Source organism: Pseudophryne corroboree, chromosome 3, assembly GCF_028390025.1.
Source record: "Pseudophryne corroboree isolate aPseCor3 chromosome 3, aPseCor3.hap2, whole genome shotgun sequence".
Taxonomy (NCBI): domain Eukaryota; kingdom Metazoa; phylum Chordata; class Amphibia; order Anura; family Myobatrachidae; genus Pseudophryne; species Pseudophryne corroboree.
The window spans coordinates 252,309,220-252,381,308 of record NC_086446.1 but is presented as its reverse complement, the minus strand read 5'-3'; the positions used below and the strand labels follow the sequence as shown (position 1 = coordinate 252,381,308).

The following is a 72,089-nucleotide window of genomic DNA, read 5'->3' as shown; positions in this document are numbered from 1 at the left end:
ACATACTTAGCAACTAAAATGCTTGCAGCCTAAGATGCTTGCAGCATTGATCTATACTAGTTAAATAACCATGCAGACATGGATACAGGGTTAATTGATAGCAGCCCCCACCCTCTGAAAACTCCACCCACAACAAAAGGTTGCCTCAAGGTGTGGACAAATCACTATACCCCCACTAATACACAGTGAGAACAGACTATAGTCTGGCCTAGAAATAACTAGTTAAAGATAAAATTATCAATACCTAGCATAGTATAAAAAGCATGTAATGGCTGGATGTCAAAGTTGCAGCAGTGAGAGATTGCACCTCCTCTTCGCTACCTCTCTCAGTTGGAGTACCGCAGGGCTCAGTCTTAGGTCCTCTGCTTTTCTCAATCTATACCTCCTCTCTTGGGAAACTAATCAGCTCTATTGGATTTCAGTATCATCTGTACGCAGATGATACTCAAATCTACCTATCCTCCCCTGATTTGTCTCTATCTGTATTGGGCCGGGTCACTGAATGCGTCTCTGCCACTTCATCTTGGATGTCATCTCGCCACCTCAAACTTAATATTTCCAAAACAGAGTTAATTATATTTCCACCGGCCAATAGCAGTTACCAACCTGATATTTCTATCACTGTTGAGAACTCTACAATCAGCCCTACACGACAAGCTCGCTGTCTAGGTGTCATACTTGACTCAGAATTGTCCTTTGCTCCCCACATTCAATCTGTCTCAAAATCATGTTACATGCATCTAAAAAACATATCCAAAATATGATCATATCTTACACAAGATACTGCTAAAACCCTAATCCATGCTCTCATTATCTCCTGCATTGATTATTGCAATAGTCTTCTTACTGGTTTTACGAAGAAGAGACTCTCACCATTACAATCCATTCTGAATGCAGCTGCAAGGCTAATATTCCTGATTAGACGTTCATCGTCTGCAGACCCACTTTGTCAGTCCCTCCATTGGCTACCTGTATTCTACCGTATTCAATATAAAATACTGTTACTTACATACAAAGCTATTAACCATACTACACCAGCATACATCTCTTCACTTATCTCAAAATATCTCCCAACCCAGCCCCTTGGCTCTTCACAAGATCTGCGTCTCTCATCCAGACTCATTACTTGCTCCCATGCACGATTACAGGACTTTCTTCAGGCTGCACCCACTCTGTGGAATGCCCTACCACATACAATAAGACTCTCCTCTAGTCTTCAAACCTTCAAGCGTTCCCTGAAAACTCACCTATTCAGACAAGCTTATCAAATTCCAGAACCGCTCACATTACTTTCATAGCTCTCCTATCCAATTATATCCTCACAGTACAGTCACACATCCCCCACATATTTTCTTTCTTCACTCTCCTTTCCCCTGAACCTGGTTCATCACTGCTGTGATGTGATATCATGCAGCCCACAAAGAACCTTTACAATCTGGTGAACAACTATGCAATAGATAGCACCTGTCCTTGTGTATCAATGCCCATTTCCCCATAGAATGTATGACTGTTTGTTTTTACCCAGTTTTGTCTTCTAATTGTGTCCAGTTGTAAAGCACAACGGAATTTGCTGTGCTATATAAGAAACTGTTAATAAATAAATAAATAATAAATAAATAAATAAATAAATAAATAAATAAATAAAAATACATATATAATTGGCCAAAGGGAAATATCTCACATTTTGATTTTGGCTGTTTGATGAATCATTTATCAAGACTCCTGAACACAACATTTTTCGAATCTTACATAAATGTTTACAAGGTACATAAGTAAATTGTACTGCTAGCTAAACAAAAGGACTGCTAACTACTGCACTGCTCTAGTACTATTTAGTTCAGATATACTTTTATCAGCTCTCTTACATGTTAATCCATTCTCTTCTCTCACACTTATTATAGACACTTAAAAGTCTCCTCACATTACTTGCTGATTCTTCCATTTGTTTCTAACTCAGATATTCGAGTGGGTAATTCACCTATAATAATATGAAAATGAGAAAATCAAGGATTCATATGTCTTTTTCAGTTTTCACATAAAAATACATTTCAAACAGGTCAGGAAGAGGAACAGGAATGTATTGCAGAACATCACTAAAATGGCATTAGATGGAACGGTAATAATCATGAGAGACTTTAATCTACCTGATGTATACTGGGAGGTGTCTGTTGCAAGTTACACTAGAAGTAAGGACATTCTGAATTCAAGGAGCATACCTCCAGCAATTGGTGAGGGAGCTCTCGTAAAGATGCAATATTAGACTTAATACAGTTGTGCTCATAAGTTTACATACTCTAGCAGAATTTGTTATTTTCTGGCCATTTGTCAGAGAATATGAATGATAACTCACAAACTTTTCTTTCACTCATGGTTAGTGGTTGGGTGAAGCCATTTATTGTCAAACAACTGTATTTACTCTTTTTAAATCATAATGACAACAGAAACTACCCAAATGACCCTGATCAAAAGTGTACATACTAGAGATGAGCGGATTCGGTTTTACTCGGTTTTACTCGGTTCTCAATACCGAATCTTATTGGCTATCCAAAACACGTGACATCCGTGAGCCAATAAGATTCGGTTTTGAGAACCGAGTAAAACCGAGTAAAACCGAATCCGCTCATCTCTAGTACATACCCCAGTTCTTAATACCGTGTATTGCCCCCTTTAACATCAATGACAGCTTGAAGTCTTTTGTGGTAGTTGTGGATTAGGCTCTTTATTTTCTCAGATGGTAAAGCAGCCCATTCTTCTTGGCAAAAAGCCTCCAGTTCCTGTAAATTCTTGGGCTGTCTTGCATGAACTGCACGTTTGAGATCTCCCCAGAGTGGCTCAATGATATTGAGGTCAGGAGACTGAGATGGCCACTCCAGAACCTTCACTTTATTCTGCTGTAGCCAATGACAGGTCGACTTGGCCTTGTGTTTTGGATCATTGTCATGTTGAAACGTCCAAGTACGTCCCATGCACAGTTGATGAGTGCAAATTTTCCCCCAGTATTTTCTGATAACATGCTGCATTCATCTTGCCATCAATTTTGACCAAGTTTCCAGTGCCTTTGTAGCTCACACATCCCCAAAACATTAGCGATCCACCTCCGTGTTTCACAGTATGGGGTGTACCTTTCATCATAGGCCTTGTTGACTCCTCTCCAAATGTAACGTTTATGGTTGTGGCCAAAAAGTTCAATTTTGGTCTCATCACTCCAAATGACTTTGTTCCAGAAGTTTTGAGGCTTGTCTCTGTGCTGTTTGGAGTATTGTAAGCGGGATGCTTTGTAGCATTTGCGTAGTAATGGCTTTCTTTTGGCGACTCGACCATGCAGACCATTTTTCTTCAAATGCCTCCTTATTGTGCATCTTGAAACAACCACACCACTTTTTTTCAGAGAGTCCTGTATTTCAGCTGAAGTTATTTGTGGATTTTTCTTTGCATCCTGAACAATTTTACTGGCAGTTGTGGCTGAAATTTTTGTTGGTCTACCTGACCGTGATTTGGTTTCCACAGAATCCCTCATTTTCCACTTCTTAATTAGAGTTTAAACACTGTTGATTGGCATTCTCAATTGCTTTAATTTCTTTTTATATCCCTTTCCTGTTTTATACAGTTCAATAACCTTTTCCCGCAGATCCTTTGACAATTCTTTTGCTTTCCTCATGACTCAGTATCCAGACACGTCAGTGCAGAACTGGATGCAAGGGTCTTTCAGGAGTCCAGAAACTCACTGACCTTTTATACACACACACTGATTACAAGCAAACAGATCACAGGTGAGGATGGTTACCTTTAGTAGCCATTCAAACCCATTTGTGTCAACTTGTGTGCATGTTATCAGGTCAAAATCTCCAGGGTATGTAAACTTTTGATCAGGGTCATTTGGGTAGTTTCTGCTGTCATTATGATTTAAAAAGAGTAAACACAGTTGTTTGACAATAAATGGCTTCACCCAGCCACTAACCATGAGTGAAAGAAAAGTTTGTGAGTTATCATTCATATTCTCTGACAAATGGCCAGAAAATCACAAATTCTTTTCGTGTTTTGTGTTTTGGTTTTGGATCTGGATCCCTGCTTGTGTTTTGGATCTGGATTGGTTTTGCCAAAACCACCCTTTTGGGTTTTTGTTTTTGTTTTGGATCTGGATGATTTTTGAAAAAAACAAAAACAGCTAAAATCATTTAGGTCATTTGATCCTATGGTATTAATAACCTCAATAACATTAATTTCCACTCATTTGCAGTCTATACTGAACACCTCACAATATTTTTTTTTAAGCCAAAAGGTTGCACTGAGGTAGCTTGATGACTTTGCTAAGTGACACAAGTGTGCGGCACAAACACCTGGCCCATCTAGGAGTGGCACTGCAGTGGCAGACAGGATGGCACTTTTAAAAACTAGGCCCCAAGAAACACAATATGCAAAGAAGAAAAAGAGGTGCAATGAGGTAGCTGGATGACTTTACTAAGCGACACAAGTGTTCGGCACAAACACCTGGCCCATCTAGGAGTGGTACTGTAGTGGCAGACAGGATGGCCTAGGCCCCAAAAAGCTCATCATGCAAAGAATAAATAGGATTTTAATTACCTACCGGTAAATCCTTTTCTCGTAGTCCGTAGAGGATACTGGGGTCCACATTAGTACCATGAGGTATAGACGGGTCCACTAGGAGCCTTGGGTACTTTAAGAAATCAATAGTTTGCACTGGCTACTCCCTCTATGCCCCTCCTACCAGACTCAATCTGTGCCCGAGGAGACGGACATATCCTGAGGAAGGATGTAATAGAACAGTGGTGAGATTCAAACCAGCACACACAAACAAGAGGAAAGCCATGCTAACCAAAACTGAACGGGAACAGCAACAGCTGAACCAACAATATTACTTAACTAAGTAACAGTGCAGGAAACATGAAGCACTGGGTGGCCAGTATCCTCTACGGACTACAAGAAAAGGATTTACCAGTAGGTAATTAAAATCCTATTTTCTCTTACGTACTAGAGGATACTGGGGTCCACATTAGTACCATGGGGATGTACCAAAGCTCCCAAACTGGGTGGCAGAGTGCTGAGGTTCCTGCAGAACTGATTGACCAAACTGAAGATCCTCAGAGGCCAAAGTATCAAACTTGTAGAACTTAGCAAACATGTTCGAACCCAACCAAGTAGCTGCTCAGCAGAGTTGCAAAGCCGAGACACCCCGGGCAGCCGCCCAGGAAGAACCAACCAAACTAATGAGTCGGCCTGTATGTTAGGAACCGGCAATCCTGCTGAAGAATAAGAATGCTGGATAGTAAGTCTGATCCAGAGAGCAATAGACTGCTTTGGAGCAGGACACCTAATTTTCTTGGGATCACAGAGAACAAACAGCGAGTCAGATTTCCTGTGATGAGCTGTCCGCTTCACGTAGGTCTTCAAAGCCCTCACAACATCCAAGGACTTTGAGGTAGCAGAAGTGTCAGAAAACACCGGAACCACAATAGGTTGGTTGATGTGAAACACAAACACCACCTTAGGAAGAAATTGCTGACGAGTTCTGAGTTCAGCTCTATCTTCATGAAAAATTAAATAGGGGCTCTTGTGAGAGAATGCCCCTAGTTCAGACACACGCCTTGCTTAAGCTAAGGCCAAAAGTGTAACAGTCTTCCACGTAAGAAACTTTACGTCAACCTCCTGTAAAGGTTCAAACCATTCCAATTGTAGGAACTGCAACACCACGTTCAGATCCCAAGGTGCCATGTGAGGCACAAAGGGTAGTTGGATGTGCAGAACCCCCTTCAAGAACGTCTGAACCTCAGGGAGGGAAGCCAATTGTTTTAGGAAGAAAAAAGGATAAGGCCGAAATCTGGACCTTTATGGAGCCCAAACATAGGCCCACATCCACACCTGACTGCAGAAAAAGGAGAAAACGTCCCAGTTGAAATTCCACTGGAGGAAATTTCCTGTTTTCACACCACAAGACATATTTTTTCCAAATACAGTGGTAATGTGTAGACGTTACCCCTTTCCTGGCTTGGATCAGGGTTGGAATGACCTTGTTCGGAATGCCTTTCTGGGCTAAAATCTGACGCTCAACTTCCGTGCCGTCAAACGTAGCCATGGTAAATCTTGATAGATGAACGGCCCCTGTTGCAGAAGATCCTCTCGAAGAGGTAGAGGCCACGGGTCCTCTAGGAGCATCTCCAGTAGATCCGCATACCAGGCCCTTCTTGGCCAATCCGGAGCAATGAAAATTGCTTGAACATTTTCCCTTTTAATTCTTTTGAGAATTCTTGGAATCAATGGAAGAGGTGGAAACACGTAAATCCTTTGGTAGACCCATGGAGTCACCAGAGCATCCACCACCACTGCTTGTGGGTCCCTCGACCTGGAGTAATACCGCATGAGCTTCTTGTTGAGACGAGAGGCCATCATGTCTATTTGTGGAATTCCTCACCGACGTATTAAGGACTCGAACACCTGTGGGTGAAGGCCCCATTCTCCCGGGTGGAGGTCGTGTCTGCCGAGGAAGTCCGCTTCCCAGTTGTCTACTCCCAGAATGAAGATTGCCGACAGTGCCACCGCGTGTCTTTCTGCCCAGAGGAGAATTCTTGTTACCTCTGACATTGCTGCTTTGCTCTTTGTTCCGCCCTGTCGGTTTATGTACGTTACTGCCGTTATATTGTCCGACTGAACCTGAATGGCGTGATTTTGAAGAAGATGCGTTGCTAGTAGAAGGGCATTGTATATGGCCCTTATTTCCAGAATGTTGATCGGAAAAATGGTTTTCTGACTTGATCATTTTCCTTGGAACTGCTCCCCCTGGGTGACTGCTCCCCAACCTCTGAGGCTTGCGTCTGTGGTTAGCAGAACCCAATTTTGAATCCCTAACCTTTGACCCTCGGTCAGGTGAGATGTCTGAAGCCACCACAGTAGAGAAATCCTGGCTTTTGGTGACAGACGTATCCGCTGGTGCATGTGAAGATGCGATCCGGATCATTTGTCCAGCAGATCCAGCTGAAAGGCCTTGCATGAAACCTTCCATACTGCAGAGCCTCGTAAGAGGCGACCATCTTTCCCAGAAGGCGAATGCATAGATGCACTGATATCCGGACTGGTTTTAGGACATCCCGCACCATTGACTGGATTACCAATGCCTTTTCCAATGGACGGAATACCTTATGTGCCTCCATATCCAGTATCATCCCCAGAAAAGCAAGCCTCTCTGATGGTTTCAGGTGGGATTTTGGTAGGTTCATAATCCATCCGTGATCCTGAATTAGTTGGGTTGAGAGGGCAATGCTGTCCAACAACCTCTCCCTGGAATCCGCTTTTATCAGCAGGTCGTCTAGGTACAGTATTATGTTCACTCCCTGCTTGCTGAGGAGAAACATCATCTCTGCCAGTACCTTGGTGAATACCCTTGGTGCCGTGGCGAGGCCAAATGGCAGGGCCTGAAACTGGTAGTGACAGTCATGTAGTGCAAACCTTAGATAAGCCTGATGAGGCAGCCAAATTAGAATATGAAGGTACGCATCCTTGATGTCCAGAGACACCAGGTATTCCCCCTCCTCCAGATCTGAGATCACCGCTCACACCAGTGAACAAGCCTACCTAGGTGAAACGGCCCGTTTGGAATGTGGGGATAGTGGGACTGCGCAGCCCACACCCACGGAAGGGGTATATTGGTCGAGTAAGCTCCCATTTGGGCTTTAAATTTTATTTATACATTGTTCTCATACCGACTTCTTTCACTATTTGCTGACTGCAGTAGCAGTAACAGTGTCTTTTTCTTGACACATATTTATGTGGGTCTAGTAAAAAAAACTTCCACTTACTTACCTCTTTAATTACTGCTCAGCAGTGTTTACAATAATTTCTATTCTCTAGACATATTTCTGTGTCGATTTCTATGCTTATTTTCTGCTTTGCAGTACTCATAATAGTTGCAATTCTCTATGCACAACTTATGTACTTCATGTACTTATGTATTATTGCCCTACAGTATTTACATAGAGATGAGCGCCTGAAATTTTTCGGGTTTTGTGTTTTGGTTTTGGGTTCGGTTCCGCGGCCGTGTTTTGGGTTCGAACGCGTTTTGGCAAAACCTCACCGAATTTTTTTTGTCGGATTCGGGTGTGTTTTGGATTCGGGTGTTTTTTTCAAAAAACCCTAAAAAACAGCTTAAATCATAGAATTTGGGGGTAATTTTGATCCCAAAGTATTATTAACCTCAAAAAACATAATTTACACTCATTTTCAGCCTATTCTGAACACATCACACCTCACAATATTATTTTTAGTCCTAAAATTTGCACCGAGGTCGCTGTGTGAGTAAGATAAGCGACCCTAGTGGCCGACACAAACACCGGGCCCATCTAGGAGTGGCACTGCAGTGTCACGCAGGATGTCCCTTCCAAAAAACCCTCCCCAAACAGCACATGACGCAAAGAAAAAAAGAGGCGCAATGAGGTAGCTGTGTGAGTAAGATTAGCGACCCTAGTGGCCGACACAAACACCGGGCCCATCTAGGAGTGGCACTGCAGTGTCACGCAGGATGTCCCTTCCAAAAAACCCTCCCCAAACAGCACATGACGCAAAGAAAAAAAGAGGCGCAATGAGGTAGCTGACTGTGTGAGAAAGATAAGCGACCCTAGTGGCCGACACAAACACCGGGCCCATCTAGGAGTGGCACTGCAGTGTCACGCAGGATGGCCCTTCCAAAAAACCCTCCCCAAACAGCACATGACGCAAAGAAAAAAAGAGGCGCAATGAGGTAGCTGACTGTGTGAGTAAGATTAGCGACCCTAGTGGCCGACACAAACACCGGGCACATCTAGGAGTGGCACTGCAGTGTCACGCAGGATGTCCCTTCCAAAAAACCCTCCCCAAACAGCACATGACGCAAAGAAAAAAAGAGGCGCAATGAGGTAGCTGTGTGAGTAAGATTAGCGACCCTAGTGGCCGACACAAACACCGGGCCCATCTAGGAGTGGCACTGCAGTGTCACGCAGGATGTCCCTTCCAAAAAACCCTCCCCAATCAGCACATGATGCAAAGAAAAAGAAAAGAAAAAAGAGGTGCAAGATGGAATTATCCTTGGGCCCTCCCACCCACCCTTATGTTGTATAAACAAAACAGGACATGCACACTTTAACCAACCCATCATTTCAGTGACAGGGTCTGCCACACGACTGTGACTGATATGACGGGTTGGTTTGGACCCCCCCCAAAAAAGAAGCAATTAATCTCTCCTTGCACAAACTGGCTCTACAGAGGCAAGATGTCCACCTCATCTTCACCCTCCGATATATCACCGTGTACATCCCCCTCCTCACAGATTATCAATTCGTCCCCACTGGAATCCACCATCTCAGCTCCCTGTGTACTTTGTGGAGGCAATTGCTGCTGGTCAATGTCTCCGCGGAGGAATTGATTATAATTCATTTTAATGAACATCATCTTCTCCACATTTTCTGGATGTAACCTCGTACGCCGATTGCTGACAAGGTGAGCGGCGGCACTAAACACTCTTTCGGAGTACACACTTGTGGGAGGGCAACTTAGGTAGAATAAAGCCAGTTTGTGCAAGGGCCTCCAAATTGCCTCTTTTTCCTGCCAGTATAAGTACGGACTGTGTGACGTGCCTACTTGGATGCGGTCACTCATATAATCCTCCACCATTCTATCAATGTTGAGAGAATCATATGCAGTGACAGTAGACGACATGTCCGTAATCGTTGTCAGGTCCTTCAGTCCGGACCAGATGTCAGCATCAGCAGTCGCTCCAGACTGCCCTGCATCACCGCCAGTGGGTGGGCTCGGAATTCTGAGCCTTTTCCTCGCACCCCCAGTTGCGGGAGAATGTGAAGGAGGAGATGTTGACAGGTCGCGTTCCGCTTGACTTGACAATTTTGTCACCAGCAGGTCTTTCAACCCCAGCAGACCTGTGTCTGCCGGAAAGAGAGATCCAAGGTAGGCTTTAAATCTAGGATCGAGCACGGTGGCCAAAATGTAGTGCTCTGATTTCAACAGATTGACCACCCGTGAATCCTTGTTAAGCGAATTAAGGGCTGCATCCACAAGTCCCACATGCCTAGCGGAATCGCTCCGTGTTAGCTCCTTCTTCAATGCCTCCAGCTTCTTCTGCAAAAGCCTGATGAGGGGAATGACCTGACTCAGGCTGGCAGTGTCTGAACTGACTTCACGTGTGGCAAGTTCAAAGGGCATCAGAACCTTGCACAACGTTGAAATCATTCTCCACTGCACTTGAGACAGGTGCATTCCACCTACTATATCGTGCTCAATTGTATAGGCTTGAATGGCCTTTTGCTGCTCCTCCAACCTCTGAAGCATATAGAGGGTTGAATTCCACCTCGTTACCACTTCTTGCTTCAGATGATGGCAGGGCAGGTTCAGTAGTTTTTGGTGGTGCTCCAGTTTTCTGTACGTGGTGCCTGTACGCCGAAAGTGTCCCGCAATTCTTCTGGCCACCGACAGCATCTCTTGCACGCCCCTGTCGTTTTTTAAAAAATTCTGCACCACCAAATTCAAGGTATGTGCAAAACATGGGACGTGCTGGAATTGGCCCAGATTTAATGCACACACAATATTGCTGGCGTTGTCCGATGCCACAAATCCACAGGAGAGTCCAATTGGGGTAAGCCATTCCGCGATGATCTTCCTCAGTTGCCGTAAGAGGTTTTCAGCTGTGTGCGTATTCTGGAAAGCGGTGATACAAAGCGTAGCCTGCCTAGGAAAGAGTTGGCGTTTGCGAGATGCTGCTACTGGTGCCGCCGCTGCTGTTCTTGCGGCGGGAGTCCATACATCTACCCAGTGGGCTGTCACAGTCATATAGTCCTGACCCTGCCCTGCTCCACTTGTCCACATGTCCGTGGTTAAGTGGACATTGGGTACAGCTGCATTTTTTAGGACACTGGTGACTCTTTTTCTGAGGTCTGTGTACATTTTCGGTATCGCCTGCCTAGAGAAATGGAACCTAGATGGTATTTGGTACCGGGGACACAGTACCTCCAACAAGTCTCTAGTTGGCTCTGCAGTAATGATGGATACCGGAACCACGTTTCTCACCACCCAGGATGCCAAGGCCTCAGTTATCCGCTTTGCAGTAGGATGACTGCTGTGATATTTCATCTTCCTCGCAAAGGACTGTTGGACAGTCAATTGCTTACTGGAAGTAGTACAAGTGGGCTTACGACTTCCCCTCTGGGATGACCATCGACTCCCAGCGGCAACAACAGCAGCGCCAGCAGCAGTAGGCGTTACACGCAAGGATGCATCGGAGGAATCCCAGGCAGGAGAGGACTCGTCAGACTTGCCAGTGACATGGCCTGCAGGACTATTGGCATTCCTGGGGAAGGAGGAAATTGACACTGAGGGAGTTGGTGGGGTGGTTTGCGTGAGCTTGGTTACAAGAGGAAGGGATTTACTGGTCAGTGGACTGCTTCCGCTGTCACCCAAAGTTTTTGAACTTGTCACTGACTTATTATGAATGCGCTGCAGGTGACGTATAAGGGAGGATGTTCCGAGGTGGTTAACGTCCTTACCCCTACTTATTACAGCTTGACAAAGGGAACACACGGCTTGACACCTGTTGTCCGCATTTCTGGTGAAATACCTCCACACCGAAGAGCTGATTTTTTTGGTATTTTCACCTGGCATGTCAACGGCCATATTCCTCCCACGGACAACAGGTGTCTCCCCGGGTGCCTGACTTAAACAAACCACCTCACCATCAGAATCCTCCTGGTCAATTTCCTCCCCAGCGCCAGCAACACCCATATCCTCCTCATCCTGGTGTACTTCAACACTGACATCTTCAATCTGACTATCAGGAACTGGACTGCGGGTGCTCCTTCCAGCACTTGCAGGGGGCGTGCAAATGGTGGAAGGCGCATGCTCTTCACCTCCAGTGTTGGGAAGGTCAGGCATCGCAACCGACACAATTGGACTCTCCTTGTGGATTTGGGATTTCGAAGAACGCACAGTTCTTTGCGGTGCTTTTGCCAGCTTGAGTCTTTTCAGTTTTCTAGCGAGAGGCTGAGTGCTTCCATCCTCATGTGAAGCTGAACCACTAGCCATGAACATAGGCCAGGGCCTCAGCCGTTCCTTGCCACTCCGTGTGGTAAATGGCATATTGGCAAGTTTACGCTTCTCCTCCGACAATTTTATTTTAGGTTTTGGAGTCCTTTTTTTTCTGATATTTGGTGTTTTGGATTTGACATGCTCTGTACTATGACATTGGGCATCGGCCTTGGCAGACGACGTTGCTGGCATTTCATCGTCTCGGCCATGACTAGTGGCAGCAGCTTCAGCACGAGGTGGAAGTGGATCTTGATCTTTCCCTAATTTTGGAACCTCAACTTTTTTGTTCTCCATATTTTATAGGCAGAACTAAAAGGCACCTCAGGTAAACAATGGAGATGGATGGATTGGATACTAGTATTGGATACCTGCCGACTGCCGACACAGAGGTAGCCACAGCCGTGAACTACCGCACTGTACACTGGTTGATAAAGAGATAGTAGTATACTCGTAACAACTAGTATGACACTATGACGACGGTATAAAGAATGAAAAAAAAACCACGGTTAGGTGGTATATATTATAATAATAATACAATTATGGATGGACGGACTGCCTGCCGACTGCCGACACAGAGGTAGCCACAGCCGTGAACTACCGCACTGTACACTGGTTGATAAAGAGATAGTAGTATACTCGTAACAACTAGTATGACACTATGACGACGGTATAAAGAATGAAAAAAAAACCACGGTTAGGTGGTATATATTATAATAATAATACAATTATGGATGGACGGACTGCCTGCCGACTGCCGACACAGAGGTAGCCACAGCCGTGAACTACCGCACTGTACACTGGTTGATAAAGAGATAGTAGTATACTCGTAACAACTAGTATGACACTATGACGACGGTATAAAGAATGAAAAAAAAACCACGGTTAGGTGGTATATATTATAATAATAATACAATTATGGATGGACGGACTGCCTGCCGACTGCCGACACAGAGGTAGCCACAGCCGTGAACTACCGCACTGTACACTGGTTGATAAAGAGATAGTAGTATACTCGTAACAACTAGTATGACACTATGACGACGGTATAAAGAATGAAAAAAAAACCACGGTTAGGTGGTATATATTATAATAATAATACAATTATGGATGGACGGACTGCCTGCCGACTGCCGACACAGAGGTAGCCACAGCCGTGAACTACCGCACTGTACACTGGTTGATAAAGAGATAGTAGTATACTCGTAACAACTAGTATGACACTATGACGACGGTATAAAGAATGAAAAAAAAACCACGGTTAGGTGGTATATATTATAATAATAATACAATTATGGATGGACGGACTGCCTGCCGACTGCCGACACAGAGGTAGCCACAGCCGTGAACTACCGCACTGTACACTGGTTGATAAAGAGATAGTAGTATACTCGTAACAACTAGTATGACACTATGACGACGGTATAAAGAATGAAAAAAAAACCACGGTTAGGTGGTATATATTATAATAATAATACAATTATGGATGGACGGACTGCCTGCCGACTGCCGACACAGAGGTAGCCACAGCCGTGAACTACCGCACTGTACACTGGTTGATAAAGAGATAGTAGTATACTCGTAACAACTAGTATGACACTATGACGACGGTATAAAGAATGAAAAAAAAACCACGGTTAGGTGGTATATATTATAATAATAATAATACAATTATGGATGGACGGACTGCCTGCCGACTGCCGACACAGAGGTAGCCACAGCCGTGAACTACCGCACTGTACACTGGTTGATAAAGAGATAGTAGTATACTCGTAACAACTAGTATGACACTATGACGACGGTATAAAGAATGAAAAAAAAACCACGGTTAGGTGGTATATATTATAATAATAATACAATTATGGATGGACGGACTGCCTGCCGACTGCCGACACAGAGGTAGCCACAGCCGTGAACTACCGCACTGTACACTGGTTGATAAAGAGATAGTAGTATACTCGTAACAACTAGTATGACACTATGACGACGGTATAAAGAATGAAAAAAAAACCACGGTTAGGTGGTATATATTATAATAATAATACAATTATGGATGGACGGACTGCCTGCCGACTGCCGACACAGAGGTAGCCACAGCCGTGAACTACCGCACTGTACACTGGTTGATAAAGAGATAGTAGTATACTCGTAACAACTAGTATGACACTATGACGACGGTATAAAGAATGAAAAAAAAACCACGGTTAGGTGGTATATATTATAATAATAATACAATTATGGATGGACGGACTGCCTGCCGACTGCCGACACAGAGGTAGCCACAGCCGTGAACTACCGCACTGTACACTGGTTGATAAAGAGATAGTAGTATACTCGTAACAACTAGTATGACACTATGACGACGGTATAAAGAATGAAAAAAAACCACGGTTAGGTGGTATATATTATAATAATAATACAATTATGGATGGACGGACTGCCTGCCGACTGCCGACACAGAGGTAGCCACAGCCGTGAACTACCGCACTGTACACTGGTTGATAAAGAGATAGTAGTATACTCGTAACAACTAGTATGACACTATGACGACGGTATAAAGAATGAAAAAAAAACCACGGTTAGGTGGTATATATTATAATAATAATACAATTATGGATGGACGGACTGCCTGCCGACTGCCGACACAGAGGTAGCCACAGCCGTGAACTACCGCACTGTACACTGGTTGATAAAGAGATAGTAGTATACTCGTAACAACTAGTATGACACTATGACGGTATAAAGAATGAAAAAAAAAACCACGGTTAGGTGGTATATATTATAATAATAATACAATTATGGATGGACGGACTGCCTGCCGACTGCCGACACAGAGGTAGCCACAGCCGTGAACTACCGCACTGTACACTGGTTGATAAAGAGATAGTAGTATACTCGTAACAACTAGTATGACACTATGACGACGGTATAAAGAAAGAAAAAAAAATACCACGGTTAGGTGGTATATATTGTAATACAATTATGGATGGACGGACTGCCTGCCGAGTTCCGACTGCCGACACAGAGGTAGCCACAGCCGTGAACTACCGCACTGTACTGTGTCTGCTGCTAATATAGACTGGTTGATAAAGAGATAGTATACAATACATACAACAATATACTACTATACTGGTGGTCAGGCACTGGTCACCACTAGTCACACTGGCAGTGGCACTCCTGCAGCAAAAGTGTGCACTGTTTAATTTTAAATTAATATAATATTATGTACTCCTGGGGGCTCCTGCTATAACAACCTGCAGTGCTCCCCAGTCTCCCCCACAATTATTATAAGCTTTGCCTTTTATACATTGATGTGCAGCACACTGGGCTGAGCTGAGTGCACACAGACTGAGTCACACTGTGTGACTGGCTGCTGCTGTGTATCGTTTTTTTTCAGGCAGAGAACGGATATAGCAGAGAACGGATATATTAAAATAAATAAAAGTTAACTAACAACAACTGCACTGGTCACTGTGGTAAACTCTGTCTGACTCTGCACAATCTCTCTCTCTCTTCTAATCTAATTTCTAATGGAGAGGACGCCAGCCACGTCCTCTCCCTATCAATCTCAATGCACGTGTGAAAATGGCGGCGACGCGCGGCTCCTTATATAGAATCCGAGTCTCGCGAGAATCCGACAGCGTCATGATGACGTTCGGGCGCGCTCGGGTTAACCGAGCAAGGCGGGAGGATCCGAGTCTGCTCGGACCCGTGAAAAAAACATGAAGTTCGTGCGGGTTCGGTTTCAGAGAAACCGAACCCGCTCATCTCTATATTTACAGTGATTCCTATCCTCTCGACATAATTTTGTGTCTACTTCTATGGTGATTTTCGGCTGGGCAGTACTCATAATAGTTGCAATCTTCTATATACAACTCATGTACCTACTTCCATATATAATTTTCTGTCTTTTTGCAGTGCTCATAACTGTGATATATCAAATATGTGCTTATCTATTGCTTCAACTTAACAATTTTAGAATAATGGTATTGTATTTGACAGTTAATTAATTCAGTATCCAGGCATTTCCATTTACTCAAAATTTGTAATAATTAACTAATTTCTGGGCAGTAACTATACTGTATCCGGTCAAAGAGCGGTTTCCTTATCTTGTTGATTTACCTTCACCAAACCCCTCTAGTCCCTGTTTTATTAACATCTAGGTATTTTTCCTGATACAGGGGCCTCTGTACCTTAATCTTCTCATTAGGCTTCTCTAGCCTACATTGATCATACACATCAATTTGATACTCTGGTACCTTAATCAGACATTATTCTCTTCCTATCATGTGCTCTCTCATCTAATAATTTGGACAGTAGAAGCATGTTTTCCCTATAAGGTAGAAATACTCTCTCATTCAGCAGATTACTGCTATACTCCACAGGATATGCCCAATCTCATCTGATCTTGGAAGCCAATCTATGGAAGGCCTGGCCAGTAATTGGCTGGGAGACCAGCAATGAACTTTGGGTGCAATAAACAAGCAAGCTGAACAGCAGAAGTAATATTTCTACCCACTATTATCCTGCTTTCCTGGTAACTACAATAAATTAATTTCTTTCCTATCCTTCTCTCCACCAAAAAAGTCCTTTTCACCATCTCACAAGATGTCTTTGGAGTACAAAGGGACTATTGTCTAGTACCCCAGCTCCTATCAGCCATAAGAGGCTAAAAACTGCTGAATCAGCTGCCTTATTGTGACACCACAGCCCTCATATAGAGCTGAGGGTGTTAGACAACCTACATAGGCAACATTTTACCATTTCCTTATTCACATCATTCACACTGTTCATAATCATTTTGCAAACAGCAAGTATTCACTATAAAGTAGAGATGAGCGGGTTCGGTTTCTCTGAAACCGAACCCGCACGAACTTCATGTTTTTTTCACGGGTCCGAGCAGACTCGGATCCTCCCGCCTTGCTCGGTTAACCCGAGCGCGCCCGAACGTCATCATGACGCTGTCGGATTCTCGCGAGACTCGGATTCTATATAAGGAGCCGCGCGTCGCCGCCATTTTCACACGTGCATTGAGATTGATAGGGAGAGGACGTGGCTGGCGTCCTCTCCATTAGAAATTAGATTAGAAGAGAGAGAGAGATTGTGCAGAGTCAGACAGAGTTTACCACAGTGACCAGTGCAGTTGTTGTTAGTTAACTTTTATTTATTTTAATATAATATATCCGTTCTCTGCTATATCCGTTCTCTGCCTGAAAAAAAACGATACACAGCAGCAGCCAGTCACACAGTGTGACTCAGTCTGTGTGCACTCAGCTCAGCCCAGTGTGCTGCACATCAATGTATAAAAGGCAAAGCTTATAATAATTGTGGGGGAGACTGGGGAGCACTGCAGGTTGTTATAGCAGGAGCCCCCAGGAGTACATAATATTATATTAATTTAAAATTAAACAGTGCACACTTTTGCTGCAGGAGTGCCACTGCCAGTGTGACTAGTGGTGACCAGTGCCTGACCACCAGTATAGTAGTATATTGTTGTATGTATTGTATACTATCTCTTTATCAACCAGTCTATATTAGCAGCAGACACAGTACAGTGCGGTAGTTCACGGCTGTGGCTACCTCTGTGTCGGCAGTCGGAACTCGGCAGGCAGTCCGTCCATCCATAATTGTATTACAATATATACCACCTAACCGTGGTATTTTTTTTCTTTCTTTATACCGTCGTCATAGTGTCATACTAGTTGTTACGAGTATACTACTATCTCTTTATCAACCAGTGTACAGTGCGGTAGTTCACGGCTGTGGCTACCTCTGTGTCGGCAGTCGGCAGGCAGTCCGTCCATCCATAATTGTATTATTATTATAATATATACCACCTAACCGTGGTTTTTTTTTCATTCTTTATACCGTCATAGTGTCATACTAGTTGTTACGAGTATACTACTATCTCTTTATCAACCAGTGTACAGTGCGGTAGTTCACGGCTGTGGCTACCTCTGTGTCGGCAGTCGGCAGGCAGTCCGTCCATCCATAATTGTATTATTATTATAATATATACCACCTAACCGTGGTTTTTTTTTCATTCTTTATACCGTCGTCATAGTGTCATACTAGTTGTTACGAGTATACTACTATCTCTTTATCAACCAGTGTACAGTGCGGTAGTTCACGGCTGTGGCTACCTCTGTGTCGGCAGTCGGCAGGCAGTCCGTCCATCCATAATTGTATTATTATTATAATATATACCACCTAACCGTGGTTTTTTTTTCATTCTTTATACCGTCGTCATAGTGTCATACTAGTTGTTACGAGTATACTACTATCTCTTTATCAACCAGTGTACAGTGCGGTAGTTCACGGCTGTGGCTACCTCTGTGTCGGCAGTCGGCAGGCAGTCCGTCCATCCATAATTGTATTATTATTATAATATATACCACCTAACTGTGGTATTTTTTTTTCTTTCTTTATACCGTCGTCATAGTGTCATACTAGTTGTTACGAGTATACTACTATCTCTTTATCAACCAGTGTACAGTGCGGTAGTTCACGGCTGTGGCTACCTCTGTGTCGGCAGTCGGCAGGCAGTCCGTCCATCCATAATTGTATTATTATTATAATATATACCACCTAACCGTGGTTTTTTTTTCATTCTTTATACCGTCATAGTGTCATACTAGTTGTTACGAGTATACTACTATCTCTTTATCAACCAGTGTACAGTGCGGCAGTTCACGGCTGTGGCTACCTCTGTGTCGGCAGTCGGCAGGCAGTCCGTCCATCCATAATTGTATTATTATTATAATATATACCACCTAACCGTGGTTTTTTTTTCATTCTTTATACCGTCGTCATAGTGTCATACTAGTTGTTACGAGTATACTACTATCTCTTTATCAACCAGTGTACAGTGCGGTAGTTCACGGCTGTGGCTACCTCTGTGTCGGCAGTCGGCAGGCAGTCCGTCCATCCATAATTGTATTATTATTATAATATATACCACCTAACCGTGGTTTTTTTTTCATTCTTTATACCGTCATAGTGTCATACTAGTTGTTACGAGTATACTACTATCTCTTTATCAACCAGTGTACAGTGCGGTAGTTCACGGCTGTGGCTACCTCTGTGTCGGCAGTCGGCAGGCAGTCCGTCCATCCATAATTGTATTATTATTATAATATATACCACCTAACCGTGGTTTTTTTTTCATTCTTTATACCGTCGTCATAGTGTCATACTAGTTGTTACGAGTATACTACTATCTCTTTATCAACCAGTGTACAGTGCGGTAGTTCACGGCTGTGGCTACCTCTGTGTCGGCAGTCGGCAGGCAGTCCGTCCATCCATAATTGTATTATTATTATAATATATACCACCTAACTGTGGTATTTTTTTTTCTTTCTTTATACCGTCGTCATAGTGTCATACTAGTTGTTACGAGTATACTACTATCTCTTTATCAACCAGTGTACAGTGCGGTAGTTCACGGCTGTGGCTACCTCTGTGTCGGCAGTCGGCAGGCAGTCCGTCCATCCATAATTGTATTATTATTATAATATATACCACCTAACTGTGGTATTTTTTTTTCTTTCTTTATACCGTCGTCATAGTGTCATACTAGTTGTTACGAGTATACTACTATCTCTTTATCAACCAGTGTACAGTGCGGTAGTTCACGGCTGTGGCTACCTCTGTGTCGGCAGTCGGCAGGCAGTCCGTCCATCCATAATTGTATTATTATTATAATATATACCACCTAACCGTGGTTTTTTTTTCATTCTTTATACCGTCGTCATAGTGTCATACTAGTTGTTACGAGTATACTACTATCTCTTTATCAACCAGTGTACAGTGCGGTAGTTCACGGCTGTGGCTACCTCTGTGTCGGCAGTCGGCAGGCAGTCCGTCCATCCATAATTGTATTATTATTATTATTATAATATATACCACCTAACCGTGGTTTTTTTTTCATTCTTTATACCGTCGTCATAGTGTCATACTAGTTGTTACGAGTATACTACTATCTCTTTATCAACCAGTGTACAGTGCGGTAGTTCACGGCTGTGGCTACCTCTGTGTCGGCAGTCGGCAGGCAGTCCGTCCATCCATAATTGTATTATTATTATAATATATACCACCTAACCGTGGTTTTTTTTTCATTCTTTATACCGTCGTCATAGTGTCATACTAGTTGTTACGAGTATACTACTATCTCTTTATCAACCAGTGTACAGTGCGGTAGTTCACGGCTGTGGCTACCTCTGTGTCGGCAGTCGGCAGGCAGTCCGTCCATCCATAATTGTATTATTATTATAATATATACCACCTAACCGTGGTTTTTTTTTCATTCTTTATACCGTCGTCATAGTGTCATACTAGTTGTTACGAGTATACTACTATCTCTTTATCAACCAGTGTACAGTGCGGTAGTTCACGGCTGTGGCTACCTCTGTGTCGGCAGTCGGCAGGCAGTCCGTCCATCCATAATTGTATTATTATTATAATATATACCACCTAACCGTGGTATTTTTTTTTCTTTCTTTATACCGTCGTCATAGTGTCATACTAGTTGTTACGAGTATACTACTATCTCTTTATCAACCAGTGTACAGTGCGGTAGTTCACGGCTGTGGCTACCTCTGTGTCGGCAGTCGGCAGGCAGTCCGTCCATCCATAATTGTATTATTATTATAATATATACCACCTAACCGTGGTTTTTTTATACCACCTAACCGTGGCAGTCCGTCCATAATTGTATACTAGTATCCAATCCATCCATCTCCATTGTTTACCTGAGGTGCCTTTTAGTTCTGCCTATAAAATATGGAGAACAAAAAAGTTGAGGTTCCAAAATTAGGGAAAGATCAAGATCCACTTCCACCTCGTGCTGAAGCTGCTGCCACTAGTCATGGCCGAGACGATGAAATGCCAGCAACGTCGTCTGCCAAGGCCGATGCCCAATGTCATAGTACAGAGCATGTCAAATCCAAAACACCAAATATCAGAAAAAAAAGGACTCCAAAACCTAAACTAAAATTGGAAGCACTCAGCCTCTCGCTAGAAAAATGAAACGACTCAAGCTGGCAAAAGCACAGCAAAGAACTGTGCGTTCTTCGAAATCCCAAATCCACAAGGAGAGTCCAATTGTGTCGGTTGCGATGCCTGACCTTCCCAACACTGGATGTGAAGAGCATGCGCCTTCCACCATTTGCACGCCCCCTGCAAGTGCTGGAAGGAGCACCCGCAGTCCAGTTCCTGATAGTGAGATTGAAGATGTCAGTGTTGAAGTCCACCAGGATGAGGAGGATATGGGTGTTGCTGGCGCTGGGGAGGAAATTGACAAGGAGGATTCTGATGGTGAGGTGGTTTGTTTAAGTCAGGCACCCGGGGAGACACCTGTTGTCCGTGGGACGAATATGGCCGTTGACATGCCAGGTGAAAATACCAAAAAAATCAGCTCTTCGGTATGGAGGTATTTCACCAGAAATGCGGACAACAGGTGTCAAGCCGTGTGTTCCCTTTGTCAAGCTGTAATAAGTAGGGGTAAGGACGTTAACCACCTCGGAACATCCTCCCTTATACGTCACCTGCAGCGCATTCATAATAAGTCAGTGACAAGTTCAAAAACTTTGGGTGACAGCGGAAGCACTCCACTGACCAGTAAATCCCTTCCTCTTGTAACCAAGCTCACGCAAACCACCCCACCAACTCCCTCAGTGTCAATTTCCTCCTTCCCCAGGAATGCCAATAGTCCTGCAGGCCATGTCACTGGCAATTCTGACGATTCCTCTCCTGCCTGGGATTCCTCCGATGCATCCTTGCGTGTAACGCCTACTGCTGCTGGCGCTGCTGTTGTTGCTGCTGGGAGTCGATGGTCATCCCAGAGAGGAAGTCGTAAGACCACTTTTACTACTTCCACCAAGCAATTGACTGTCCAATAGTCATTTGCGAGGAAGATTAAATATCACAGCAGTCATCCTACTGCAAAGCGGATAACTGAGGCCTTGACATCCTGGGTGGTGAGAAACGTGGTTCCGGTATCCATCATTACTGCAGAGCCAACTAAAGACTTGTTGGAGGTACTGTGTCCCCGGTACCAAATACCATCTAGGTTCCATTTCTCTAGGGTTGCGATACCGAAAATGTACACAGACCTCAGAAAAAGAGTCACCAGTGTCCTAAAAAATGCAGCTGTACCCAATGTCCACTTAACCACGGACATGTGGACAAGTGGAGCAGGGCAGGGTCAGGACTATATGACTGTGACAGCCCACTGGGTAGATGTATGGACTCCCGCCGCAAGAACAGCAGCGGCGGCACCAGTAGCAGCATCTCGCAAACGCCAACTCGTTCCTAGGCAGGCTACGCTTTGTATCACCGGTTTCCAGAATACGCACACAGCTGAAAACCTCTTACGGCAACTGAGGAAGATCATCGCGGAATGGCTTACCCCAATTGGACTCTCCTGTGGATTTGTGGCATCGGACAACGCCAGCAATATTGTGCGTGCATTACATCTGGGCAAATTCCAGCACGTCCCATGTTTTGCACATACCTTGAATTTGGTGGTGCAGAATTTTTTAAAAAACGACAGGGGCGTGCAAGAGATGCTGTCGGTGGCCAGAAAAATTGCGGGACACTTTCGGCGTACAGGCAGCACGTACAGAAGACTGGAGCACCACCAAAAACGCCTGAACCTGCCCTGCCATCATCTGAAGCAGGAGGTGGTAACGAGGTGGAATTCAACCCTCTATATGCTTCAGAGGTTGGAGGAGCAGCAAAAGGCCATTCAAGCCTATACAACTGACCACGATATAGGAGGTGGAATGCACCTGTCTCAAGCGCAGTGGAGAATGATTTCAACGTTGTGCAAGGTTCTGCAACCTTTTGAACTTGCCACACGTGAAGTCAGTTCAGACACTGCCAGCCTGAGTCAGGTCATTCCCCTCATCAGGCTTTTGCAGAAGAAGCTGGAGACATTGAAGGAGGAGCTAAGACAGAGCGATTCCGCTAGGCATGTGGGACTTGTGGATGGAGCCCTTAATTCGCTTAACAAGGATTCACGGGTGGTCAATCTGTTGAAATCAGAGCACTACATTTTGGCCACCGTGCTCGATCCTAGATTTAAAACCTACCTTGGATCTCTCTTTCCGGCGCACACAAGTCTGCTGGGTTTCAAAGACCTGCTGGTGAGAAAATTGTCAAGTCAAGCGGAACGCGACCTGTCAACATCTCCTCCTTCACATTCTCCCGCAACTGGGGCTGCGAGGAAAAGGCTCAGAATTCCGAGCCCACCCGCTGGCGGTGATGCAGGGCAGTCTGGAGCGACTGCTGATGCTGACATCTGGTCCGGACTGAAGGACCTGACAACCATTACGGACATGTCGTCTACTGTCACTGCATATGATTCTATCACCATTGATAGAATGGTGGAGGATTATATGAGTGACCGCATCCAAGTAGGCACGTCACACAGTCCGTACTTATACTGGCAGGAAAAAGAGGCAATTTGGAGGCCCTTGCACAAACTGGCTTTATTCTACCTAAGTTGCCCTCCCACAAGTGTGTACTCCGAAAGAGTGTTTAGTGCCGCCGCTCACCTTGTCAGCAATCGGCGTACGAGGTTACATCCAGAAAATGTGGAGAAGATGATGTTCATTAAAATGAATTATAATCAATTCCTCCGCGGAGACATTGACCAGCAGCAATTGCCTCCACAAAGTACACAGGGAGCTGACATGGTGGATTCCAGTGGGGACGAATTGATAATCTGTGAGGAGGGGGATGTACACGGTGATATATCGGAGGATGATGATGAGGTGGACATCTTGCCTCTGTAGAGCCAGTTTGTGCAAGGAGAGATTAATTGCTTCTTTTTTGGTGGGGGTCCAAACCAACCCGTCATTTCAGTCACAGTCGTGTGGCAGACCCTGTCACTGAAATGATGGGTTGGTTAAAGTGTGCATGTCCTGTTTTGTTTATACAACATAAGGGTGGGTGGGAAGGGCCCAAGGACAATTCCATCTTGCACCTCTTTTTTCTTTTATTTTTCTTTGCGTCATGTGCTGTTTGGGGAGGGTTTTTTGGAAGGGACATCCTGCGTGACACTGCAGTGCCACTCCTAGATGGGCCCGGTGTTTGTGTCGGCCACTAGGGTCGCTTATCTTTCTCACACAGCTACCTCATTGCGCCTCTTTTTTTCTTTGCGTCATGTGCTGTTTGGGGAGGGTTTTTTGGAAGGGACATCCTGCGTGACACTGCAGTGCCACTCCTAGATGGGCCCGGTGTTTGTGTCGGCCACTAGGGTCGCTTATCTTTCTCACACAGTCAGCTACCTCATTGCGCCTCTTTTTTTCTTTGCGTCATGTGCTGTTTGGGGAGGGTTTTTTGGAAGGGACATCCTGCGTGACACTGCAGTGCCACTCCTAGATGGGCCCGGTGTTTGTGTCGGCCACTAGGGTCGCTAATCTTACTCACACAGCTACCTCATTGCGCCTCTTTTTTTCTTTGCGTCATGTGCTGTTTGGGGAGGGTTTTTTGGAAGGGACATCCTGCGTGACACTGCAGTGCCACTCCTAGATGGGCCCGGTGTTTGTGTCGGCCACTAGGGTCGCTTATCTTTCTCACACAGTCAGCTACCTCATTGCGCCTCTTTTTTTCTTTGCGTCATGTGCTGTTTGGGGAGGGTTTTTTGGAAGGGACATCCTGCGTGACACTGCAGTGCCACTCCTAGATGGGCCCGGTGTTTGTGTCGGCCACTAGGGTCGCTTATCTTTCTCACACAGTCAGCTACCTCATTGCGCCTCTTTTTTTCTTTGCGTCATGTGCTGTTTGGGGAGGGTTTTTTGGAAGGGACATCCTGCGTGACACTGCAGTGCCACTCCTAGATGGGCCCGGTGTTTGTGTCGGCCACTAGGGTCGCTAATCTTACTCACACAGCTACCTCATTGCGCCTCTTTTTTTCTTTGCGTCATGTGCTGTTTGGGGAGGGTTTTTTGGAAGGGACATCCTGCGTGACACTGCAGTGCCACTCCTAGATGGGCCCGGTGTTTGTGTCGGCCACTAGGGTCGCTTATCTTACTCACACAGCGACCTCGGTGCAAATTTTAGGACTAAAAATAATATTGTGAGGTGTGATGTGTTCAGAATAGGCTGAAAATGAGTGTAAATTATGTTTTTTGAGGTTAATAATACTTTGGGATCAAAATTACCCCCAAATTCTATGATTTAAGCTGTTTTTTAGGGTTTTTTGAAAAAAACACCCGAATCCAAAACACACCCGAATCCGACAAAAAAAAATTCGGTGAGGTTTTGCCAAAACGCGGTCGAACCCAAAACACGGCCGCGGAACCGAACCCAAAACCAAAACACAAAACCCGAAAAATTTCCGGCGCTCATCTCTACTATAAAGACCACCCCCTTGGGATTAAAACTTACCTGATTTATCACGTTATGTATACAGGTTTACCCAGTTAATTATTGTACTTAAATATTTTTCACCAAGGCTTTTCTCCTTTTTATCTTTGATATACTAATGCTCATTTTGGATTTTGAGTCACTATTTTTTATAAAAATTGATTAAAAGTTAAGTTTTATTGTCTAGGAATATTCATACGAGTGCCCCAAAACAGAGTCTTTCTTCTCTCCTTATTTTGCCTATGTATCTCCACTGACTCTGGGAGCACCACCGACCTGTAAATTATTACACATTTGTGTCAATACCTAGTTTAGTCGGTAATAGACCATTTTCCATTTGTGGTTTTGGTCTGACATTATTTACCTGTTGCGGAACCACCTCTTATATTCTGAGATCACCGCTCTCAGAAACTCCATCTTGAATTTGAACACGCTTAAATACGGGTTCAATGATTTGAGGTTTAGAATGGGCCCACAAATAGGTTGGAGTAATAACCCTTGTTTTGTAGTTGACGTGGAACTGGTGCAATGACCTGAGTAAGTACCAGTCTTTGAATTGCTGCCTGTAAAGTCAATCTTGCTTCTGGAGAAGCTGGCAAGGCCTGATTTGAAGAATCTTTGAGGTGGGAGTTCCTGAAACTCCAGTCTGTATCCCTGGGTGATAAGGTCTGTGACCCAGGGATCCTGGCAAGATGCCGCCCAAACGTGGTTGAAATAACGTAACCCAGCTCCCACCTACCTGTATTCCAGGCAGTGCGGACCACCATCATGCTGAAAGCTTTGAGGAAGCAGAGCCGGAGGTCTGTTCCTGAGAACCTGCAGCTGCTGGTTTCCTGGTTTTACCTCTATTACTTTTAAAGGCTGTAGCAAAACCCTTGGATTTGCCTTTGAATTTTGCTGTCCGAAAGGACTGCAGAGTTGGAGCAGAGTAGGTTTTACTGGGGTTGGTGTGGAAGGAAGGTACGTAGACTTACCCGCCATAGCCTTGGATATCAACTTATCCAGTTCATCCCCAAACAGGATCTCACCTGTGAAAGGTAGATTTTCCACTCCTTTCCTGGAGTCCGCATCCGCAGTCCACTGGCGTAGCCACAATCCCCCACGTGCTGACACTGCCATGGCAGTGGTGCATGCGTTGAGCAAACCAATTTCCTTTAAAGCCTTTACCATAAAGTTAGCAGAATCTTGGATATGCTGCAGGAGTAAAACTATCTCCCCCCCTGGGCAAGGAATCCAAACCATCAGTTAGGCTACCTGACCATTTTGCAATAGCGTTAGTGATCCGTGCACAAGCAATAGTGGGCCTTTGGGATACACCTGCAGACATGTATAGGGATTTGAGAGTGTTCTCAATTTTGCGGTGAGCTGTGTCCTTTAAGGATGCAGCTCCAGGCACAGGTAAGACAATCTTACGTGACAACCTAAATACCGATGCGTCGAAAATCAGTGGGTTTTCCCATTTCTTTCTATCATCTTGAGGAAAGGAAAAGGATGTAATCAATCTTTTAGGGATCTGAAATGTCTTGTCAGGGTTAGCCCAAGTTTCTTCAAATAGGGCATTCAATTCCTTTGATGCAGGAAAAGTAGCCAAGGATTTCTTTTTTACATAAAAAAAATTCCTCCTCTACCTCTGCTGTCTTGTCAGGAATGTGCAAAACATTTCTGATAGCCTCTATCAGGGCCTGTATGCCCTGTGATAGGGCAGCATCCCCCCCATTCGCATCCACCTTACCTTCCTCTGGATCTGATATATCGTCATCAGTGTCATCCTGCATGAGCTGGGCCAGAGAACGCTTTTGTGGGCAAATAGCAGGGGCTTGAGACACTGGTATGGAATCTGAATCTCTATTCATCAGGTCATCCATACACTGTCTTAAAAATTGCATCTCTTTCTCATTATGGGATAATTTAGTTGAGATATTAGATATCATCCCTTTAATGGAAGCTAACCATGGGGGTTCTGCCCCACTAGCCTGAGAATGAGCACTATCCTGGGTACAGGGTAGTGAATCTCAGGTGGAAGAAAGGCACTCTGCTGTGCAGGAAACACAGTCCCTGGACATGGTAATGTAAAGGGACACACAGACACCCACACAAGAAGGTGAAACACAGTTAAACCTACACCGAGCCCTCAGAGAGACACAGAGATTGGAGCCAGCCACACACACACACACAGCGCCCTTATAGCTATATTACTATAGCTGGGTCGCCACACTTAGTCCCCTAATAGGGCTTAGTATATACACACACTCCCCCCCTCTAAGACCCCCTGATACCGCTGAGGAGACGTAGAGTCTTTGTGGAGGAGCTACGCTTCCCTGTGAGTCCTGCCAGTGTAATCTGCAGAGGGAAAATGGCACTGGTGAGATGCTGGGTCCCCTCATAGTGAAGCCCCGCCCCCTTAATGGCGCTCAGCTTCCCGCTCTTTATATCTGGCCTGAGGTAATTTTTATTTATCCCACAGAGGGTTAAAACCCTTGGTAGACATGTCAGTCAGTGAGGGTGTACATTGGTGGCTCAGCGCGCCCCTCACAGCAGGACACACACAGCTGTGTATGTCTCTGAGCCCCCTGGAGCGCAGCCTGCAGTCAGAGCTGCGCTCCCACCCTTGTTCCACCATTTCCGCCGGTGACCCGCTAACCGGAATACCGGCGCTGTACTCACCACTCTTCCATCTTCTGGTTCTGTTAGGGGTGGCTGCATTCTGTGGGAGGGTACGCTCGCCATGGTGGGGCTTGCGAATGACTCCCTCAGGAGCTCAGTGTCCTGTCAGCGGAGAAACGGAACCATTAACTCTATAGGAAGTTGGGCCGTCCTCCCCCCTAAGTCACACGAAACAGGCATTCTGGTGTCAATCAGACCTGCCTGAAAACAACTAACAGAAAAATAAATGCAGAAAACTCTTCAGGAGCTTCTCTAAGCGTGACCGGCTCCTCCGGACATATTTTCTAAACCGAGTCTGGTAGGAGGGGCATAGAGGGAGGAGCCAGTGCACACTAATGATTTCTTAAAGTGCCCAAGGCTCCTAGTGGACCCGTCTATACCCCATGGTACTAATGTGGACCCCAGTATCCTCTAGGACGTAAGAGAAAAAAGAGGTGCAATGAGGTAGCTGGATTACTAAGCTAAGCGACACAAGTGTGCGGCACAAATACCTGGCCCATCTAGGAGTGGCACTGTAGTGGCAGGCAGGATGGCACTTTTAAAAACTAGGCCTCAAACAGCTCATCATGCAAAGAAAAAAGAGGTGCAACAAGGTTGCTGGATGGCTAAGGTAAGCATGAGAAGCTGAGCCACCAGTCATAAACATAGGCCAAGGCCTTAGCCTTTCCTTGCCACTTCGTGTAGTGAATGGCATATTGCAAATCTTACGTTTCTCATCAGATCATTTCTTTTTTTTTCTGATTATTAATTTTTGCTTCTTGGATTTTGCACGCCTTCTATGATATTGGGCATCAGCCTTAACAGACGATGTTGATGGAATTGCATTGTCAATGTCATGACTCGTGGCAGCAGCAGCTTCAGCACTAGTAACTGGAAGTGGTTCCTGATTTTCCACTATTTTTTCCTCCAAATTGTTGTTCTCCATTTCACAGGACAGCACCCCTTTATTATTACAGCACACAGAACAGTGCCACTTTATTTTCACAGCACCCCTGTATTCTTACAGCATACAGGACCATTGTAATGTTATTTTAACAGCAGCATCAACCCTGAATATATACAACATAGTCATACAGGGCCAGTGTAATGTTATTAAGACTTCAGCACCCCTATATTTCACAGTGCCCATACCCCCTGTACAACAAAGTGACAGCCAGGACAGCAACACACATGTACAGCTGCAGCACCCAGCAGTAACACCAGTGACAGCCAGGACAGCAGGGACAGCCAGGACAGCACCCCTAACAGATAAACCACAGTGACTGCAGCAGCACCCCAACAGAGCACACACTAACCCCATGCCACCACACACACAGAGAGACAGAGGTCTATCTCCTTCACTCTCCAAGTCTGGAATGAAAATGGTGGCGACGTGCGGCTGTTTATACGGGATCCAAAGCCCGCGAGAATCCGACAGCGGGATGATGACATTTTGCCTCGTTCTGGTTTCCGAGTCTGGCGGGAAGTCCCGATCTGGGCACAGATCTGTACTTGGGATGTGAAGTTCGGGGGGGTTCTCAGGGAACTGAACCCACTCATCCCTACTGAAAACCTGGGATCCAGTGACCATCATGCAGTTTGGTTTAGACCAGGCCTGGCCAACCTGTGGCTCTCCAGCTGTTGTAAAACTACAAGTCCCATCATGCTTTGCCACAGTTTTGCTATTAAGGAATGCTAAAACCGTGGCAGGGCATGCTGGGATGTGTAGTTTCACAACATCTGGAGAGCCACAGGTTGATCAGGCCTGGTTTAGACTAAAGACAGAGACCAACTCATCCCACACAAAAATAAAGTTAGTGATTTTTTTGGCAGAGTGGAGAAACTTGGAAGCAGTGCAGGAGAGGTGGGAAAAAAGTGCAATATTAAAGGCAACAGACATTTGTATCAAAAGGGTTAGGAAAAGCACAAGAAAAAGGAAGCCAGTGTGGTTTGCGAAAGTAGTAGTAAGTATTGTGAAAGCAAAAAACAATGGCCTTTAGGAAATATAAGCAGACACAGGATAATAAAGGGGTGGTCTTCAGTATGCCGACTGTTGGGATCCTGGCACACAGCACACCGGCGCCGGAATCCCGACAGCCGGCATACCGACACTTTTTCTCCCTCATGGGGGTCCACGACCCCCCTGGAGGGAGAATAAAATAGCGTGGGGCTCATTTGCGCTTGCCACGCTCTCAGTATGCCGGCGGTTGGGCTCCTGGCGCTGGGATGCTGGTCGCCGGGAGCCCGGCCGCCGCCATAACATACTACACCTTAATAAAGACAGAGATATATCTTGTTAAACAGAAAGAGGCTAAAAAGGTAATCAGATGTTAAAGGGACAGGCTGAGGAGAAAATGGCCCAGTCAGTAGGTAAAGGGGGCAAAACCTTTTTAGGTGTATAAGTGAAAGAAGAAAAAGATAGATAGATAGATAGATAGATAGATAGATAGATAGATAGATAGATAGATAGATAGATAGATAGATAGATAGATAGATATTATTGTCATTGTTAAAAAGAACAACAAAATTAAGATCTAGGACATTCACTTAAAAATTACAAATCACTAGTCAAATTAAGACTAACGATAACAGATGGGAAGAAACTGTTCTTAAAATGTTCTTGCCCTAATACGCCTGAAACATCTACCAGATGAAAGAAGAGAGAAGATGCAATGAATAGGATGATAACAATCATGTACAATGCTATTTCCTTTGCGGAGGCAGTTATCAACATAGATATCATTGATTGATGATAGCTCACAGCCAATAATACTCATAGCTGTATGTACAACACCCTTCAGTAGCTTCCGCTCACCCTTGGTGCTGTTGCCGTACCAAACTATAATACAATACGTCAACACGCTTTCAATTACATGGAGATGAAACGTAACCAAATTTGCCCTGGATAAGTTTGTAGAGCACAATTTCCTAAAGACGAATAGGCACTGCTGGGCTTTCTTTAAAATATATACATTAGTAGCCCAAGACAAGTCATCTGAAATAACAGTACCCAAGAGCCAAGAGTTTAAAATCTCTAATTTGCTCAACCGCTAAATTCTCAATAGCTAAAAGAGCCAGCAGAGATCTCCCCTTATGTCTGAAATCCACAATTATCTCTTTGGTTTTTTTCAGATTCAAGACTAAGTTATTGCTGTTGCTCCATTTGACTAATGACTCAACTTCGGAGGAATAATAAGACTAAAGACAGAGAGTGGGAGTCTTGTTGAAGCAGACACGGTAATAGCAGATCATCTTAATTATTGTTACTCAGTTTTCACTACTGAAAGAGAGGGGAAGGGGACAAAATGAATTTGCAAGTACAGTATATTCAGAAAAATTAGGTAGATACATTTACATTTACAGAGGAGAAATTCCTAACAGAACTCTCAAAACTGAAAGTGTATAAATCAATGGAACCAGAAAATACACAACCAAGGTTACTAAAAGAGCTTAAAGGGGTGCTGGTAACACCATTAAAACAATAAGTCGCTAGCTACAGGAGTTATTCCAGAGAAATGGAAAAGAGCAAATGTAGTTCCACTGCACAAAAGTAGAAGCAAGGAAGAGCCAAGAAATTACTAACCAGTGAGCCTTATTCTGTAGCAGAGAAGTTGATGGAAACAAAGAAAAGCATTATAGAATATTGTATCTCAAATTCAGCAACTTAAAGGATCTGAAACAGCATGGATTTACTGGGGGGAGATCATGTCAAATAAATCTTAATAACTTTTACTGACTGGGTAACTAAAGTAATTGATCTTCGACACTGTGCCACATCACAGACTGTTAAATAAACTTGAAAGCTTGGGATTGGATACTAAAATGGTTCAATGGATAAGATCTTGGTTGCAGGATAGAAAATATAGTTGTAGTAAATGCAGTGCATTCATAGGAGGGAAACGTTTCTAGTGGAGCACCCCAGGAATCTGTACTTGGACCAGTACTTTTTAATATCTTTATTAGTGACACTGCAAATGTTACTGAAGGGAAAGTATTCCTTTTTGCAGATGACACAAAGGTATGTAGCTGGGTAGACACAACAAGAGGGGTAAAAAAAATGATCTAGATAGACTAGAGGAATGGTCAAGAGTGTGTCAACTACAGTTTAATGCCAAAAAAATGTAAAATCATGCACTTGGGGGTCAAAAATCCAAAGGCTAATTATAGTATTAATGGCACTATAATGCAAACTCCTGAGGAGGAAAGGAATCTACGTCGGTGTCACTATTTCTGGTGACTTAAAAGCAGGTAAGCAATGTAACAAAGCAATGAGGAAGGCTAGTCTGATGCTTGGTTGCATAGGGAGTGGAATCAAAAGCAGAAAGAAATATGTAATAATGCCACTGTATAGGCAACTGGTACATTTTCATACTGTGTTCAGTTCTGGAGGTCATATCTCCAGAAGGTCATTAATACATTAGAAACTGTACAAAGAAGGGCAACTAAAGTGGTGGATGTCTATACCCTAAACAAAAACTTACCAGAAACTACTAAAATATCTTAATATGTATAGTTTGAAGTAGAGAATGGAAAGGGGGACATAATAGAAACTTTCAAATATATCAAGAGTTTTAACAGGGTACAAGAGAACATGCACTACAAATGGGGGAGGTAGGTTCAGGGGATATTTAAGGGAATATGACTTCACAGAAAGGGTAGTGGACAAATGGAATAACCTCCAATCAGAGGTAGTAGAGGCTAATACAGTAGAACAATTTAAACATGCTTGGGCTAGACATAAGGATATCCTTACAAAGAACTAATCTAATAGCGTTTGAGGTTAACAATAAGGTTAAAAAAGGGGCAAACTAGACGAGCCATTTGGTTCCTATCTGCCATCAAATTCTATGTTTCTATGTTTATACTGCATGTCTACACAACCCTGACAGTTCTGTCTACACAACCGTGACTTGCCCTACTTAGTCTACATATAAACATCCCATTTTGCCCTTTCAGCTGCAAGTGGAGGGGCATCTGAGAGACGTGTGACTTGGAATCACCCGTCCAGGCGTGTGCTCAGCTACAAAGCATGCACAGTATGAAATATCTTACTATCTGTCCAAAAAAGTGGTATCAGTGCACATTATGTGCGCTGATAATGCTTCTATCCCATGTATTTCTACAGAGAAGTGACATCGGTGATACTATGTACAAGATATTGCACCAATATGTGGGGCAATGTATGAAAGGCCAGTGGCACTGATCTTCCGATACCTACAGTTATCGATTTTGACATCTGCAGGTGCCATTGCCCATTCACCACAGCAGAGACAACTTTGTCCCTGGCTGTGGCGGCTGCCGACTCTGGGCTACATAGGAGATCCTGCGATAGTAGCGAGATCTTGCGCATGCCCATTGGAGCTGCCCGGGGAGAGAGAAGCAGCGCATCAATACTAGGCTGATGTGCTGTACGCTCTAGCAGGGATCACTGGAGGGGAAAGTTTTCACTCCCCCACTTCGGCATCTGAGATATTTAAACATCTCTATGCTACTGCTTCCTGCTTCACAAAGAGGCAAAGCAAGAAGTGCTATAGTAGGTAAAATACATTTCCTCCTCAGTCATACACAAGCTTTTGTCGGCAACTCACATTGCTGCTTACAGCAATGGCCTATTCCGATTGTTTGATTTTGCTTACATCTCCATAGGTTACAAGCAGAACCAGCCTTATGACACGTAACAAATTTAATATAAGCTCAAACTGTGATAAATGCCAGGTGCCAAATGCAAATTTATATATATTGGTAGATGCTCAATTAGCTTAGTGATATCATTCAGGTGCTCAAAAGGGAGGGGTATTTCTAAGCAAGAAAAAAAGGCATTTGTTTCCCCCAGCACCCTGAATGATTACCGTAACCAGATATAAATTCCACATAATAATAGAATTCAGAGATCTTCGTTACACATATTTGTGCAAATGTGTGAATAAGCCCCAAAGCCGCATCAAGGCGTCTCTGTATATTTGGGGTCCCTAGCGCTATATCTAGGTGCAGGGTGTGTTTTGGGGTGCCACACCCTGCACCTAGATATAGCGCTAGGGACCCCAAATATACAGAGATGCATTGATGCAGCTTTGGGGCTTATTCACACATTTGCGCAAATATGTGTAACGAAGATCTCTGAATTCTATTATTATGTGGAATTTATATCTGGTTACGGTTATCATTCAGGGTGCTGGGGGAAACAAATGCCTTTTTTTCTTGCTTAGAAATGCAAATTTATGACAGTGTTTATAGCCCTGTCTCAAATTGAAGGAATTCTGGAATATGGTACAGGATTATAACCTTTATTATAATGTGATTGTGTGTTTTGGAACATCTTTATATCAGAAATGAATAGACATACATTGATGGTTATGGTTACATTTGCTAATATTGCATTGGAATACATTACATCTCCCTAGTATACAGTATGTACAGTATGATGGTAAATAGACATCACTATATTCTCTGTTCCATGTGTATTGAGTAGTGATTACAGTTACAGTAGTTAAGATTTATTGTAAAATATACAGTTTGGCTATTGTATACTAAAATCTTATTCTCAGATAAAAATATCATTACAGAATGTTTTCAACCCACCTTTGGAAATACAGACTGGTTATTAGATAAATGTAATAATAATAATAATAATAATAATAGACAGAGATTTATGACCTATAGATACAGAAAATATATAGAAAAGGAAAAGTGAGGCTTAAATAGATATGATGCAAGATACATTTTGATCGATTTCTTTTTTTTTTCTTATTTAATATTTCTAAGTGAAATGAAAATGTATTATATGCACTAGATAAGAATGATTAAAAGTCACGGTTATCACTGTAAATTATAGTACCATGTATGATTATTGCACTTTCTATTGAAATATACCTCCAAATAAAAAAAATAAAAAGAATTTCTGGGTTTGTATTAAAGATTAGCGGATGATCAAAGCGGCAAAACTGCACAGTTCCTGCAGTACTCACCTGCATTAGTGTCTCTTGTCCACTGTTAAGCAGCCTGCAGATGCTTCAATTAATACAGGGCCTGATTCATGTTTGTAAGTAAAGCAAAAAAGCAAACAACTTGGCAAGACCATGTTGCACTGCAGGTGGGGCAGATGTAACATGCAGAGAGCTTTAGATTTTCCTCCCTGGTCCTTAGGGTTCCCCTGTGTAACTGTTTATAACAGGGCTCCTCACTTACTGTAATAAACTGGGAGACATTTAGTGGTCAATCCAACTAGGTGCAAGTCTGCGAATGTGAGTTTGTTTCTGGAAACTCGCAGACTTTGCATCAATGTGGGCACCCGCAAATTTTCTACAAAATGAAAAAGTGGGGTGACCTTCCTGGACCAACCAAAAATGGCACTTTCTTTACAGAATCATATGGAATGCTATTAGTGGGTATAAGGAAAATTCTACATGCTTTTAGAAGGTGTCAAATGATTTGTACTTTTTTTTTAATAAAAAGATTGTAAAAGCTGACAAATTTCATCTAATTACAAAAGAATTATATAAAAAATGCAAAAAAAGTAGAAAAAAATTGCTCTTGGGGTAATTTGAGGCCATTTTTAAAAAATTTAAAAATTGTAAAAAAAAATGTTCAAAAGCAATTATTTTTTTGATGAAATAAATACTTTTTGGAAAATCAGAGGTGCATAATCTAACAAAGTTGATTTGGGTGTAATTTGAGGCAATTTTTTAACCACAAACACAACATGTAATTAGTAGCCCCATTAAGCTAATTAAAAACTTCCATATGCCTAATTAGTCATTAGCGCTGTTGGCAAGTGGTTCTGACGCAAGGGATTGTAAAGCAACCACCTTTTCACACCATAAATGCATATTTCCTCTGCAAGTTTGGAATTGGATTGCAATTGCAATTCACAGTAGAATTTGCAGAGAAAATGGCAACTTGCAGCTTGCACAAGGCAACTTGCACCTAATTGGATTGACCCTTCAGAGCTGGATGCCTTTGTGCCCAAAATGTATCACATACAAAATAAATAAATAAATAAATAAATAATGTAAATGTTTATCTTGAATTGTATCCACATGAAGATGTGTTTAAAGTGTATAAAATATTATAAAAATAAAAAATACAGGGTGGAACAATATTTTCTTTCAATAAAGATCTGCCTTGACCCTTGGTCATCATTATTACCCCAACAGCCACTACACATGAGTGCTGGGAGAGCCACAAGTCATTTTCTTTCCTAGGAAAGCTACTCAGTGTGTTTAGTTGTTATAGAGTGACCAAGCTAATCTGTCATAGCCTGGTTATGGCTTTTGTAAGGGGGGGCACTTTGTTTGTCCCCATTTACTCTGCATATGCTTGACTGCCCCTTCCCTCTGCAGTTTCTCCTTTACAGATATGCAGAGATACGAAAAAATTTACTACAGACTCAGGCCTACACATTTTGGTAATGAGCCATATGAATGCGTGTGCCCCACTGAAATATGGGGTGTGCATCCAACATAAAATGAGCCTCACTGTCGGCAAACCTTTTAAGTTCATTACATGCTGTAGAGGGTGTGTGAGTGAGAAGACCAATCAGATGCCGCAATCTCTGCAGCATCACACAGCGCTACTTTCTCAGAGGGCTTGTGATGAGCTATCATAGTATTACTAGAAAATAAGAATAAGATATAACTACTGAATACACTCGTGGCACTCTTTCTACAATTAAAATAAAATATTGTTCAGGAAGTTCTTCCCAACACTATTGCGTAAGCACCCACAAATGTGGTACACTTGCAGATTGCTTTGCTTTCACCCTTCAGCCCAGTTCATCCCAAAATAGCTTGATTGAGCATAAGAACTGTATGAACACTATGCATGCCTTTCACTGATTTGCAACATGCTGTGGTAGCCCTTTGTTTCAGGGTGCCAGTCACTCTGTGCAAGTCACAGGGGTTTATTTACTACAAGACGGAATTTAAAAGGGAAATTAAAGCATTGCCCTTTTAAATTTTGTGTGATGAAACAACGTTTTCAAATTTTGATTTATAAGTACATAAGACTTTCTTCCAGTCTTCAGTAGTCCCAGACAAGCCTTTTATTCATTGCTGCAGAACAGCTGTAAGTTCTTTGAAAAAGTCTCTAAAACTTTGTTTTATTTTTAATCTCTAGCAGTTTATAGCTTATTGGACCTTTGTGTCATTTCAGGTTATTCACTGCACTTGAATTGTTTACATTTCAATAATCACTGGGAAAATGAGGGTAGTTTTTGACCGGCAGTGTAAGTAACTTCCTTATCCTTATTTTCTAGTAGCAAAAGTAAACATTTACAGGTATTGCTTGAACGGTTCAGTTTACAGTTCAACATGTACAGTACACGTACTTTCCCTGTTTTCCACAAACCTCATAAAGTTCAACATTTTATTCCCAACAATTGAGGTTAATATACAGTATATGACTGGCTGTGTAATACAAAAATAGACAGTAAAAAACAAAGTCTGATTCTGAGTCAGATGCTGAATGTCAGTAAATGCGGACATCCACAGCTGCTAATGCAAATATCCATCTATCTATATGAGTATCCATCCATCTTCATGCTTATACATAACTCAGGCGACTGTTCTCTCAGTCACAGCTGACCTATCATCATTACTATTGTCACTAACACACACCACATGCAAAGACCTGTCTGAATATAATGTCACTATTCTGTATGCATGCCTCAAAGGAAACGAAAGCCTGGCTACACATCTATGACACTTCTGTGAGAAGGATCTTTTCAATGTGTCCTCACAGTAGCCACTAAGTTACTGCCCAGAAACACCCATTTCATGGACAGAGAAATCCAGCCACATACGCAGTGACCCATCCGCTCTCATTCTTACCCTGTGAAGAGACAGGAAATGTCAGTCACGGCAGTGCATATGCTGCCAGATGCAGGCAAAGTGTTCTAGAATCTGTTGGACATGCTGGATGATTTGAGCATGTCTGACCAATAGTGGTTGGTTGTGGCAGTAGACTGTACAATTATCTCGGCAATCCACTGATATTCAGCTGGTTGGCCAGATAGTTGTATAGTGTATGCAATAACTGGATTAATGGGCGGGCACAGAGCATACTGTACCCCGGGCACCCCTCTGTTTAGGGGCCCCTGGCCGGAGCATACTGACATCACTAGCTCTCCCCTCTTGTGCAGCAACAAAGCCAGGCTGCCAGAATGTGAACAGGACAGTATGCATTGCAGGCAGAGACACAGGAGCATCAGGTTTCATGAGATACAGACAGAGCTTCCTGACCATAGGAGGGATAGGAGGGGGGGAGAGAGCTGTAAAAGGCCGAGGGATCCCAGCTTCTCCTTATCCCCGCCTGGGTGTCAGGGTCCTGTGTAATCTGTTATCTAATGAGAGCATTTGGGCCTAGAGAGAGAGAAACACACAGACACGCACACAGTCCTCCAGATTCCAGTCCCAGTGTGTAAGTAGTACCGAAGATCGTGTAAGAAATTCTTTGGCAGAGTGGAGGAACTTGGAAGCAGTGCAGGAGAGGTGGGAAACATTAAAAAGTGCAATATTAAAGGCAAAAGAACTTTGTATCAAAAGTGTTAGGAAAAACACAAGGAAAAGGAAGCCAGTGTGGTTTGCAAAAGGAGTAGCAAATATTGTGAAAGCAAAAAGGATGGCTTTTAGGAAATACTGTATAAGCAGACACAAAATAATGAAGAAAAGAGATATATCTTATTAGACAGAAGGAGACTAAGAAGGTAATCAGATGTGCAAAGGCACAAGCTGAGGAGAAAATGGCCCAGTCAATGGGTAAAGGAGGCAAAACTTTTTTTTAGGTATATAAGCGAAAAGAGAAAAACAAAAGGCGGAATAATAAAACTAAAGGCAGATGCTGGGAGTCTTGTTGAGGGAGACAATGTAATACCAGATAATCTTAATTATTTTTGCTCAGTATTCACTACTGAAAGAGAGGAGAAGGAGGCACAGTTAAGTTACAGGGATTTTCAGGAAAATGAAACAAGTATATTTACAGAGGAGAAGGTCCTAACAGAACTCTCAAAGCTGAAAGTGGACAAACCTATGGGGCCAGATGGGATACATCCAAGGATACTAAACAAACTTAAAGAGGTGCTGGTAGCACCATTGACAGAATTATTTAACCAGTCATTGGCTACAGGAGTAATTCCAGAGGACTGGAAAAGAGAAAACGTAGTCCCACTGTACAAAAGTGGAAGCAAGGAAGAGGCAAACATCTACAGACCAGTGAGTCTTAGATCAGCAGTAGGGAAATTGATCAAAACACTCTTAAAAGAAAGAATTGTAGACTATCTCAAATCCAGCAGTTCACAGGATCCCAAACAGCATGGATTCACTGGGCGGAGATCATGTCAATCAAATCTTATTGACTTTTTTGACTGTGTCACTAAAGTGATGGGTAAAGGTGGAGCATGGATATGGCTTATCTAGACTTTAGTAAGGCTTTTGACACTGTTCCACATTGCGGACTGCTAAATAAACTTGAAAGTTTGGGATTGAATACTAAGATTATTGAATGGATAAGATCTTGGTTGCAGGATAGAAAACAGAGAGTTGTGGTAAATGGAGTGCATTAACAGGATGGAAATGTTACCAGTGGAGTACCCCAGGAATCTGTACTTGTACCAGTGCTTTTTAATATCTTTATTGGTGACATTGCAAATGGCATTAAAGTGAAAGTATGCCTTTTTTGCAGATGACACAAAGGAATGCAACTGGGTTGATACACCAGGTGGGGTAAAACAAATGATTGAGGATCTAGGTAGACTAGAGGAATGGTCAAGAGTGTGGCAATTACAGTTTAATGCCAAAAAATGTAAATCATGCACTTGGGTCTCAAAAATCCAAAGGCTAAATATAGTATTAATGTCACTATACTGGAAACTACTGAGGAGGAAAGGGATCTAGGAGTCACTATTTCTGGTGACTTAAAGGCAGGTAAGCAATATAACAAAGCAATGAGGAAGGCTAGTCAGATGCTTCGCTGCATTGGGAGAGGAATAAGAAGCAGAAATAAAGAAGTAATAATGCCAATGTATAGGTCATTTGTACGGCCTCATCTAGAATACTGTGTTTAATTCTGGAGGCCATATCTTAAAAAGTATATTAATACATTAGAGACTGTACAAAGAAGGGCAACTAAAATAGTGCATGGCCTACATAACAAAACATACCCAGAAAGACTAAGACATCTCAATATGTATAGTTTGGAGCAGAGAAGGGAAAGGGGGGACATGATAGAAACTTTCAAATATATCAAGGGCTTTAACAAAGTCCAGGAGGGGAACATTCTAAAAATGAAGAGTAGCAACAGGACACGAGGACATGCACTGAGACTGGAGGGGGTAAGGTTCGGGGGAAATTTTAGGAAAAAATATTTCACAGAAAGGGTAGTGGAATAGCCTCCCATCAGAGGTGGTAGAAGCTAAGACAGTAGAGCAATTTAAACATGCATGGGATAGACATAAGGATATCCTTACAAAGAAATAAGGTTCAAATAAGGTTTGAGATAAAAAAAAATATGGCAAAAAAAGGGGCAGACTAGATGGGCCAAGTGGTTCTTATCTGCCATCAAATTCTATGTTTCTATGTTTCTAAGCTGCTGCTATTACATTTTTGCAGGATAAATTATTGATTTTAATTTTTCTTTGTGTATTTTAAGGTTGTTTAATTTGTCTTTGTTCCACTACTGGGAAACTTTATAAAATAGTTGTCTCTCAATTAGGTTTAGCTATAAACGGTACCCAAGCATTATTAAACTATTAGTTTAAATCTAATGTACACCATTGGTTTATGTTTAATATATACAATCCATACCTCCCACATGACCCATTCCAGGGGGGGACAAAATACTCTCTACAGGGAATTCACTCCTAATTTATGATTGTGATCATCTCTGTTAAAATACCTTTCTTATCAATTAAATAGTTCAACACAGGTGAAGCCAATCATACATTAAGAGGGAAGTCCAGGTAGAGAGCATTTTGTCCCTCCTTAAATGGGTCATGTATGCACAATCTAATATACATCCCCTGGGCCCCCCTGTCTTAATTGTACGCACCCCCTCTCCCCCCCCCCCCCCCCAAGGCTTATTTCGGCCCTGGTGTATGCCCATCATAAGTCTGAGGAGTAGAGATAGTACTGAGACTTGTTCCTGCTTCCAAGCCTGACATTACTCCTAAGAGTAATTTCTTTATCATATTGAAATGATCTAGTAAAGTTTCATGATAACTAAGAGAAAGGATGAATAGTTTGAGCTAAATTGATGATAGATTTGAGCCCACATTACAACTGACATGTAATGGCAGGTTACTTGTTATGGGATGTGTGATATCTGGGTGGTGCTGACCCAGTCTACGAAAATGCAGCAGGAGAAGCTCTTATGGATTTCTTGTTGGGATGTTGAGCAGGGATTTCCTGTCTATGGTTATTGTGCTACAAGATGAACCATCTTAACTTTTTTTGGACACTAATAATGAGTGTTTTAAAAGTGTACTGGTTTATACCATTAGTAATCTTATATAACCAGTGATCCCAGCTATTGTTGTACTAGTCCCAGAATCTCCTGGCATTAATGAGCTATTTATGTTGTTGAAGTTTATGGAATAATTAGCATGAGAATCGCCATGTCTGCCATTGGGAAAATAGCTGTAAAGAAAACATAAAAATAAAGAAGCACACAAATGATTTAAACCTCCTTACTTAATTAAATACAACCAAAAACCCATCTTTTATCTCCATGTTAAACTGAAAAACCTACTTTCCTAATGTATTCCCAAAGGATCTTTATCCATGGCCTAGTACAATTGGAAATTAAATAAAAACAAAACAAACAAAACTCAGTGCTAAATGATATTGCCCTGAATTGACCGTTAGGGACAATATATAGTCAAGCACACATGCAGTTTTCCACTGTAGCCACTCTGATTGGCTAAGTGGATAGTTAACCTCCTACATATTCTAAACATTGTATTTAATTATTATAGTTGGACCATAATGTGGATAAAGAGAGTTACTGGCCTACTTTAGGAATGATTTTGCACTTTAATACAGTGCTAAAAGAGGGGGTTTGGGAAGTCATTATTTAAATAGACAACCAAAAAGTGAGTGTTTCCTCAGTTGCGCACTGCTACACATACAGTAAGTAAATGGAACAATATACGTCATACAGATTATCTCTCACAATTACAGTAGCGTTCTACATATGCAATGGGGTTAATTATACCCAAATGGATCTTCACACAGTCTCTGAAATAAGGTCCTTTTATCCTCTGATAGTGATGTGTTCTTTGAATCTCTGTACGTCCAAATATATAAAAGAGAGGAAAACCAGAAAAAAGAGCTTAGTTCCTCATGTGTACTGGATATCCAGCAGATGTTAATATTTCAAGGGAGTCCTATTTCTTTTCCCATATGGGGGTGGTTACTTCATGAAGAATAGTTCTATAGGTTCACCTTCGTGACAAGTTTTGGATGTACGCTCACAATATTCTTACATAAAACTTATTAGTGATATACTCATCAATGTTTCTTTTTTATATTATTTCTTCCCTTCCATCACCAAAATGATACACAAAGGATGCTCACATGTATGCTTACATGAAGACTGATGTTTGTATGCACATAAAGGTTTCTTTTCTGGTCCTTGTTGGTAGTCGACACTTCCCCTCATTATATGTGGGGTAAAACCACAAAAAGTAGAAAAGAAGGTATTAATTCCACATAGGTAATTCTAGTTCTACCTCCTGGATGGTAATCTTCGAATTGTGGGGTAAGTGGGAGTTTATACTTTTATGGGGTCACCCAAAAGTGAACAGAGAGCTGACGACACTCACATGTATGCTTACACGTAAGTAAACTGTACGATGCACATAAAGGTATCTTTTACCAGTCCCAAATATTAAAAATTGAACACAATATTGGGGACTGTGAAAGATACCTTTATGTGCATTGTACAGTTTACTTACGTGTAAGCATACATGTGAGTGTCTTCAGCTCTCTGTTCACTTTTGGGTGACCCCATAAAAGTATAAACTCCCACTGACCCCCACTGACCCAACAATTCGAAGATTACCATCCAGCCTATCATAGCCAGATGTTGGTTACCACATTAGCAGGTGGATGGTGTAATGTTTGAGTCCTGACTAGTTGCCCATGTTTATATGTTCAGGTTGACAATCACTGGGGCTGGTAGAGTAATTTGTGAAGTCTGGGTAATTTCAGACGTCTGGTGATTTTGTGTTTGGACTGCTTTTACATGATAGATTCTGCAAATCTCCTTTTATTAGATTCCCCTTTAAACTGGATTTAATTGTTTTTGAGAACAAAGAACAATAGTTTGTACTCTCTTCCACAGGAAATATAAAGTATGTAAAAGTATTGGAACTTTTTCATGTGTACTGTATTTGTGAATATTATTATTAGTTTGATTAGTTTACTTATAACTAGCTAATGTTCAGTGGCTCTTTAAATTATGGAAAATCTTATCGCATTTTATATTGTTACTCTTCACATAATTATTCTTTTCCCAGCAGTAAATATGTGGAAAGTGTTCTTTGTGGTGTAAATGACGCGTTGAGTTTCATTGACCTGACACAGGTTTAACCTGTATGTTTGACCGCCCTTGACAGCTGTATACATGCCAATAACTGGCTAGATGCAGGTAAACATTGCTCTTGCAGTGAAATAGGCCTCTAACTAACCCTTTCAATTGGCATCATGCAGAGACAGTCAAGTTATTTTATATATTATTTCTCTTTTCTCAGTAAACATCGCCCAATAAAGGTCAGATATAAACATGGTTGAGTAAAACAGAGATGATAATTAACACCAGTGGTGTCTCCTGTAACCTGCACAGAAATAAAGGGGCATATGTACTAAGCCTTGGAGAATGATAAAGTGGAAAGACATAAACTACCAACCCACCGGCTATTGACATTTTAGGCAGAGCCGTCTTAACAGAAGTGTAGGCCCCTGGGCAAAGCAATGCACTGGGGCCCAGTGGTGTTGAGAGAGGGGTGGAGAGGGAACAAATTACCCTGGCCCTGGTCTGATGGAGGGGCCCACTGAGGGCCCCGGGCTTCCGCCACCTTAACTGGCAGCAGCAGCATCAGCTCTTCTCCTCAGCCCAGAACACGCTGCTGTGTGCTGGCCTGCAGTGTAGCAATGGTGGTGCTTAAAATATACTTAATTTTTTTATTTTTTGTAAGGGTATATGACCACGCCTCCTGTGATTAGGCCACACACCCTGAAGAGTACCTGGGTCCAGCCAGGCTCTCTGCTGCCCTGCTGGGGCCCCTATCCATCCTCCAGTGGTAGGGGAGGGGGGTGCTATCAGTGGCAGCTTGATGTCCCACGGGTGGTAGGGAGTGTTCTATCTTCCGCTCAGCATGTAGGATCTGGAGCAGTAGTTTCTGCCAATTACTCCTTTACTGCACAGAGGGTGGGAGATGGGGTGGGAGGGATAACAATAAACTGTAGAAGGGGGAATTAGGCTGAATGAAGGGGCCCCAGTACGTTACTTCCAGGGTGGTAGGGGTGTTTAATATGCAGGGAGGGGTGGATAGTGGAGTGGACTTAACAAACATAATTTTCTGGTGGGAGGGCAGCTTGCTTGACAGCAGATACAGTATCTCTAGTTCCTGGAGATTGATTTCTTAGCTTTCAATGGGATAAAAAAACTAGAGAGTCCCACCTTTCAAGAGGTACTGGGGACTTGGGGATAAGAGTTCAGAAACCAGAGCAATCTACCGATGAAAATATAGAACTGCATACCATGTGTGTGGAGCTGGAGCAGGGACCAGCTGCTGGAAGGCTGATGTCTCTGGTTCTAGGCATAGTAGAGACAAGCTGCCAGTGTCCAAAAAAAGGGGAGAGTTCCAGCTTTTGGAGTATACCCTCGGAAAAATTATACGTTAGACAGAACCTGAAATATCTGGCTGGAAAGAGCAATTAACAGGCTCATATGGAGACCACTTCTTTGAAGTCAGATATCTCTGGTTCCCCAGGGCCGATTTAAAAAAAATCTGGTACCCCTGGAAAAAGGGGACCCTCAGCTATAAGCCTAGAGCCCTTATACTCTGGGGGGCCTTGGGCAACTGCCCATTGAGCCCATACGTAAAGACAGACCTGATTTTTGGAGCTAATTGGCTGTTACTGGTAATCTCTCTCTCTCTCTCTCTTCTATCAGTGTGACAAAATAGGCATAGAGATTAGATCTGTGTGCTAACTCCCATGTTTTAGTTTTGGATCTGTATTGAATTTTATGTTTTGGTTTTGACAAAATCGCCCTCACGTGTTTTGGTCTTAGACCTGTATTTTGTGTTTCAAAAACTGATAAAAACTGCTCAAATTACTTAATTTTGGCATTTTTTGTTCCTACAGTATTATTTACCTCTATAACATTAATTTTTAGTAAATTCTGACCACCTCACTGCTCATAGTATTGTTTTCATCCATTTTAGGTCAAAAGTTGCAGCGAGCTGGCTGGATACTAAGCGACAAAGCAGTGGCACAAACACACAGCCATTTATAATACATCTATGAAACATTGCCACACAGCAGTGGCAGAAAGAAAAGTGGTGCAAGATGGTATTGTCCTTTGGCCCTCCCGCCCACCCTTATGTTGGATATCAAAAAGGACATGCACAGTTTAACAAGCCAAGCACTTTTGTGGCTGAAGTGCTTGGTTTGTTTGGGCTACAAAAAAACAACCTACCAATGAGCTTAAGGAAGCTAAGCTAACAGTGCTGTCAATGATCTCTACAGTGGCAAGATGTCATTGTCATTATCATTGTCACTCTTACCCTCATCAGAATTGATATAATTATCATACAATATTAAATCATTCCTCCTGGAATTTACCATTACAGGATATTAAAAAGGACTTGCACAGTTTAATAAACCAATTACTTTTGTGGCTGAGGTGTTTAGTTTGTTTAGGCCCCCACAAAACAACCTACCAATGGGTTTAAGGCAGCTAAGCTAACAGTGCTGTCAATGATCTCTGCAGTAACAAGATGTCATCGATATTATCATCCTCACTCCCACCCTCATTAGTGTTTACATAATCTCACATAATATTACCTCATTCCCTCTGGAATCCACCATTACAGAAGTCTCTGCACTTTGATGTATTTGCCTGTAAAGATCTTCCTGATAGAATTTGTAGTTAATTTTGATGAACATCATCTTTTCCACATTTTGCCTCCTACATTGATTCCTGACAAGGTTCCTGACTGTTCTGAAAACGCTTTCTGAGTACACACTGGAGGGTGAGCAGCTTAAGTAATACAAAGTGAGTCTGTACAAGGGTCTCCAAATTTATTTGTATGCTGTCATAAAAATAATCCTCCACCATTCTTTGGATGTAGACCATATCATATGGAGTTACAATAGAGGTGTCACTTATTTTGGGAACATCCTTTAGACCTAGCCAGATGTCAAAATGTTGAGAGTAACTCCTCTGCATCACCACTGGGTCTCTTTGTAAAGCTGAGGTTTTTTCCTGGCAGCAGCAGTTGCCAGAGAAACTGAAAGGAGATGTCTTCGTATCATGTACTACTTGAGCTGACAAATCACATATACTCGCACAGTGGTAAGCTAGGTGCTGGATTTTAGATCAATTACCTTCTGTATAACAGTGATCTATGTCTGTAAAATTATTTGCATTAGATTCCCGAGGGTTTCTCAGTGAGCTTCATATAACAAATTGAAATCATACTTACAATTGAACCCCCTTGGTTCATGCACTTATAGGTATCTTTCTTAGCAGCGGGATCTCTTCTCCATTCGACTTAATAAACTGTAAGAGCTGGCAGTCAAACACCTGACGAAGGAGGTGACTCTGAAACGCGTTGATGTGCTGGATGGAGCTAGAGCTGTGAACAACACGCTGACCTCTCTCCCCCTGCTTGAGGCTGTCGCTGATCCATCCAATTCAGGGCACCCGGGAATTCCTGAGTCCGTGAGCGCAGCCTCCCCCAGGAGAGGGTACATGTGCATCACTGCCGGCATATTGCTACTTGTTTTAAGGAAGAACCCGTGTTGGGTACTGTGATGTTTTAAAATAAATGTTCTTTGTTTTAATACCTACCTCCATTCTCAATCTTGCATGCTCTTTATGAATGGATGAGGATCAGCAGAGTTTACACCTCAGGAAGTACTAATCAAGGGAGGATACAGGGTATCTATGTAGCATGGAGGGTGTTTGACTGTCAGCTCTTGCAGTTAATTAAGTCAAGTGTAGGAGAGATTTTGCTGCTGAAAAACATATCTTTATGTGCATGAACCAAGGGAGTTTAACTGTAAGTGTGATTTCAATTTGTTATATGAAGCTCACTGAGAAATCTTCAGGAATCTAATGCAAATAATTTTACAGACATGGGGGGTCATTCCGAGTTGATCGCTAGCTGAATTTGTTCACAGTGCAGCGATCAGGCTAAAAAATGGCAGTTCTGCGCATGCATATGCGGCACAATGCGCATGCGCGACGTACGGGCACAATGAACGATGTAGTTTTGCACAGGGTCTGGCGATGCATTTCAGTCGCACTGCTTGCCGCAGAGCGATTAACATGAAGTGGGCGTTTCTGGGTGGCAGCTTACCATTTTCAGGGTGTGTGCTGAAAAACGCAGGCGTGCCAGGAAAAACGCAGGCATGGCTGAGCGAACACTTGTGACGTCAAATCCAGAACCGAATAGTCTGAAGTGATCGCAAGCACTCAGCAGGTTTTGAGCTACTCTGAAACTAAACACAAAATTTTTTGCAGGTGCTTTGCGATATAACTGTTCGCTCTTCTTCTAAGCTAAAATACACTCCCAGTGGTTGGCGGCATAGCATTTGCACAGCTGCTAAAATTATCTAGCGAGCGATTAACTTGGAATGACCCCAATAAATCACTGTTATACAGAAGGTGATTGATCTAAAATCCAGTGCCTAGCTTATCACTGTGCGAGTATATGTGATTTGTTTGTGGTGTAGTGTACACCTTTGGGCAAGCATGGCTGCAGGATTCAAAGAAGCGCTAGTTTGAGAAAAATTGTTTTTGTCTATATACTTGAGTTGACAACTTACACACCAGGAGCTATTTAGATCTGGGTCAATTACAAAGAAATACATGACGTATGACTTAAACCTGGGTTCAAGCATGGTTGCCAAAATGTAGGGATAAGATTTCAAGATGAAGACAACCCTTGGATCCTGGTGAAGCGAATAAAGGACTTGATCTACAACTCAAACATACTTAGCATAATCGCTTTGTTTCATCTCCTCCTTCAATTTCTCAAGCTGCTTTTCCAAAAGTATAATTAGGGGAATCACCTGACTCAGTGTCTGAACTCATTTCACAGTTGACTACTTTGAATGGTTTCAGCACCTTACACAACATGGAAAGTATTGTCCACTGTGCTGACCTAAAGTACATTCCCCCTCCTTTCCCAATGTCATGGTTTTGTTAGGGATCTCCAGCTCAATTGTGTAAGACCCCTAGAGCCAACGAGAGGGTCTTCTGCCTATAACAGCCATCTTCTGTTATTTTAGTGCCTGATATGCACACTGGTAGTTAGGTGGCTGACAGGACATACACCTCTAGCTTTAAAGGCGTACCCTTTTGGCTGGAGACCACAGGATTATTGTCTGGGATGGTAACTGCAAGCAAATGCAGAATGTAATGGAAACAGCTGGAGACTTAACTGTGGAATACTATAAGTGTTCAGAATACCGTAGCTAGGTGTGACAGGGATCCATCAGCATAGTGATAAACAGACTGTGGGTGTAGGCTTAACCATAAGAGAGTACTGTAAGGACTGGAATGCAACATAATACTTTAGCACAGGTGAGAAGCAGCTGATGGGTGAGTACACCGATCAGAACAGGACTTGAATGCAGTACAAGAATGTAGCACTATGACTACTGCTGTTGGTAATGAAGGTCCACAGAAATTGAGATACAGTATACTTGGCACTTTATTTGGGCAGCAGAGTGATAACACAGAAGTATAACACAGGGACTCAGAGTTGGATTCCAAAGCATTAGGTTTGCAGAGTTAACACAGCAGTGCAATAAACCAGGAATGCCAGCAGGCACAGATGAGATCTGCAGTTGAAGCATATGCACAACATAGAGTAAATCCTATAGAAGCAAGGTATCCTATAAGCAGCACAGTCAATTAGTTGAGAGTCTTTAGGTACTTGATTAGGCAAGGTAGGGCAAGACAAGGTATTGTTCTGGGACCGGCTTGCAAAATTTCCAAACAAGATTCTTTGCACAAGAATCAGGTACTGACAAAAGGAAAAACAGGAAAATCAGGTAATATCATAGGCAAGGCAGTGCAGGGCTGGTTGCCTTTTAACAGCAGCAGAGACCAAAGGCCACATGCCAGGGAGACTCGCCCCCTTAATAACAGAATACATAACAGATGTAAGGCTGCATACACAGAGTCATCCCAGCTGCTACTTAAAGCTGGGACCAGGAACAGAGCAGCAACTGCTGGAACCATCATCCCCCGTGGCTGGCATAATGTGGCATCCTGGTTGCCTGGCAATGACTCGGACCCTCTGTAGTGGAAAGCCACAGTGATGGCTTATAACAGGTTTGTTGTATAGCTTTGGATGGCTTGTTGCTGCTCCTCCGTCTGCAGAAGCATATAAAGGGTGTAATTCAACCTTGTTACTACATCTTGCATCAGCTGATGGCAAAGCAAATTGAACTGTTCTTGCAGCCACTGCATTCTCCTACATGCTATTGTTAAATACTGAAAAGTCCCAAATTTTTGGGCTCATAGACAGTATCTCACACACAACCCTTTCTTAAAAAACTGTGTATTACAAAGTTGAGTGTCTGAGCAAAACATGAAATGTGTTCCAATTCACCCAGCTGTAATGCTCTCACTATATTTGTGGCATTATTAGAAATCACAAATCCTGAGGAGAGTCCAAGTGGGGTAAGCTATTTTGATATGGCACCCATTCGTTTTTCTAACAGGTTGTCAGTGGTGTTCCTCTTAGTGATGCCTGTGATAAAGGGAGTAGCCTGTCTCTGAATGATCTGATGTTGATTGTTAGATACTGTTGCTGTTCCTGATTATGATGATGATGATTTACCCACCCAGTGGCCTGTCACAGTCATGTAATCTTTCATTTGCCCAGTTTTTCTTGTCCACATACCTATGGTTAAGAGGACATTGTAGGCCAATAATTAGGTTTTTTAATGTCCTCGTACAGGCAAGGAATTGCTTTTCTAGTAAAATGGAACCAAGAGGGCATTTGGTAGCGGGGACACAGGACTTCAATTAACTGTTTAACACCTGCTGCATTAATGGTGGATATTGGATGCGGATCTATTGCTAGCATAGCCATCATGGTGTCAGTGATTTTCTGTACGAAAGGGTGACAGCTGTCATACTTACTTGCTCTTGTACAGGATTGTTTAACAGTCAATTGTTGTTTCTTGGTCTCTTCTGGGATGAAGCCCCCCCACCACCACCAACAGCAGCAGGCCTTGTACTCAAGGATTCTTCTGAGGAATCCAGGATAGGGGAGGAGTCACCTAGCCTTATCAAAATGGATGCAGAACTATCTCAGATTATTAGTTAGGATATTGATGATAAAGGTGTTGGCGGTGGAGATTGCAGGTGCTGGTATCCAGCTGAGATAAGGGAGGGAGATGATGCTGGACTGCTTATTATTTTTTTCCGCACAAGTTTCTGATTTTCCCCATAACTTTCCTTGGACTTGTAGCAAATAATGTAACAGGGAGGAGGTTCCTAGATGGTTAAGGTCAATACCTCTTACCTTTTCTTACTGTGGCTTTACAAATGCTACAGATGGCTAGACAATTGCTGTCAGGATTTGTGTAAAAATAATTCCACAAATAGAGATGGATTTTTTGGTCTTATGCCCAGGCATGGCAATGGCCTTCTTCTTATCACGGGCAATAACTGCTTTCACTAATGTCTGAGTTACACAAACAACATCCTCATCATCAACACCCTCATTAGAGCTGGCATCAGCTACACAAATAATCCTCTCATCCTGTTGCACTTCCTCAATTTCTTTGTCACCACCTATACTTCTGCTGCTCATCCCCACATTTGCAGAAGATGCAGAAATGGTGGAAGGAGGCTTCTCTAAGAATACAGAATCAGAAAGGTTGGGCTCACAATTAGCACTCGTGGACACACTTACAGTACACTCTCCTCAGGGATTTGTGAGGTTTCTGAATATACAGTTTGTTCTACTGCCATAGTGTTTTTATCAGCACTGATTTTCTGGTTTTCAATTTATTTTACTCTTCTTATAGACTCAGAGTGAGAAGGGCTTGAATCATCATGAAAGGCAGATGAAGATGCCTCACTGACAGTTTCAGAAACACCACGTGTAAATAAAGATCAAGGTCTGAGAGCCTTTCCATGCCACTGTGTGTGGTAATGGCATGTTGGCAATTTTATGTGTTTTTTTTTCTGCAGTAAACTTTCCCTTTATTAGAAGTGTTATTTTCTTTACCACTGTAAAATATTGTTTGTTTTTTATTTCATATGCCCTATCTTAAATCCCCTATTCCCTTGAGCATTGGCTTTAGTAGATGACGTTGAAGGACTAGTATCATCATGACTGGTGGCAGCAGATGCAGCGTTAGTATTTGGATGCTGCTTCTGCTTTTCTCTAGACTGATCGTTATCCATGTCGATAAACACACACTAGTTGTAAATAAAAACTATTGTATAGTATTTATTTTACTTTTTCACAAATAACACACTGCAGACTGACAGTGCTTATATTATGTGAATGCAGTGGGGCATGGCCTGCTAAGTCATAGTACTTATAATTATGTGAACAAATGCAGTGTGATACAGCATACACTAGTTGTACAAAAAAACAACTTTAAAAAAAAAACTTTTTTCACAAATGACAACTCACACTATGGAGTCACAGCCATGCCCAACTGTATGAACACAGTTGGGCATGGCCTGGCCCTGAACACACACTCTATTTTTTTATTTAGTTTTTTTAATGACATTTTTTGCGGTGGTTTTATATTTATTATTATTTTTTTCACACACTGTCGCAAGTCACGGCACTTATATTATTAACGTAGTGGCATGGCCTGGCCCTGGACACATGCAAGTTTTTTTTAAATAATTTTTTTCATTTATTTTTTTGGGGGGTTATATTTTTTTTTTTACACACTGCTGTGAATCACTACACATATAATTAATGCAGTAGCACAGCCTGGCTCTGAAAACGCACAAGTTTTTTTAAACACTGCTGCAAATCACTGCGCTTATTAAAGTAATGGGCTCATGCTGTGTAAAAAGTTAATGCTGTGACCAAAAATAGAACATGTGTGCAGCTTTAGGCAGCATTACTGGCAGTGACACACAAAAAAAAAGAACACCAGTGTGCACCAAGGGTTAGTGCGGCCACTGTATTAGGAGCCCATAGCTTGGCTGCACTGCGGACACCAGTGTGACTGATTGTGCACCATTAAAGGGTCAGTGAATAATGGCAAGAAAAAAATAATAATGCTGCCTTTAGAAGGAACTTAGGTGGAACACTGGTCTGTCTGCAGTGCACCAGTTAATATTCCCATAATTCAATAATGCCCTGGCAGTCTAGTGATGTGCTCTCTGTCCAACATCCTGTGTGAAATGGTGCCCGAATCACCGCAGGAGGTACTTATATTGAATCCAAAACATGCGAGATCCTACGCAGGGAAAATTAAGTTTTGCCTCATTTTGGAATCCGAGCAAGGTGGGAAAACTCTATCCGACACTTGGATTCCCTTGGATCCCGGAAGGTTGGGTTGGTTAAAGCATTATCCTGTTGTGCCATTACGGATTGCTGGACTTTCTGGACGCTGGTATTGCTTTGGGAAACAATCACTGGGAGCCAATGCAGGGTATTTCCCAGGGTGCTCTGCATCACAACACTTGCGGTTCCTTCTACCTGCACTGGTAGGATCTATTTCCATTGCAACATTACTTTATTTATGTCACTTGTTTGTACAATACATTTTGCTTTTAATATTTTACAACATACAGTAGTCCTACATTTGCTGAACTTCAAATTGATATCCAGTCTTGCCATAAGGTTTATCATAGCCATATGACTATTTTGTAAGCAAGGATCCGCGTCTATAGAGAGAATCCACTTTTTCTTTTGACCTTTATATAAAATCAAGCACTAGGCTCGTGGCCATTATGTATTTGGGCACAAGGCCCAAGAGCCTCTTTAGGTGCCACGGGGTGTTTGAGGGTTGACATCCCGACACTTTTCATTGGACAACCATTGGGAAATCAGTTAGAACAACCCCTATTTCCCCACCAAATAACCTCTGCATATTTTTTAAATAATAATAGAGAAATCTGAGCCCAGGTTCCCAGAAGCAGACATACTGTAGGGGTGATTTCATCAATACACTTGGTTTATTCTATTTAAAAGTGGAAATCTATCTAAGGGAGCGTGTTCTTGATGCCAACATTTATCTGTCATGTTCCTACTTATGCGGGAATTGCTAAACAGTTTCCTTTTTATACTGTAGTTGTAAGATAGCGCACACACCTGAATTAATGTTTGTATTTACATTTGGCAAGATGTAATAGGGCTGCAGGTTAGTTGTTTGGTTGGTTAGCAGATGGCAGTGGCGCACGCAGGGGGGGTTTCCGAGTACCTGGAAACACCCCCTGATGAGCCAACATTTAAATTTTTGAGACGGAGACAGTAGTGTCTCCGTCTCAGTAAAAGCCGCGATCGCGTACGCGACCGCGATAGCGGAGCTGCTGCAGCAGAGAGCTATGTAGCTCTGTATAAAGAGTGTCCCGGGGGAGCTGCTGGCTGCGCATGCTCAGCCACAGCAGCTCCCTCCATCTAGACAATTCTAACAGTCTGCTTCCGCCTCCCAGCTTCTGATGGTACAGTACTGTACAGTATATTTAAATATGTAGTTTATACACTTTACAGCATGTGAAGTTTGTGTGAATGTACAGTATATGTGTATGTGTGTTTCTTTGTGTGGTTGTGTATGTATGTTTGCATGTATATATGTGTGTCTGTATGAATGAATGTGTGTGCAATATATATATATATATATATATATATACACACATACATATATATATATATATATATATATATATACGCGTGTGTGTGTGTGTGTGTGTATATATATATATATATATTTATATATATATATACTGTATATATATATATATATACAAATGTGTGTGTGTGTGTATGTATATATATATATATATATATACACGTGTGTGTGTGTGTGTGTGTATATATATATATATATATATATGTGTGTGTATGTACTCACACATACACACGGAAACCCCGCCGACTAGATCCTGCGTTTGCCTCTGGATGGGGTGACAATTTACCTAATAAGAGTAGAATAACCTTGTGGGTGGGTGTTTTATTTTTTCCACAGGCTGCGTCAATGAATCCTAAATTGAGGAGTATACTATCAAAATTGGGTTTCTGAACCCAAAAACAACACTTCTTTAAGCCTAAATTTGCAAATGAGAAAATTTATATTTTCGCAGGAATTTAGCAAAAAGCGAGACACCAGGGTTGCAGAAAGAGTCCATCTCATTGAAGTTCTGGAAGGAGAGTGATGACTTCTACTATCACTTTGCATCCCGGTTCAGTTTCAGAGCGTATAATACACATGTGCGGCCGTCGTGTGTCAGGGGGGTAGATGGAAAGGATCTGTTCTACAATAGCCCATAGGTTCCAAAAAGAAAGCTAATGCCTTCTTCATATGGTGTTAAAGGCTGAGGCCAAGCTCCGGAATATAAAGTATTCTAAAGCTTCAGAGATCCAACAGTTTAGCAGCCCCCATAGAATCCTAAGGGGCTGCTTTGTAGTCGGAAATTGTTTTTTTTATTGGGGATATCCCACAAATTTACTTGAATAAATATACCCCATAAGGATATATATGATCATCTAATCTAAGTATATTAAGAGTGCATAAAAATAGGGTAATTCTTTACACATAGGTCTTCACAAATAATATATGCATTACACTTAGAAGTAAGTAATTAATGTTCTGTTGCGGAACAGCAGTGAATTTATTAAATCAGCTACCATAGAAAAAGCTGTGTAATATGTGTAACCCTGATTTAGGGTTTAAACAACACTTATACTGAGGTAGTTATAATATGGTGACTAAAATGGAGTATAAGCATATATATTATTCATATAAAAGTTAATGGATGTTGTAATACTGTATGCATGTTTTGAGGTAAATAATACAGTTCACATATATGTCATTGTATGTACATTGATGTAAATGTAGTGGTGAATACAATTAAGGCTTATTTTATGTTTTCACAGTGTATCTAAAGGGTTAATGTCCTTGTGCTCCTAACTGTCAATCACCTAGTGGGGTGATTGCCAGTGGGCGGGGCATCACCTCAGAGTGGGTCATGTGACTACTAGAGAGGGGTGGAGAGGTGCTGTGAGTGTAGCTGGGGGAGAGACTGCATATCCCTTGGTGAGAGGACATCGTTTTTTGCTGCTCCGGCCGTCGCCCGCATTAGAGCTGAGCGGTATACATGGTGGCGGCCGGAGGGGGCTTAGTGTGTGTAGCCAGAACAGGGCTTCCTTACTGTAAAGGTGGTGACAGCAGCATTGAGACTCAGCACTGTTCATAGAACCCGGCATTAGCGCTAGTCAACTCACCCAGCAGTATTGGAAGGGCGCAACGGTGACAGGGAGACAGAGAGGGTTCCTTCCTACCTATTACTGGCACAGACTCTGACAGCCACAACAAAGAAGCCAGGACCAGCAGCAGAGGCTCCATTCTGTGTGGCTGTAAGTGTAAGGGAGGAGTCGGGGGAGCATCCTGCAGCAGCATCACTAGATGGTAGAAGTGTGAGTGCATAATCCAGCCATTTATATTACCCCTACACTAAGCCATAGGTGACTATGGTACATAGTCAATTTCATATTGGGACTAAGGACTCCTGGGCTAGGCCACAATAATGGCTATTAAGCAGGAGGATAGTAATGGGTCACAGTAGTCAGAGTGACCTATAATTACAGTTCCATGTATGGCTTAATCATAGTGCTAAGGAGAAGGTAGAGAGCACTGGGTATATATATGTAACAGGAGGAGTGGAGTGAAACTTGAACTGTTTAACACTTCATAAATAGTTTAATAGCTCCCCCATATATCAGCATCACATCAGTCAAAGGAGAGCCAGAGACATTGTTCCGCAGCGCTAAATAGAAAGTAACACCCAAAAGCTGCCACCTAATGTGTGTATTTATGCCCCTGAATTAGCAGAATTAGAGTCAAGGACATTAAAGGTAGCCATACTACAGTGACATTGGATGGATGTTAAAGCCTCTTAGCCACAAAGGATTAGAATATCATCCCGATTCAAGGACTAGCTTGTGGCACTTTAATACAACTGTGTTATATGTATATTCGTGAACCCGTAAGAAGGACTGACACGTAAGAGACTATTAGTTTTAAAGTTAAAGGATTTGAGCTCGCTGTGACTATGATAAGAGAAACCATCTCTTGCAGATATATTTAATATAGACTCATCCTAAGAGACAACAATAATTTGAGGCATACAGGAATCGAAAAGCTATATATGCTCCTAGTGGGGTGATTGCCAGTGGGCGGGGCATCATCTCAGCAGTGCCTCCAAATGTAACCCTACCCTCAATACCTTGAACGAGAGCTGTCTATGTATTCTATTAAGGGATGGTTACCTAATAGCTGTGCCTCCACTCAAGCTATGTGTAGTATTTAACTACCGTTAAGGCTTGCTTGAGTAAGCCTGATCTCTATCCTTAGGGGATGATTCCCTTATATCATAGATATATTATCTAATATACCTGTCTCTTTCTTCCAGGATCTTCAGATCAACTTCCAGACGGACCAGACACACATGGAAAGTATAACACTTTAATGACCAGTACCAAATGGATTAAGTATACATTAACATTTAATCAATTACACATTCCCCTTTAAGTCATTAATCCATGCTAACCCCCTGTCAATTAGGCCTATACACAGTACCTGCATGCAATACAACAAATCCTTTTTCTTTTCAAGACACCCTTAGGTGTTAGAGTGACCCGGGTACTCTTAATATGATAGTGCACTATAAGGGCCCAAAAACTTCCTAAAAATAACAGCAGTTAATACAGAATGTCTGACACTATGTTTTAGTATCAACTATCAGAACTGATAGTTCAGATAAAGAGAAAGATGTTTGGCTCAGTCTACTTATGGTAGCGATTACTTTCTCCTATAAGGTTACTTATAGTTCCTCCTTGGCAGATAACAGAAAGTATCTATTTAGCTCATAGATAGTAACATCAACAGTTGATTACCAAGGAATCTGTATCCTTTCCTCAGTAAAAATGTTACCGTAGTTGTCCAGTATTAAACTAAACTCCTAAGAAGCTGGTATGATAAACCTTTGTTATGCTGCGTTCTTATGTCCATTTGAAATAGCTGATGCTTTCTATATTTCAGAGCATATATAGCTTTTCGATTCCTGTATGCCTCAAATTATTGTTGTCTCTTAGGATGAGTCTATATTAAATATATCTGCAAGAGATGGTTTCTCTTATCATAGTCACAGCGAGCTCAAATCCTTTAACTTTAAAACTAATAGTCTCTTACGTGTCAGTCCTTCTTACGGGTTCACGAATATACATATAACACAGTTGTATTAAAGTGCCACAAGCTAGTCCTTGAATCGGGATGATATTCTAATCCTTTGTGGCTAAGAGGCTTTAACATCCATCCAATGTCACTGTAGTATGGCTACCTTTAATATCCTTGACTCTAATTCTGCTAATTCAGGGGCATAAATACACACATTAGGTGGCAGCTTTTGGGAGTTACTTTCTATTTAGCGCTGCGGAACAATGTCTCTGGCTCTCCTTTGACTGATGTGATGCTGATATATGGGGGAGCTATTAAACTATTTATGAAGTGTTAAACAGTTCAAGTTTCACTCCACTCCTCCTGTTACATATATATACCCAGTGCTTTCTACCTTCTCCTTAGCACTATGATTAAGCCATACATGGAACTGTAATTATAGGTCACTCTGACTACTGTGACCCATTACTATCCTCCTGCTTAATAGCCATTATTGCGGCCTAGCCCAGGAGTCCTTAGTCCCAATATGAAATTGACTATGTACCATAGTCACCTATGGCTTAGTGTAGGGGTAATATAAATGGCTGGATTATGCACTCACACTTCTACCATCTAGTGATGCTGCTGCAGGATGCTCCCCCGACTCCTCCCTTACACTTACAGCCACACAGAATGGAGCCTCTGCTGCTGGTCCTGGCTTCTTTGTTGTGGCTGTCAGAGTCTGTGCCGGTAATAGGTAGGAAGGAACCCTCTCTGTCTCCCTGTCACCGGTGCGCCCTTCCAATACTGCTGGGTGAGTTGACTAGCGCTAATGCCGGGTTCTATGAACAGTGCTGAGTCTCAATGCTGCTGTCACCACCTTTACAGTAAGGAAGCCCTGTTCTGGCTACACACACTAAGCCCCCTCCGGCCTCCACAATGTATACCGCTCAGCTCTAATGCGGGCGACGGCCGGAGCAGCAAAAAACGATGTCCTCTCACCAAGGGATATGCAGTCTCTCCCCAGCTACACTCACAGCACCTCTCCACCCCTCTCTAGTAGTCACATGACCCACTCTGAGGTGATGCCCCGCCCACTGGCAATCACCCCACTAGGTGATTGACAGTTAGGAGCACAAGGACATAGAGATGAGCGCCTGAAATTTTTCGGGTTTTGTGTTTTGGTTTTGGGTTCGGTTCCGCGGCCGTGTTTTGGGTTCGAACGCGTTTTGGCAAAACCTCACCGAATTTTTTTTGTCGGATTCGGGTGTGTTTTGGATTCGGGTGTTTTTTTCAAAAAACACTAAAAAACAGCTTAAATCATAGAATTTGGGGGTCATTTTGATCCCAAAGTATTATTAACCTCAAAAACCATAATTTACACTCATTTTCAGTCTATTCTGAATACCTCACACCTCACAATATTATTTTTAGTCCTAAAATTTGCACCGAGGTCGCTGTGTGAGTAAGATAAGCGACCCTAGTGGCCGACACAAACACCGGGCCCATCTAGGAGTGGCACTGCAGTGTCACGCAGGATGTCCCTTCCAAAAAACCCTCCCCAAACAGCACATGACGCAAAGAAAAAAAGAGGCGCAATGAGGTAGCTGTGTGAGTAAGATTAGCGACCCTAGTGGCCGACACAAACACCGGGCCCATCTAGGAGTGGCACTGCAGTGTCACGCAGGATGGCCCTTCCAAAAAACCCTCCCCAAACAGCACATGACGCAAAGAAAAAAAGAGGCGCAATGAGGTAGCTGTGTGAGTAAGATTAGCGACCCTAGTGGCCGACACAAACACCGGGCCCATCTAGGAGTGGCACTGCAGTGTCACGCAGGATGTCCCTTCCAAAAAACCCTCCCCAAACAGCACATGACGCAAAGAAAAAAAGAGGCGCAATGAGGTAGCTGTGTGAGTAAGATTAGCGACCCTAGTGGCCGACACAAACACCGGGCCCATCTAGGAGTGGCACTGCAGTGTCACGCAGGATGGCCCTTCCAAAAAACCCTCCCCAAACAGCACATGACGCAAAGAAAAAAAGAGGCGCAATGAGGTAGCTGTGTGAGTAAGATTAGCGACCCTAGTGGCCGACACAAACACCGGGCCCATCTAGGAGTGGCACTGCAGTGTCACGCAGGATGGCCCTTCCAAAAAACCCTCCCCAAACAGCACATGACGCAAAGAAAAAAAGAGGCGCAATGAGGTAGCTGTGTGAGTAAGATTAGCGACCCTAGTGGCCGACACAAACACCGGGCCCATCTAGGAGTGGCACTGCAGTGTCACGCAGGATGTCCCTTCCAAAAAACCCTCCCCAAACAGCACATGACGCAAAGAAAAAAAGAGGCGCAATGAGGTAGCTGTGTGAGTAAGATAAGCGACCCTAGTGGCCGACACAAACACCGGGCCCATCTAGGAGTGGCACTGCAGTGTCACGCAGGATGTCCCTTCCAAAAAACCCTCCCCAAACAGCACATGACGCAAAGAAAAAAAGAGGCGCAATGAGGTAGCTGACTGTGTGAGTAAGATTAGCGACCCTAGTGGCCGACACAAACACCGGGCCCATCTAGGAGTTGCACTGCAGTGTCACGCAGGATGTCCCTTCCAAAAAAAACCTCCCCAATCAGCACATGATGCAAAGAAAAAGAAAAGAAAAAAGAGGTGCAAGATGGAATTGTCCTTGGGCCCTCCCACCCACCCTTATGTTGTATAAACAAAACAGGACATGCACACTTTAACCAACCCATCATTTCAGTGACAGGGTCTGCCACACGACTGTGACTGATATGACGGGTTGGTTTGGACCCCCCCCAAAAAAGAAGCAATTAATCTCTCCTTGCACAAACTGGCTCTACAGAGGCAAGATGTCCACCTCATCTTCACCCTCCGATATATCACCGTGTACATCCCCCTCCTCACAGATTATCAATTCGTCCCCACTGGAATCCACCATCTCAGCTCCCTGTGTACTTTGTGGAGGCAATTGCTGCTGGTCAATGTCTCCGCGGAGGAATTGATTATAATTCATTTTAATGAACATCATCTTCTCCACATTTTCTGGATGTAACCTCGTACGCCGATTGCTGACAAGGTGAGCGGCGGCACTAAACACTCTTTCGGAGTACACACTTGTGGGAGGGCAACTTAGGTAGAATAAAGCCAGTTTGTGCAAGGGCCTCCAAATTGCCTCTTTTTCCTGCCAGTATAAGTACGGACTGTGTGACGTGCCTACTTGGATGCGGTCACTCATATAATCCTCCACCATTCTATCAATGTTGAGAGAATCATATGCAGTGACAGTAGACGACATGTCCGTAATCGTTGTCAGGTCCTTCAGTCCGGACCAGATGTCAGCATCAGCAGTCGCTCCAGACTGCCCTGCATCACCGCCAGCGGGTGGGCTCGGAATTCTGAGCCTTTTCCTCGCACCCCCAGTTGCGGGAGAATGTGAAGGAGGAGATGTTGACAGGTCGCGTTCCGCTTGACTTGACAATTTTGTCACCAGCAGGTCTTTCAACCCCAGCAGACCTGTGTCTGCCGGAAAGAGAGATCCAAGGTAGGCTTTAAATCTAGGATCGAGCACGGTGGCCAAAATGTAGTGCTCTGATTTCAACAGATTGACCACCCGTGAATCCTTGTTAAGCGAATTAAGGGCTGCATCCACAAGTCCCACATGCCTAGCGGAATCGCTCCCTTTTAGCTCCTTCTTCAATGCCTCCAGCTTCTTCTGCAAAAGCCTGATGAGGGGAATGACCTGACTCAGGCTGGCAGTGTCTGAACTGACTTCACGTGTGGCAAGTTCAAAGGGCATCAGAACCTTGCACAACGTTGAAATCATTCTCCACTGCACTTGAGACAGGTGCATTCCACCTACTATATCGTGCTCAATTGTATAGGCTTGAATGGCCTTTTGCTGCTCCTCCAACCTCTGAAGCATATAGAGGGTTGAATTCCACCTCGTTACCACTTCTTGCTTCAGATGATGGCAGGGCAGGTTCAGTAGTTTTTGGTGGTGCTCCAGTTTTCTGTACGTGGTGCCTGTACGCCGAAAGTGTCCCGCAATTCTTCTGGCCACCGACAGCATCTCTTGCACGCCCCTGTCGTTTTTTAAAAAATTCTGCACCACCAAATTCAAGGTATGTGCAAAACATGGGACGTGCTGGAATTGGCCCAGATTTAATGCACACACAATATTGCTGGCGTTGTCCGATGCCACAAATCCACAGGAGAGTCCAATTGGGGTAAGCCATTCCGCGATGATCTTCCTCAGTTGCCGTAAGAGGTTTTCAGCTGTGTGCGTATTCTGGAAAGCGGTGATACAAAGCGTAGCCTGCCTAGGAAAGAGTTGGCGTTTGCGAGATGCTGCTACTGGTGCCGCCGCTGCTGTTCTTGCGGCGGGAGTCCATACATCTACCCAGTGGGCTGTCACAGTCATATAGTCCTGACCCTGCCCTGCTCCACTTGTCCACATGTCCGTGGTTAAGTGGACATTGGGTACAGCTGCATTTTTTAGGACACTGGTGACTCTTTTTCTGAGGTCTGTGTACATTTTCGGTATCGCCTGCCTAGAGAAATGGAACCTAGATGGTATTTGGTACCGGGGACACAGTACCTCCAACAAGTCTCTAGTTGGCTCTGCAGTAATGATGGATACCGGAACCACGTTTCTCACCACCCAGGATGCCAAGGCCTCAGTTATCCGCTTTGCAGTAGGATGACTGCTGTGATATTTCATCTTCCTCGCAAAGGACTGTTGAACAGTCAATTGCTTACTGGAAGTAGTACAAGTGGGCTTACGACTTCCCCTCTGGGATGACCATCGACTCCCAGCGGCAACAACAGCAGCGCCAGCAGCAGTAGGCGTTACACGCAAGGATGCATTGGAGGAATCCCAGGCAGGAGAGGACTCGTCAGAATTGCCAGTGACATGGCCTGCAGGACTATTGGCATTCCTGGGGAAGGAGGAAATTGACACTGAGGGAGTTGGTGGGGTGGTTTGCGTGAGCTTGGTTACAAGAGGAAGGGATTTACTGGTCAGTGGACTGCTTCCGCTGTCACCCAAAGTTTTTGAACTTGTCACTGACTTATTATGAATGCGCTGCAGGTGACGTATAAGGGAGGATGTTCCGAGGTGGTTAACGTCCTTACCCCTACTTATTACAGCTTGACAAAGGGAACACACGGCTTGACACCTGTTGTCCGCATTTCTGGTGAAATACCTCCACACCGAAGAGCTGATTTTTTTGGTATTTTCACCTGGCATGTCAACGGCCATATTCCTCCCACGGACAACAGGTGTCTCCCCGGGTGCCTGACTTAAACAAACCACCTCACCATCAGAATCCTCCTGGTCAATTTCCTCCCCAGCGCCAGCAACACCCATATCCTCCTCATCCTGGTGTACTTCAACACTGACATCTTCAATCTGACTATCAGGAACTGGACTGCGGGTGCTCCTTCCAGCACTTGCAGGGGGCGTGCAAATGGTGGAAGGCGCATGCTCTTCACGTCCAGTGTTGGGAAGGTCAGGCATCGCAACCGACACAATTGGACTCTCCTTGAGGATTTGGGATTTCAAAGAACGCACAGTTCTTTGCGGTGCTTTTGCCAGCTTGAGTCTTTTCAGTTTTCTAGCGAGAGGCTGAGTGCTTCCATCCTCATGTGAAGCTGAACCACTAGCCATGAACATAGGCCAGGGCCTCAGCCGTTCCTTGCCACTCCGTGTGGTAAATGGCATATTGGCAAGTTTACGCTTCTCCTCCGACAATTTTATTTTAGGTTTTGGAGTCCTTTTTTTACTGATATTTGGTGTTTTGGTTTTGACATGCTCTGTACTATGCCATTGGGCATCGGCCTTGGCAGACGACGTTGCTGGCATTTCATCGTCTCGGCCATGACTAGTGGCAGCAGCTTCAGCACGAGGTGGAAGTGGATCTTGATCTTTCCCTAATTTTGGAACCTCAACATTTTTGTTCTCCATATTTTAATAGGCACAACTAAAAGGCACCTCAGGTAAACAATGGAGATGGATGGATTGGATACTAGTATACAATTATGGACGGGCTGCCGAGTGCCGACACAGAGGTAGCCACAGCCGTGAACTACCGCACTGTACTGTGTCTGCTGCTAATATATAGACTGGTTGATAAAGAGATAGTATACTCGTAACTAGTATGTATGTATAAAGAAAGACAAAAAAACCACGGTTAGGTGGTATATACAATTATGGACGGGCTGCCGAGTGCCGACACAGAGGTAGCCACAGCCGTGAACTACCGCACTGTACTGTGTCTGCTGCTAATATATAGACTGGTTGATAAAGAGATAGTATACTCGTAACTAGTATGTATGTATAAAGAAAGAAAAAAAAACCACGGTTAGGTGGTATATACAATTATGGACGGGCTGCCGAGTGCCGACACAGAGGTAGCCACAGCCGTGAACTACCGCACTGTACTGTGTCTGCTGCTAATATATAGACTGGTTGATAAAGAGATAGTATACTCGTAACTAGTATGTATGTATAAAGAAAGAAAAAAAAAACACGGTTAGGTGGTATATACAATTATGGACGGGCTGCCGAGTGCCGACACAGAGGTAGCCACAGCCGTGAACTACCGCACTGTACTGTGTCTGCTGCTAATATATAGACTGGTTGATAAAGAGATAGTATACTCGTAACTAGTATGTATGTATAAAGAAAGAAAAAAAAACCACGGTTAGGTGGTATATACAATTATGGACGGGCTGCCGAGTGCCGACACAGAGGTAGCCACAGCCGTGAACTACCGCACTGTACTGTGTCTGCTGCTAATATATAGACTGGTTGATAAAGAGATAGTATACTCGTAACTAGTATGTATGTATAAAGAAAGAAAAAAAAACCACGGTTAGGTGGTATATACAATTATGGACGGGCTGCCGAGTGCCGACACAGAGGTAGCCACAGCCGTGAACTACCGCACTGTACTGTGTCTGCTGCTAATATAGACTGGTTGATAAAGAGATAGTATACTCGTAACTAGTATGTATGTATAAAGAAAGAAAAAAAAACCCACGGTTAGGTGGTATATACAATTATGGACGGGCTGCCGAGTGCCGACACAGAGGTAGCCACAGCCGTGAACTACCGCACTGTACTGTGTCTGCTGCTAATATATAGACTGGTTGATAAAGAGATAGTATACTCGTAACTAGTATGTATGTATAAAGAAAGAAAAAAAAACCACGGTTAGGTGGTATATACAATTATGGACGGGCTGCCGAGTGCCGACACAGAGGTAGCCACAGCCGTGAACTACCGCACTGTACTGTGTCTGCTGCTAATATATAGACTGGTTGATAAAGAGATAGTATACTCGTAACTAGTATGTATGTATAAAGAAAGAAAAAAAAACCACGGTTAGGTGGTATATACAATTATGGACGGGCTGCCGAGTGCCGACACAGAGGTAGCCACAGCCGTGAACTACCGCACTGTACTGTGTCTGCTGCTAATATAGACTGGTTGATAAAGAGATAGTATACTACTAATATTATATACTGGTGGTCAGGTCACTGGTCACTAGTCACACTGGCAGTGGCACTCCTGCAGCAAAAGTGTGCACTATTTAATTTTAATATAATATTATGTACTCCTGGCTCCTGCTATAACCTATAACTGGCACTGCAGTAGTGCTCCCCAGTCTCCCCCACAATTATAAGCTGTGTGAGCTGAGCAGTCAGACAGATATATAATATATATAGATGATGCAGCACACTGGCCTGAGCCTGAGCAGTGCACACAGATATGGTATGTGACTGACTGAGTCACTGTGTGTATCGCTTTTTTCAGGCAGAGAACGGATATATTAAATAAACTGCACTGTGTGTCTGGTGGTCACTCACTATATAATATATTATGTACTCCTGGCTCCTGCTATAACCTATAACTGGCACTGCAGTAGTGCTCCCCAGTCTCCCCCACAATTATAAGCTGTGTGAGCTGAGCAGTCAGACAGATATATATAATATTATATATAGATAATAGATGATGCAGCACACTGGCCTGAGCCTGAGCAGTGCACACAGATATGGTATGTGACTGAGTCACTGTGTGCTGTGTATCGCTTTTTTCAGGCAGAGAACGGATTATAAATAAAAGTGGTGGTCACTGGTCACTATCAGCAAAACTCTGCACTGTACATACACTACTGAGTACTCCTAATGCTCCCCAAAATTAGTAAATCAAGTGTCTCTCTAATCTATTCTAATTCTAAACGGAGAGGACGCCAGCCACGTCCTCTCCCTATCAATCTCAATGCACGTGTGAAAATGGCGGCGACGCGCGGCTCCTTATATAGAATCCGAGTCTCGCGATAGAATCCGAGCCTCGCGAGAATCCGACAGCGTCATGATGACGTTCGGGCGCGCTCGGGTTAACCGAGCAAGGCGGGAAGATCCGAGTCGCTCGGACCCGTGAAAAAAAACATGAAGTTCTGGCGGGTTCGGATTCAGAGAAACCGAACCCGCTCATCTCTACAAGGACATTAACCCTTTAGATACACTGTGAAAACATAAAATAAGCCTTAATTGTATTCACCACTACATTTACATCAATGTACATACAATTACATATATGTGAACTGTATTATTTACCTCAAAACATGCATACAGTATTACAACATCCATTAACTTTTATATGAATAATATATATGCTTATACTCCATTTTAGTCACCATATTATAACTACCTCAGTATAAGTGTTGTTTAAACCCTAAATCAGGGTTACATATGTTAATGTTATATGGTCTTAAAGAATAATTGGATGCCTTTTTAAGCAAAAAGCACTAAGGGGTATATTCAATTAGCAGCGATAACGGATTTTTTGCGTGAAAAGTCCGGTTTTTGCGCCAAAAACCGGGCTTTTCCCGCGAAACGCAATTACAGCCTATTCAATTTTCCTGGAAAATTTATCGGTGATAATTTTTTCACTAATTTCACTTCACCTACTCTGAAGCAGGTGAAAAGTTGGGAAAAGTTACTATTTTAAGGAAAAAATGTTTGGATATGGTACAGAACTCCTGGGACACCCCCCTTAATGACTAATTAGGCACGTTGAGGTTTTTAATAATTTTTAATTGGCCAATAATGACATGTCATTTTTGGGGTGAAAAAGTACAAAGTGATGGAAATTGGGGTTCAAGGTATGGGACAGGTATATTGGGGTGCTTTATGAGTGGGACAGGTGTTTTTAGGCTTGCAGATGGGAGTAATCGGTCTGTTTCCACTTTTTTTTTTAAAGTACCCTAAAATGACCCAAATATATACTTATACCCATTTTCATGTACCCCAAATTTAATGAGAGCATTTATTTTGCTCAAAAAAACTTGCTTTCTATCATTTTTTTGCATTTTTTTAAAAAAATGCATATAACAGCCATTTCACACAATTTAAGTCCCCAAAAACTCTCTAATGTGATCTCTAACACACTTCTCTTCTGTTTTCCTATGTTAGTTTAGCATTTTTTGGGGTACAGGCTGATTTCCCCATTTTCACCTGTACTTTTCACTGCAAGAATTTTCAGGTGAAACCCATTTGGAATTAAATAGGTCGAAAAAGTGAGCAATTTTGCGGCAATTTTCGCCCGATTGCCGCGAAAAATTTTCGGGCAAAAAATTGCCGCGAATTTGCTGATAATTGAATACCCTAGATAGAATACTAATATTGCCCATTGTAATGTCTGATCCAAGGAGAAAAAGTTTTTTTCTTAGAGATGTGCGGTGGACACTTTTTCGGGTTTTGTGTTTTGGTTTTGGATCTGGATCCCCACTCGTGTTTTGGATCTGGATTGGTTTTGCCCAAACCACCCTTTCGGGTTTTGGTTTTGGATCTGGATGATTTTTGAAAAATCATAAAAACAGCTAAAATCACAGAATTTGGGGGTAATTTTGATCCTACGGTATTATTAACCACAATAACATTAATTTCCACTCATTTTCAGTCTATTGTGAACACCTCACAGCTCACAATATTGTTTTTAGGCCAAAAGGTTGCACCAAGGTTGCTGGATGACTAAGCTAAGCTACACAAGTGTGCGGCACAAACACCTGCGCTCTAAGGTATATATCCACAAATAATGTTTTCTTTCTTTCTTTCAATAATTTAGTAAAAAATTCCTTTATGTTATAAATGCGGGAACCTCTTAGTTAAAACTCACTGCATACATCTACATAATATAGAATCAAATATATTGCAGCAAGGTTACTTTAAGCTGTTTTTCTGGATGGATGGAGCTGTTTTATTGGAATTATTAAAGAAATATCTGTCTTTCAACTCAGCTACGTTTCAAGAGAAAGATACCTTTTGATGCACGCGTGAGAGAAATAAAACGTAAGTTGTGTGACACTAGATTCATACATGAGAACGACAGTTAAAAGACTGAAAGAAACCTTGATGTGCATGCAGGATAGATATGGAATGTAAGTGATCAGTGTCCATTCCTGAGTGTCCTGTGTGTGAATAAGAAGTTACGTTAAAGAGGCTTAAATACGGCCAGAAGAACAGCTTAAAGTAACCTTGCTGCAATATATTTGATTCTATATTATGTAGATGTATGCAGTGAGTTTTAACTAAGAGGTTCCCGCATTTATAACATAAAGGAATTTTTTACTAAATTATTGAAAGAAAGATAGAAAACATTATTTGTGGATATATACCTTAGAGCGCAGGTGTTTGTGCCGCCCACTTGTGTCGCTTAGCTTAGTTATCCACCTTAGAGCGCAGGTTTTTTATATTGTTGTATAAGTATATGTGGATGTAAGGAATAGGTGTGGTACCCCTTTTTAATTAACCAGCTGCAAAGAGGTGAAACAGGGAGCGCACGTGCAGGAACACCACAAAAATTAATTTAGGCACAAACACCTGGCCCATCTAGGAGTGGCACTGCAGTGGCAGACAGGATGGCAGTTTTAAAAAATAGGCCCCACAGATCACAAAAGGCAAAGAAAAAAGTGGTGCAAGATGGAATTGTCTTGGAAACGGGCGTATGTTGTTTAAACAGGACATGCACAGTTTAATAAACCCATCATTTCAGCGACAGGTGGTCCCCCTGGAAAAAGCTAGCCAAGTTCTACGAATCATAGCTAGCTACAAACATACCACCTCCATACTTGATTACTTTTCACATTATGAGAAGAGGCAAGAGGAAGAGGACAGGGTCATGAAGGTGATTCAAAATTAGAGCGGCACACACAATTAGGAACAACACACAGGCTTTCACCTCCACTCATATTGATGTGGAACAGAAAGGACTTCAACCAAAAAAAAATATATAATAACCACATTACTGGACAAACTGAAAAACTAGGGGCCAAAGCCTCCGAATTTGTACCCCCTTCTCCATTTTCAGGGATTAAGATAATCTCGGATTTAATGCTGGGATGCAAATAAACTGGTGTATACCACATGATCAAGATTGGATATTTTCCCCTCCACGTAGTCTGGAGACTTATTTCGTGAAAATCTTGTGGATTTCTTTTTTTCCATTTTTTTTATTGCATTTTTATTTACATATTTTGTGGCAGATACCTTATTTTCATTTTTCACAGCTCCCAGTTACATCAGTTACATGCATGTGAGCATACCTGTGTATCCCAGTTACACGCATGTGAGCATACCTGTGTGTCTTGTTTATTTTAATAATATTTTATTTTTAAATAAAGCAGCCCCTTAGATGTTTTAGCAGCCCCTCCTGAGCCCCAACAGCAGCCCCAGATGGGGAAAGTTGAGTTTGGGTGGGTCCGGTAAAGTACTAAGCACGACTATGCAGTGAATTTTTTTGTTATTGAGCCCCTGCCCTAGTGGAGCTTACCCCTCTACAGTTTAAACTCATTTAATACTATAAGTAGGACTGTGGGAAGAAGCAATGCTAACCTCTGTGCCCACAGCATGCCTCAGCCTGACAAGCCAGACATCTTCCTGGCTGTAACCTACCATGAGACTCCACACTGGGCCTTATTCAGTAACTGTTTGTGGCTCACAGGAGCTCCTGGCCATCTAGTGCTGCAGTGCAATGGAAAGCTGATGCAATGCAAGATCACTGAAACTCTGTTCTTCTAACACCACAATGTCTTGCGATAACTCTATGCAGCCCTTAGGAAAAAAAGAACCCTGTACAACAAATGTGCATCTTCTAAATAAATAATCCCAAAATGTGGAACATCAATAATAAATCAAAATTAAGGTTAACTAATTGGAGCCATTCATTTGCGTGAGTCCCTAACATGAAATAATTTAGAAGAACCTCTCTCTAATGCTCCTGCAGAAAATATCACTTTTATCTCTCCGGCAGTTGCGCTGGATTATGATTCAGTCTCTTCTGAGTCACACTGACTTTGGCTACAAATGTGGTCTCTCCCCACTTTATGTAAAAACACTTCGGCAAAATAGCAATTTCCATTTCCACCTTTGCAGTTATGTTTTCACAAATCTGTTTGTGATGTTGAAGCTTGTTTCATATCTGTTCTAGGCTTTCACTTAAACCTAAGATCAAGTACAGCAGCACCCCTCGAATTATACGACACCCCTGGGCTTATAAAGCATAGGCAGCCCTCTTGGAGAATTACACAGCACAGCAAACAGGCAACAGCACCCCTGGATTTAAATGGAAGTTGGACAGCACCCCTGGACTGATGGGGAAGAGGGGCAGCACCCCTGAAATGATGTGGCAAAGAAAAGACATGCAAGATGGAAGTGTCCTTATGTTGTATAAACAGGACATGCACACTTTAACAAACCAATCATTTCAGCGACAAGGTCTGCCACATGACTGTGGCTGAAATGATTGCTTTGCTTGGCCCCCACCAAAAAAAAGCAATTAAACTCACCTTGCACAAACAGGGCTCTACAGTGGTAATATGTCGTCCCCATCCTCAGATCCCCCCCTTCAGTGTTTACATCCTCATCCTCACAGAGAAATAATATTCAAACAAAACCATATCATTTAGGTGTCAGTGGACTGCTTACACTATTACCCAAAGTTTCTGAACTTGACAATAACTTATGATGAATGCGCTGCAGGTGACGTATAAGGGAGGATGGACTTAGGTGGTTAATGTCCTTACCCCTACTTATTATGGATTGACAAAGGCAACAGATGGCTTTACACCTGTTGTCTGGATTTGTGGAGAAATAATTCCACACCGAAAAGGTAGCTTTTTTAGTATTTTGCCCAGGCATGACAATGAGCTTTTTCATCCCATGGCCAACAACTGTCTCCACTGGTGCCTTATTCAAACAAACCACATCACCATCAGAATTCTCATCGTTAACTTCCTCCGCAGCACCAGCTATACCCATATCCTCCTCATCCTGGTGTACTTCTAGGGTGACATCCTCAATTTCAACACCAGCAACTGGACTGGCGGTGCTCCTCCCAGCACTTGCAGAGGGTGTGCAAATGGTGGTAGGAGCCTTCTCTTCCCATACAGTCTTGTGAAGGTCAGGCCTAGACATCGCAACCACGGACAGTGTCAGCACTCCTGTATTTTCACAACACCCGTGTAATAAAAAAGCATACAAGACAAGGCCCGTGTACATTTATTTTCACTGCATCCCTGTATTTTACAGCATACAGGGCCAGTGTACTTTTATTTTAACAGCAGCACCCCTGTATTTTGTACAGCATACAGGACCAGTGTAATAGTTTAACAGCAGCACCCCTGTATTTGTACAGCATACAGGATCAGTGTGCTTTATTTTAACAACTGCACCCCTGAATTTCTACAGCATACAGGGCCAGTGTAATATTTTAACAGCAGCACCCCTGTAGTTTTACAGCATACAGGACCAGTGTGCTTTTATTTTAACAACAGCAGCACACATGCATTTTTACAGCATACAGGGCCAGTGTAATATTTTAACAGCAGCACCCCTGAATTTTTACAGCATACAGGACCAGTGTGCTTTTATTTTAACAACTGCACCCATTAATTTTTACAGCATACAGGACCAGTGTAATATTTTAACAGCAGCACCCCAGTATTTTTACAGCATGCAAGACTCAGCCAGCACCCCTGTATTTTCACAGCATACAGGACCAGTGTGCTTTTATTTTAACAACAGCACCCCTGAAGTTTTACAGCATACAGGAGGACAGTGCCCCTGCCCCTATACAACACAGTGACAGCCAGGACAGCAACAACACCCATGTACAGCTGCAGCACCCCTAACAGTACATGAAACATCATTGACAGCCAGGACAGCACCCCTAACAGCACAGGTACACCACAGTGACTGGAGCAGCACCCCTACAGAGCACACACTGACCCCACCCAACACAACCACCCACAGAGAGAGAGGTCTGTCTCCCTCACTCTCCAAGTCTGGTGTGAAAATGGCAATGACGCGTGGCTGTTTATATGA

General features: G+C 42.9%; 1 long non-coding RNA gene across 3 annotated transcripts; it reads left to right on the top strand.

The window, feature by feature from the left end:
* The first annotated feature begins 49,458 nt into the window (after window positions 1-49,458).
* On the top strand, window positions 49,459-71,338 carry LOC135057665 (uncharacterized). 3 transcript variants are annotated; one of them, XR_010244282.1, is made up of 3 exons: window positions 49,460-49,659; window positions 51,369-51,461; window positions 70,195-71,338. It is a non-coding gene; the product is annotated as an uncharacterized LOC135057665 (long non-coding RNA). The 3 variants fall into 3 exon arrangements; XR_010244283.1 differs by lacking the exon at window positions 70,195-71,338 and adding an exon at window positions 56,947-57,009; XR_010244281.1 differs by lacking the exon at window positions 70,195-71,338 and having other exon boundaries at window positions 49,459-49,659; window positions 51,369-51,555.
* Window positions 71,339-72,089: the final 751 nt, after the last annotated feature.